The 71,393-nt window shown below is 43.1% G+C and overlaps 2 protein-coding genes across 3 annotated transcripts; both read left to right on the top strand.

Moving 5' to 3' along the window:
• The first annotated feature begins 5,728 nt into the window (after nucleotides 1-5,728).
• Nucleotides 5,729-14,235, top strand: SGK1 (serum/glucocorticoid regulated kinase 1). 2 transcript variants are annotated; one of them, XM_063390056.1, is made up of 12 exons: nucleotides 5,729-6,125; nucleotides 8,730-8,805; nucleotides 9,238-9,313; nucleotides 9,751-9,855; nucleotides 10,312-10,395; nucleotides 10,500-10,631; nucleotides 10,917-11,029; nucleotides 11,233-11,356; nucleotides 11,697-11,792; nucleotides 11,906-12,061; nucleotides 12,170-12,259; nucleotides 12,992-14,235. In XM_063390056.1, exons 1-12 carry the CDS (start codon nucleotides 5,888-5,890, stop codon nucleotides 13,157-13,159), a joined length of 1,458 nt encoding a protein of 485 aa, XP_063246126.1. In that variant the 5' UTR covers nucleotides 5,729-5,887; the 3' UTR covers nucleotides 13,160-14,235. The 2 variants fall into 2 exon arrangements, with proteins under 2 accessions (XP_063246126.1, XP_063246127.1); XM_063390057.1 differs by lacking the exon at nucleotides 5,729-6,125 and adding an exon at nucleotides 8,151-8,626.
• A 24,903-nt stretch (nucleotides 14,236-39,138) lies between these two features.
• On the top strand, nucleotides 39,139-68,855 carry SLC2A12 (solute carrier family 2 member 12). The gene is made up of 5 exons (XM_063390051.1): nucleotides 39,139-39,467; nucleotides 47,021-48,337; nucleotides 64,783-64,905; nucleotides 67,199-67,331; nucleotides 68,567-68,855. Exons 1-5 carry the CDS (start codon nucleotides 39,353-39,355, stop codon nucleotides 68,661-68,663), a joined length of 1,785 nt encoding a protein of 594 aa, XP_063246121.1. The 5' UTR covers nucleotides 39,139-39,352; the 3' UTR covers nucleotides 68,664-68,855.
• Nucleotides 68,856-71,393: the final 2,538 nt, after the last annotated feature.

Below are 71,393 nucleotides of genomic sequence, written 5' to 3'. Positions count from 1 at the left end.
AAGAGACAAGAAACCTCAGAGGTAAAGTTGTTGGACCTGATTTACATAGCAGCAAATGCAAGAGTTGTTACACAGACAGCCAGGTTAAATGTTCCAGCATCTTTTTTGGTCTTGAAGTCTAGTAAACCTATGGATGAAACACTTGAGCTTTCCTTTGGGGAGTCACACAAAGCATTTACAAAAAACTAAAAGCAACTTCTAGCAAAGTAAATAAAACCCATATCAAAGGTCTCCAATTCACTTTAAGGCTCAAGGTGTTAAAAAAATGGACTGACTGGAACACTACAAAGAGATTCACAGTGCAATGAATGACTGAACAGGTTTGAAAATGGCATCTGGAACTAAAAAAGAGAAATTAATGCTGGAAATGTTAGTGGCTTTTTCTTTCTGTGTATGCCTATGAATCAGTGATGGGACTTCTTTGTCTTACTGTAATATCTTTGTGGTGATTGTGTGCTGTGGGAAAAGCACTTTCCTGGCACTTCCAACATGTTGGATGGTGGCAGGTGATGCTAGCAGTTGCCAGTTCCATGTGAATACGCTTATATTTCCTTCCTTCCCCAGATATCTAGATTCAGATTCTTCCTAGAATAACAGCCTTTAGGGACTTTAGCCAAGTCCCTCATTTTTCACTGTGATGGGTGGCTCCTGCTAGGAAGGGAACCAGGGCTATAGTAATATCAGATATCCCAGTAGCATTCCTCCAAGGTACAGCAAATGCCTGCAGTGCCTGCTCTGGCTCTTGCCATCAAAAACTGCCTGTTTACAATGCATGCAATTACACAAATAAGGTTGGCAGGTATGACATATATATTGCTGTACACTAATCTTAATCCAGATACTAGAACGGGAGAAAGTTAGCTCTGCATTTAATTTTTACTTCTGCCACAGATGAGACACGTTGTCTACCCTGTGGTTCAATTTCCACCTTTGTAAAATAGAACCAATATTTTCACATCTCTCTGAGATGATATCAAGTACAGTGCAAGGCAAGATAATGTTGATTAATTTCAAGAAAACTAGTATTTCTTGTATATCCACTGCAACACACAACCACACAGGGCTGCTAGCTGGAAGACAACATGTATAATTCAACCTTGAAGAGCAATATGGAGAGTTATAATGATGTAACAAGTATTCTTTCAAGTCCATAACTAAACTGGACTAAGGTTGGGAATCTCTGGCTAACATACATGGTGTTTACACTTGCCACAGGACTTTTTCTTATAAGTAAATATATATAGATGAGGAATAAAATCACCAGTTCTCTCAGTGTATGTTGAAAAAACGATATTCTAAAGTGATTCCACATCTTTTACATGTAAAGCTTCAGAAATAAGAAAAAAATCACCCATAATTCAAATCAACCTCTACTTATCTGTGGGTTTGAGGACTAAACTCCTTCAACTAAACAGTAGACACTGCCTGATTCAGGCCACAGATTCACTGAATTGCCTTCAGGGTGCTCATTTGTCTCTTCTGACCAAGGAGGGTACATTTGGTGACTATGTGCCTAACTTGAGTACCAAAACATAAGGAAGGTAAACATATTATGAATGAATATATAAATATTTTTACTCAATTTTGGACCAGTTACCTAGGGCAAAATTAACACTTCTTCCCTTGCTCTCTATCTTAGACTAATTAATCCATACTCAGAAATACTGTAATAACCCCACATTTATCTGGGCTCTGCAAGGGACCCGATATCTCCTAAAATTAAAATAAACCACTAAACACAAATCACTATAGAGAAAGCCCTGCTCAGCATGAATATTTTGCATCCTTCTGCCCGGGACACCTTTTAACACTTCTTGAAAGAAAGCCTCCTTCAATAATAAGGAGTACTGAAACTCAGTGTAATGGCAAGAGACATGATCATATCACCAAGAGGAAAAGCACTGACACCCGGCAGTGTGCGTCTTCCTTTATCAGGCCTCTTTTCACATCGCCAAGAATCGAACTCGTTGTTTTGAGTTAGGACCCAGCTGAACTTCTCTCTAGGAAAAATTCCTCTCTTTGACAAATTCTCTCACTATTTACATCACTTAGTACCTTATCTCCAAGGTTGCCGGAGGTCGTACAGGTTTAAAGAGATCTTTTCTTTTAAGATAATGAGCTGATGATGATGACAATCATGATGATGGGGGTTTTGTATACGTAAAGGACATTGAGATATCATGGTAGCCAACACCTAGTGAAACACTAGATGAAGAGATAAGGGAAAAAGAGATGACCCCATAGCTAGGTTAGTTCAGCTGACATTTGTATTTCAGCACATCTATTTCATGCAGGATGTGCAAGGAAATATTTTCAGATTGTGTTCTTGACAGAAAATGCCTAAATGCCCTTCTGCTATTGTCTTTTAATAACTAAAGTTTTGGAAGAAAAAATCTGAGTGCAAGAGTCAGCTGACAGTATATGCTTACACTATTTATTCTGGAGCTCCTCACATAAGGCTGCCTTGTGACCAAAGGAAACCAGCAGACTGAACTCATAGCATCACTAAGAATGTTCATTTTTCTCATAACTCGTTTTTCATCACTTTTCCATCATATGTTTTCACCTCCTTTTCCATATTAGCACTACTCAGTTCTGATAAGACTGGATTCTGTGCAGTCACAGTACATTGAAGTTCATAATACCAATAATGAATTTAAGTATCTGTCATCCAATACGGTTTTATGAGAACTCTAAGCTAGACAGACTACACAACATTGCAAAGACTTTTACTAACCTTGGGGTGGCACACTCCCAGGAAGACACACTCAGAGGAAGGCACACAAATAGGGTTTTTCTGCAGTCATTCCTCTCTGACTGCTGCAGGCTGAAATACCTGCAACATTTACTCATAAAGTCACAGTGACAACAACTATGTTAGACTCAAATTCATGCGCTGGAATTAAAATGGAGGTCAGGGCATTGTTTATCAGCTATTTTAACTAGAGGTCAGTTCATCTAAAGTATGTTGTAATTTTCCACTGGTTTCTACAAGGATGGGAATTACTTTTTTCTCAGCACAGCCCTGCATCACTCTGTGATCCTGTGAGCGTAATCCCTTGGCACTAAAGCCTCTTATTGACAATGCAGTAAACCTGCTTTGTAAGCATCAGAAAAGGGAAATAAAAGATGTGCCAAATTTGTATTTGACAAAATACGACACTGAAATCAATTAGATGTTTCCAGATCAGTAGGGGCTTCAGTCAATAAACCTCCTGTCAACACAATGTCTAGCAGACCTGTCGACAGCATTCAAAAGCTCCCAATTTAAAATCTCTGTTGGGGTTGTCATTTAAGCTGTTACTCAGGTCCTTATCTGTTTGCTGCTACTCATCATTTGTGGGGGCAGCCTGAAGGTCTTGACTGAAAGTTTTGGCTGTTGAACATGAAGCTTAATTACAAGGTCAGAGACTTGTTTGTTCAGGATTTACAGAAGGAAAATAAAAGCTTCTGAGATTTTGCTTCAGAAGACAGATGCTGTTAAGAAGTGCTATTGTCTTCTGTAGTTGGGGGCTGTGTTATTCCTGCAGTCCAAAGCCTGAACTTCATCTTCGTTTAATTAACCCAAAGCCAAATACTGCTGAAAATATTTGCAGAATTTGAAGAAGTTTCCTTCCAAAGTCAGCCAAGTAATTCTAGGAACCTGATGCATCCTAAGGTCTTGATTCAGCGAGATAAGTAAGCAGGAATTCATTTATTCAGCATTGAATTCATTGCCAAACTGAAGTTCAGAAGCCATCAGAGAACTGAATTCCTGAAGGACTGAGGCACTGAATTCCGCATCAGACAATGAGGATCAGGACAGAATCAGAAGAGAGCTCACAGGTTCCAGTTACCATGTGGGCTGCTGAAGCCTCTGACCTTCCTGAAGGGCAAGAGGGAGAAGTTTCTGTGTGCCCTGAAAGCAGTGTCGGGCAGGACTAATACCTGCCTACCTGCCACAGATGAATAAGCCCTCCAAACAGTGGGACTTTTCTAGAGAGATGAATTTACACAGCTCAACTACTGCTGAATGTGCTTTGAACTGCTTTGAGCAATACAGGCCCACGTTAGTGATGAGCTGCAGTTGGTTCTTTAAGATAAATCAATTCATATCTCTCCTGGCAGTACTTCAGGTATGTCCCAATCTCTGTGTCAGGACCCTGAGGTGACCATACCAGTAAGCCAGCATGTTGTGCCTGCTCTGGCCTCTTCCTAAGTGCCCCCATGGTTCCAGCAGAGTCTGTGTCTTCCTGCATCTCTCATGGCCTCGATGTGGGGCCCTGTTTTGGATGCTACCACGGTGAATAGCTTGATGAGCATCTGTTTACCTAGTGCTACTTTTACATGGAATACCATTGCTTGGCAGAGCCAAATGCTTCACATTAGGTTACAAAGCAAATCAGTTCTCTTCCTTCTTGCCAGTGAGCAGCAGTTCCTGGAGTTTTCTGAGCTGGTTAAACTCTGGTACTAGTAAAGCAGTATCATGCCACTCAGAAGTGCAGTATAAGATTGTAAGAAGGTCAGAATGGGCCCAAGGTCCATGCACGTCAGTCTGGGTTTCTGGGTTAGCTGGTCAGTTATCATTATCTAAGATTTCATTATTACATGAGAAGGAAAGAACAGACAACTATTCGGTAATATGCTCCAACCCATCCCTGGTTTACACAGATTTATGGTACAGGAACATTTCAGGTCAGACATGCTGGCCATGGAGTTAAATCTTGGCTGTTTTCTTCCTGTTGATTTGTCCATCTGTTCTTGAACTCATCCATTCTTTTGGAGTGTTCACATCCAGAGGCAAAGAGTTTTATAAACTTTTAATATTCTGTTTGTGGCGTCTCCTTTCCTTTTTATTTTCAGCATCTACCTTCTTTATTATTATTCATTTTACTTTGAAAAACTCTTAATTTAGAATTTCAGGACAGTTTGTCAGTTTTTTAGGCTGAGGTAGAAGAGTAACATGAGTGTGGAACATCACTGTAATTCTTTTACTCCTTTCCTGTATTTACTTTTTAGTGGTACAGTCCTAAGCCACTGTCTATACAAATTTTTCATTAAATTTATTGAGATATTCACAGTGTCTGATGCTTTCCTTGCCATCTTACCATCTGAGAAATGGGATCTTTGATTACTTGTTCCTTTCTTGTGTTCTCTCCTGCCTTTCAACTGTTGAGGCTTGCTGCCATCATTGTAAGTTTTAAAATGCAACTTAAGCCCACGCCGGGCTTTGGAGAATCTAGTTCATCAGCTTAAAACGCTGCATTAATTTTAACTAATAAAATAATAATTCGTCCCGCGGGTGGCATTCCTCCCTTCCACGTCAAGAACATCGCTGCTGCCAGGTTCCCCGAGCACGGGGAGGGGGCGAGGCCCGTGCCGGGTGCGGGGTCCGGCAGGTGGGTGCCGCCGGGGGACAGCGCTTCCCGCGGCGGGCGCGGCCGGCGGTGCGCGGCGCCGGGCCGGGCGGCGGCAGCGGGGCCGCGCGGGCGGGGGGCGCCGCCGGGGCGCTGCCGGCGGAAGGCGCAGGGTGCCAGGTCGGAGCGGGGCGCCGGTCCCGCCCCGGCGCTATCCGGCCCGCGGGGAAACCCGGCCGGTAGCCGCAGCCCCGAGCCCCCCGCGGGCAGCGGCAGCAGCCCCCGCCTCTGCCGGAGCGGAGGGGAGGGGGCGCGGGCCCCGCGCCGTGGGTGCGCGGCCGCTCGCAGCTGCCCTGGCCCCGGAGCGTGGGCAGCTTCCGTGGGGCAGGGCCGGAGCGGCCGGCAGGTCAGGGAGGGCCGGAGCGGCCCCCCCGCCCCGCTCCGCCCGTGCGTGTGTTTGTGTGCGCGCTGATTACAGTAATTTTCAGGGTGATGTTGCAACGGGGCAGAGTGTGCGGGGCGGCCCGTGCTGAACTTTATAACGCTCCCGCATGTCAGCCGCCCTCGATATTGCGTCCATAAAGGGGTCAGCCGGAGCGCCGGCCGGCCTCGCCGCCCTCGCCGCCTCCCTCCTGCCTGCGGGCCGCCCGGCCAGGAAGGGGAGTTATTCGGGATTGCAGCAGCGGCCGGGAGCGGGAGCCCAGCCGCAGCCTCCGCGCCGCCGTGCCGCGCTCGGGGTCCCGGCAGGCAGCAAGATGAGGGGCAAAGAGGAGAAGTCGTCGCTGAAAGGTGGGTTCACCGCTCCTTCCCCGAGAACTGCTCTCCGCGGGGAAAAGAACCCTCCCAGCGCCGGGGGCCCGCGCAGCGATGCACCGGGGGATACAGGCGGGTGCGTGCGGGGTCAGCCGAGGCAGCAGCGCTTGGCACGAACCGAGGCCAGGTGACTTGGCGAGAGCAGCGGAGCCCTTGCAAAAACACCGACGCAGAGCGGGGGAGAGAGCCCTGGTGTAGTCGGCTGCAGCGGGGGCGCTTGCAGGCGGCGTGGGGGTCGCGGCTGAGCCGGGAGGACAGCAGTGGGTGTTTGCCTCTGGCAAGCTGTGCAGAACTGCGGGCGGGTTGTGCCGGAGACTGCCCGGGGGCTGGGAGCCGCTTGCCTCTGCGCACAGCTGGCAGGAACGCGCCGGGGGGCATCGTCGTAGCCTGGAGATGCCAGGGGCAGCGGGCAGGGGACGGGGACTTTGGCGACCCTCCAAATTGTGGATCTCGAGTGGTTTTTAACAGCACTACTCTGAAAGCAGTACGAAGGGGCAGAGAAAACTGTGTCTCTTTCAATCTGTCAAAAGGAGTTTTTTGAGATAGTTTTGAATCCCATACCTTATTGTGGGGTTTTGTTTTGTTTTGTTTTTGTTGTTCTCCACTTACATTAATGAGAATGGCAATTTCTGTGTGCAGCAGAGTGAGGAAAGCCACAAGTGGGAGAACCTAGAGCCCCGCCAGCTGCAGTCCGCATTTCCTTGCTTCTGCCGTCGCCGCTTCCTTCCCTGGCGCCGGCTCCCTTCCACTTCCCCGTACCGGGACGGCTGGGCAGGGCAAGGGCCCCTTGCTCCGGGAGGGACACCGGAGGCTCGGAACGGAGCTGGCAATCCTCCCTCTTTGCTTTGTTTTCCCCCTATGACGCCTTTGCAGCGCTTGTTAAAGACCTGTGCCCAACTCTCAGAGGTCTCTCTCTGCTCCGGGTCATCCCTCTTGCTGTTTGAGTGAGCTGCCGCCTTTGACGGCTGCTGTGCCGCCGTGCTTGCCATCCCCCTCCGAGGCGCAGGGTACAGGCAGCTGCCAAGGGATGCCGCCCAGCGGCCGGCAGTGGTTGTGGAGGGAAGCGGCAGAGGGTACAGCGGGGAAAAAAAAAAAAAAAAAAAAAAAAGACGGTCTCCGGACGGGGGGAGGATGGGGACAGGTTGCAGCTGGAGCCGCTGGCCGCAACCCAGCCGTTCGTTCAGACAGCGAGGCGAAACACGCGCATGAATAACACCCCGTCGGGTGGAAAGTTCCAGCCGCCTGGAGGGCGCAGGAGCCCGGCACTCCCGGACGCGCCTGTCCCGTGTCAGAGCTGTGAGCGGGAATGCGCCTGGCGGGACGCCGTGGTACCCCCTCTCGGAGCGCCTTCCCGCGCCCCCCGGGAGGAGGGACCCGGCTGCATCCTTTCACCTTGGGCTTCCTACATGCATCAGCGCTCCTGTGCCCCCGGCGCGCCCGCATGGAAGCGACTGAGCCATTAAATCCAGAGTACGCGGTGTTCCCAAATGACTGTGTACAGTAAAATCAAAATCTGTAGATCGGGGCTGTTAGCTTTTTTTTTTTTTTTTTCTTCTCTCCCCTCCCGCCCTTTTATGCACTTGTCCATGCCTCGATCATTTCCCCACCTTTTCTAGAAGCAGATTTATGCTCTCCCCTCCAAGTTCAGGGAACGGATTATTTTTTTCCCCCGTTGTTTCCCTTTTTGGCATTAAAAAAAAAACCCTCTTCTATTTTCTTTTAGTTATGTCCCAGCCAGGATCAGGGCAGTGCACAGAAGGGATATTTGTTTGTTTTATTGAAAACCGGGAAGGAAATTTTGTTCTTCTGAGTCACTGCGGCTCCTTCAGGGAAACGTCAGCATCCCTTATCGCCGCTCACCCGGTGCGGCCGCACCGAGAGCGGACGCAGGCTGCGGGCTGGTGGGGGGACACCCACACTTTCGGAAGAGTTGGTCGTCCTAGAGACAGAGCCAGATTTCAGCTTTATATAACCGTAAAATAAGTAGGGCCGGATAGAAAAAAAAGGGAGGGAGGACGAGGAGAGAGAGAGAGAGAAAGAGAGAGAGAGCCGGGGTTACGGGAGTTTGCTGTCAAGGAAAAAAAAAAGAAGGGATTTGATGTGTTTGCCTGTGGATGCGCGGCATCCTGAAGCAATGTGTGTGGGGGCAGTGTGAGGGTACCCCAAGGTGGGGCGGTGGTAAAGGCAGCGACGATTGCCTTCCCCTCCCACCCTCGACGTCCCCCGAGGCGCCGCTGGCCGCCCCCAAAGGACGTCGAGGGGGCGCGTCGTCGCCGCCCCGCCCTGCTCCCGCCCATCAGCGCCGCCACTTAAACGCCGCCGGTGCTGCGCCGAGCCAGTGCGGTGCTGGGAGCTGGTGGCACTGAGCGCTTGCTGGTTAGCCCCCTCTCGCTTCAAAATGACCGTGAAAGCAGCCGAGGCGTCTGGTCCGACCTTGACTTACTCGAAGATGAGGGGAATGGTGGCCATCCTCATCGGTGAGCGGCGTGCGGACTTCTTCGAAGATGCTCAAGGGGCTGTGTTTCTTCTTCATTCAGGATGGCTTAACGATTTTGTTTCTCCTTTCCTTTTACTTTATAGCTTTCATGAAGCAGAGAAGAATGGGACTAAACGACTTCATTCAGAAGATAGCCACCAACTCCTATGCATGCAAGCAGTAAGTATCAGAAATTTTGGGGCGATTTTAGTCACAAATTTCTCCAGCTATTGCGAGAACTGGTTTAAAAATATTTGTTTGCTGTAATTCCTCCAGCATTACTGTTACGGAAGAGTTTATTTGTCTTGTTGAGGTGTTACTCACTTCGCAACAATCTCTGTGAAATGAGTTTGGGACAAATGAGTCGGAGGAGATTTCTAGTGACCAGTCCCTATTATGTGCTGTAATTAGAGTATAAATAAATTTCTTTCTATGATGGAACTTACTGCCTCTAAAAAAAATCTTACCCCCTAAATCGAATAGATTGTTTTGGTTGCCTTCTGTAGTAGCCTCAATCAGAACTCTTACACGATACGTGCTTGCCCTCTGGTGGAAAGATCTGCCTGCTGTTCCTGATAACTCTCCTAATCATGTGTGCTCTTATCCTTGCAGCCCTGAAGTTCAGTCTATCTTGAAAATCTCTCAGCCTCAAGAGCCTGAACTTATGAATGCTAATCCTTCTCCTCCGGTAAGTAGATTTTACTCTGTGACGTTTTTAGAACATCAATTCATCCACTAATAGAAGTGTAGTGAAATTAGCATCATGAGTATTGCATTAGTGCACCTCATAGCACACTAATGTAAACAAGAAAGAGTAATCAGGTTAGACTGAAGCTTCTCCCGTTTCAAACATGAAGAAATGTTTAAAAAGTGTTATGAGTTGTTATTTCATTAAGGAATGTGTCTAGGACTTCAACAAGCAGTTCTAAGTGAGCTATGGTTGTTAGACTCTTCTTAGGGAGTACCTGTTAGTTTAGGATATCTGTTAGAGATGAAGTTTTAGTGGCAATAAGAGTGTTAAATTTATTTTCAAGGTCACTCCATTTATATTTCTAAAAAAGAAAATTGTTGGGACTCTCACTGCCGAGCTGTTGTAATGAATGTGGTTTCTGTTTATTTTTCTAGCCCAGTCCTTCACAGCAGATCAATCTTGGCCCCTCATCCAACCCACATGCCAAGCCATCAGACTTTCATTTCTTAAAAGTGATTGGAAAAGGCAGTTTTGGGAAGGTAAGCGTAACTTTTTTCTTATTTAAATTTATTTACTCTTGAGCTCTTGTATGAAATACCACAGAGTGGGTTTTGTACTGCCTTTGGTGAATGGTGGTCACTTAAACCAAACCTGAGCACATTCTGCCGTCCAGTGCAAGGAGAGGGAGCAGGAGCAGGGACGCTGCATTTGAATGAGTCATAAAAGAGCCAGAGAACTCCGTTCACTAGTTCTGCAAAGAATAGATATTCTTTGCTTTTATAAGAGAAAGCAACCAGACTAATAAGTAATATCTTTGGTTATATTGATCTGCCAGAATGATAAGAGTGTCAGGCATTTCCAGCAAAGGGCTTGCACATTAAACCAGAGGGATGTGGCAGTGCTCAGCAGCTAACGTAAAGGCTTGTTGCTGGTTGTGTTTACAAGTTGTTCTGTATTTCAGTATTGCTCAGTTCTGGAATTTTTTGCACTTTCAGGTCCTCCTTGCACGGCATAAGGCAGAAGAGCATTTCTATGCTGTTAAAGTCCTGCAGAAAAAAGCAATCCTGAAGAAGAAGGAGGTAAGCTAAGTTGCCTTTCATAATGCCATTGCAAAGTCCATCAAAAGCTTTTTTACTGCTATTAAGCAAGTGTACTAAATATTAATGATTTCTGATGTTTTCAGGAGAAGCACATTATGTCAGAGCGCAATGTCTTGCTGAAAAATGTGAAACACCCCTTCCTGGTCGGGCTTCACTTTTCCTTCCAAACTGCAGACAAATTGTATTTTGTCCTGGACTACATCAATGGTGGAGAGGTAAGCAGTAAGAAAATTAAATAATATTTCCTATCATGTGCATGGTGGTAGGGTAGACATTTTCACCCTTCCTTTTAAATACAAAAAAAAGTTGCACGGGGAAAAGTCATGGGGGAGAAGTTACTAGATTGAATGTTTCTGCCTGCCAAGTTTTGAACCACCAAAGGATCGTTAGGCCATTTCCTGCTATTGTTCTCCCTTGCTATATATGTCGAGTCTAATTAAGTGCATTGTTAAGAGGCTTTGGCGCCGTTTACACAACTTTGTTCTCTCTGTCTCCTGTAGTTGTTCTACCATCTCCAGAGGGAGCGTTGCTTCCTGGAGCCGAGAGCCCGATTTTATGCTGCTGAAATTGCCAGTGCACTGGGCTATCTGCACTCCCTGAACATCGTTTATCGGTGAGCAGCCCTGTTTGGTTTGCTGTTCAGAAACAAACATGTGCTTTGTTAAATAAGCATGGAAAAGTTCAGCTCAGTAGGAGCTTGGAATTGCTTTTAATATTTTGTGGTGGCTTGGTGAACTTCTGTAAACAGCTGCACCTAAAATATTCTCACTGCACCTCCTCTAACTAACATTTATCTTCTTTCATCTCTTCCTGCAGAGACTTGAAGCCAGAGAACATCCTGCTTGATTCACAGGGGCACATTGTCTTGACTGACTTTGGACTCTGCAAAGAAAACATAGAGCACAATGGCACGACCTCCACCTTCTGCGGCACACCAGAGGTACAGCCAGCCCTCAGGCCCCCACTCTCAGAGCAATAGCAAGAGCTGTTCTCATAGTCAAAACTGACTTCTCCCACGTGTGTAAGGCTGGTTACATGAGCAAGGGGCATTATGTGCCTTCTAATATAGGGCTGCCAGCAAGGACTTTTAGGACACATGGAGCTTGCTGAGCAGGAGAGTGCAGCTCTCAAATCATCTGCCTGTTTGTAAAAATGTTGTAGCTTTCCTTTAGCATAGATACTGCTGGGATTCAGTAAGCTGCTTTCACTCATGAATGGGGAGGCTTTGTTGATAGTAAAGATCCTTATGGCTCACATGGCTCTTTCCTTCTCTTACACAGTATCTTGCTCCTGAAGTTCTCCATAAGCAGCCCTATGACCGGACTGTGGACTGGTGGTGCCTTGGAGCAGTCCTGTATGAGATGCTTTATGGCTTGGTAAGCAACAAATCCTTCATGACAGATCAAACGACCTTACTCAGCCTTTCCCCACAAGAAACCCCATGCCTGCCTGTCAGCCTCATTAACTCCTCCTTTTCTGCTTCCCACAGCCACCCTTTTACAGCAGGAACACCGCGGAAATGTACGACAATATCTTGAACAAACCCTTGCAGCTGAAGCCAAATATTACCAACTCAGCTAGACATCTTCTGGAAGGCCTCTTGCAGAAGGACAGGACAAAGAGACTTGGTGCCAAGGAGGACTTTGTAAGTGCAAACTGGCCAGTGCCCACATGCAGTGCGGGAGGATGACTGGGCCATACTGTTCACATTAGCTTGGGTCTGAATTAATCTATTTTTCTCTCATGTTAACAGATGGAGATTAAGAATCACATCTTCTTCTCCCCAATTAACTGGGATGATCTCATTAATAAGAAGATTACACCCCCTTTTAACCCAAATGTGGTATGTATCACTTCTAATTATAGAGAGTGCATGGAGAGGGTCTTTTTACCCCTGATTTTTGTGAGGTGCCCAAGAGCCAGGGGCAAGTGGCCGTATGGCTGTGTTTAGGGAATGCAACTTTCCTTCCCCTGTGTCTGTACAAAGAAAGTTAAATAGGTGGTAATTGACTTTTTGCTGATGATCCATCTAAATTTAGCTGGGGTTTTTTTGTTTGTTTGTTTGTTTTGTCTCACATGCTTTATTTGCATGGCAAATTTGAAATAATCCCCAGCCTCCCCATTTTACTAAAAGGGAAGTTAAGGTATAGAGACCAAGCAGGATCTCTAGGGCAGAGTTAAAATTGGCCTGTCGGATACTAATATGTAAAGTGAGGGATCAGGTTGTGGAGGTTGTTCTCCATCATTTCCTGAGCATTTTATAAACTTCATTTAATAACCAGGAGATCAAAGTCCTCCCCTGCAAACTGCTGTGTAGCAGGGTGGCATGTTTGCATTTAGCTTCTGTTTTATGAGCTTATTGTGAGTGTAGCCATACTAAATCACTGTTTTTACTGAGGCAATGTGCGACAGGATACAAAAAAGGTCAAACTAAAACTGTCAAAGGCTGCTAAACAGTGGGCCTGAGGTGATAACACTGTGAGTCTCCGTACAAGGGTGCTTGTCTCCATATTGAGTTGAATTGCACACTCACAAAATATTTGGGTCTAAATTTCCTCTTCTGCCCTATCCACAGAGTGGCCCCAGTGACTTGCGACACTTTGATCCAGAGTTTACAGATGAGCCAGTCCCTAACTCCATTGGCCAGTCCCCGGACAGCATCCTCATCACCGCCAGCGTCAAAGAAGCCGCTGAGGCTTTTTTGGGCTTCTCATATGCCCCACCTGTGGACTCTTTCTTGTGAACATTTTTCTTTTATTATTTTTAATAATAATAACAACTATTATTTTTATTTTTTGTTTGGCCTTCTGGTGGAACTGCCAGTTGACCAGTCACCTTGAAAGAGAATTTGCACATTTCCACCATGGCAGCTTTGCAGCCTTAATTTCAACTACACTGTTTGCTGGAAGCTTTTTTGAAGAGCACATCACTCTCTAAATGAGCTTTACAGGCTTTTCATTTCCATTTGTTCTTCCCCCAAAGTGGTGCTGTCTCCTTGGGAAAGAAAAAACAGAGTGACTGCTGCCATTGACTGCTATGGCAGATCGTAGGAGTAAGAACAAGCTGTTTTGTTGTCATGCTCGAAAAGCCTTGCCTGAAGATCTATCTGAACGTGATAAGGATTTTATGAAATGTGCCTTTTTTCCGATGAGATCTTGTGAGCTCCAAAGCTTTCCCTGTTGCAGAGTGTGTTCCTCAGTTCATTTATGTGGGTTTACTATGTGAACAAATGGTATGCGTGTGGTCTGCGTACTACAGATGGACTTAGTTTAAAGCATCAGTGTGACACTTGCAGGATACCACAATGTGGGGCATTGTTTGTTTCTTCCATATTTGGAAGATAAATTAAGTGTAATTTTGAAATTTCTTTTGTAAATCTATACTGTCAACTAAAATTATTGAAATGGGCTCACAATTACTTGTATCCAAATGCTTGCAGAAAGCATTGCTGCTATGAAAAAAGATTTCTATTTTTAGAAAGGGTTTTTATGGACCAAAATGCCCCAGCTGCAGTCGGTCAAAGCTGTTGGTTTCTTCTTTTTTTCTTTTTTTTTTCTTTTTTTTTTTTAATAGTTTTAAAGGTATCATCTGTAAAATGGGCATTATTTATGGTCTTGGGGTTTGAGGGATTTTCATTCCTGATTGTATGTATTGTAAAAAAAGATCTGTACATTCAGTTGTAACTCTAGGTGTATATTTAAACTTACAGACTTACTTGTAATGTATACCATCACTGTAATGTAATATAATTAACATGGTTATATGTATCATATTTTTTGTGACCAGACCCATAGGTTTGCAGTAAAATCCTGAAAAATACTTCCATAGTCTCTGTCTCATTTTAAAACAAAAATTTTAGCAAGGTTTACAAAAATAGTTAAAAATTAATCCGAGCTGCCAATCAGCTAAGATAATTTTGCTTAGGTGTGTGATGGTTATTCCATCAAACTGCGCCCATAGAAGTCTCACCATGGTTACAACTTGGCAAAGTACATGGATATGACTTGGTCTTCCAACTGTGGATGTTAAAGGTGGTTGTGTATCAGTGTAGGTGTTCCTTCGTGGTACAAATGTTCCCATTTGCCCAAAATAGTTTCTCTGCCTCAAGCAAAGTGAAGGTACTGCTCTCTGGTGTATACAAAGCACAGCTACACTTTATGTCCTTATGTAACAAAGATAGGAGCTGTTTCAGCACAGCATTGCAGACATACTATAAAACCAGACTATCAGGAGACTGATGGAAACAGCCCCTATTGGAAGTCCATCCTGGAGCATCTAACCTTGCTACTGTGATGTGGGGCAGTGCACTGAGCCCTGAGTTTACCAGTAGTCCAAAATCTGTTCAGGAGCTGTGTTTCACCCACTGATCCTATCCTTGCAACTGGAGTAAAACTGACTATCTAAAACTGTTAAATAGTTTTTTATTACTGAGTACTACTACCACATTGCCTGCAAGAGGGACTTTTGGCCAAGAAGTAAGATAACCACTTCTGGGGTGATCCTATTCAGTTTCTTTTGTGTGGTGATGGATGGCTTTTTTCTCTGAGGAACTGAGCATCTGCACCTTCTTTACAGCTCCCATTTTCCATTGGGTACTTCAGTTGGTGGTCTTGGCAATTCTGAGAATTCAGATGAGCAGTTGCTGAGAAAAGTTAGACAGTCAAATGTTGTTCAGGCTGCCGCGATAACAGCAGTGTAAGCAAATCTCTAATAGGGGTGGTTTTTCTGTTCATTACATTTCTGAGATAAAAGCCTGCAGTAATTTTCCAGCTTTTGTTACCCATTCGATGTAGGAACAGAAAAACGTGTACAGCTTTAGCTATAAACTGTTTTGGGAGACCAAAACATTCCAAAACTCAGAGCTTAAAATGCTAATTTATAGCAGCTGAGAAACCTTTCAGATCCCATTATTATCTGAAAGAGATGCAGTCACCTCTCCCTCAAACTCCCAACAAACTCAAATTCATGCATTCAATAACTTTGAATAGTGTACTGACAGGCTCTGCAAAGTCTTCCACTGCTATAATGTTCTTGAAACATCTTTTGTGCCGATGAGTTGCAGGCTAGAGATGTTAAAAAATATAGTGCTAATTTCTCTCTACAGAAACTGTACTTGCTAAGCAACGGGGCTGTGCATACACATTATCTTTGCCTCACATTTCCCAGGCATGAGCAAGGTGCTGCGTGCAGATACACGAGCAGAGAACTGCAGCCCCAGGGTAACAAAACATTAAATGCCGCCTATCGTTTTCAAGGAAAAAAACCCGCTGGAGTAATTAATAACAAAGAAGTATAAAACTTCAGTGACTCAAAGGTGTACATCATGTGCTTTTCATCTCTGCCAAGATGTAGGGTATTACTTTAATGGGCTCCTTTTAAAAAACAATGTCTGATTGTAATTCTAACTGTTCTACCATATATAGGCTTATTATGCTGCTGCTGCTTTCTGCAAAAGTCTGCAACTGCTAGCAATGAATATTCAACACATGCTGCCTCAAATGTTTGGTGTAGAAAAGGGAAAAAGTTGTCCATGATTTTAATCTTGCTGATTTTGATGTATTACAGTCATGCCTGTAGGGAGAATCTGTGGAAGTCAGCTGGGTTTGGGTTTGTTGTTTTGTTTTATGGAATTGTGTGTCTGGTCTGTATTTCCTTCAGAGAAAAGTCTCTGCATTGAGAAGCAAAGGGCTAGGATTCCTGAAGTCACAGGTGACATAGGTTTTAGGAGCTATTTTGACTAAGACTTGAATCTGTAGTTTACTTTCATTCATTTATAAAATGGAAGTAGTCATCCACACTTTCTGCTGGTGGCAGTGTTGTAACCACCACCAGCTTAGATAGCTTTATTTAGCAGAATGTTCAATGCAACTAAACTTCAAACACTTATTATTAACACTTGTACTCTGCTTAGCAAGCATTCTTGGGCTTTCATATGGTCTTTGGGTGGAATGTATTGATAACACATGCAAAAAAATTTAAATACATAAATGCAGACATCTCACGTGGTTTAGTATGTGCTACTTATCTCAGTGCACCAAAAGCCATGAACCGTTTCGTGAGCCTTAGGGAGATAAGAGAAACTTCTTAGTGACTATTTTTCTTGTGCTCCTTATACTCAGCAAGCTGGAGGACAGACTGGATCATAAGCAAATTAAGCAGGAGGTTCCTGTCTTGCCCCGAAAAAATTATTGAAAAGTAGTTTATGTGCACCCCCTGTAGACTTAAAATGAGCCTGGAGAAATTAATGAAAAAAACCCCTAGAGTCTAGTACAGCCATGCATCTCTAGTGAAACATTTCTACAGACAGGCATTAAAAATGAGAGACGCTGCTCAGAAAAGAGCTTCGGCTAGTGGCCCTAATTCAGCATCTCCTGGGGTACCTGGGGTACCTAAAGATAAGTGAGATGAATCTGGGCCCATCTGGACTCTTCCAAGAAGAGAAATGAAATATTGCACAACATTATGCTCCTATTTATTAGCAATACCAGATCTAGGGATGTTTATGTGATACCACGTGGCTGTAGTTACCCCAGTAGGGCTGGTATGACAGTAAAAATGCTTTCTGATGCTCCACACAGTTGCAGTTTCTGCTATAAGGTCTACATTTCAAGATCGGGATAAAAATTTCCATGCTGGCTAGGCCTGATTACGGAAAATTTCTGCAAAAATGCTTCCAAAACATTCCAAAAATATGGGCCGGGGGGGGGGGGGGGGGGGGGGGAGGGCGAAGTCTGAAAAAAAAAGCTTCAAGCAATTAATACAGATATGTACAGACACAATTTGTCCAGCAATTCTTTCTGAAAGAAAGGTCTCTTCTTCGAGAGACCGGGATGTGGTAGCTTCTGGCTGTCCTGCACCGGCCCGTGGGCCCTGCCGTGCAGCGCTTGCTGCCCACGCGTGTGCGGCCCCCGCGCTGCGGGTGCGCCCCGCGGCCCCGGCGGTCCGTGAACCTCAGGCAGCGGGCCGTGCTCCGGCCCGGGCCGAGGGTGACACCGCGGGCCGAGGATGACACCCCGGGCCGAGGATGACACCGCGGGCCGAGGGGGACACTACGGGCCGAGGGTGACACCGCGGGCCGAGGGTGACACCGCGGGCCGAGGGTGACACCCCGCGGTGCCGCCGGGCAGCGCTGCCTCCCGCCGCCGCAGGGAGACAGGGCCGGGTGCGAGCGGGCCTGTGGCAGCTCGGGAGCAGCAGGGCGTGGGAGACGGCGCCTCCGGGGAACGGTGCCCTCCTCCTGCACCTGCATGAGGCATTGGTTCAAGCTGATGGTGAGAGAGGGGCAGGAGCGATGTCACAGCTCCGGTTCCTCTTGCAGACCCGTGATGATAGAGGGACCGCGTTCCTGAAGTTGTGCAGGCCTTACTAAGCCCAGGTTGCCTTGTCAGATTCAGTCTTCCCTAGAACATCCCCGTCTGGACTCATCTGCCTCTGAGGAGCACCAGGCTAGCAGAGGAGTTCCCTCCTGAGTATGTTTTGGTGCCCAGATTGTCAGCTGCTATAATGGGTGCTGCCTCTCTCCTCCTCCTCCAGCAGGAGGGATAAGCAGCACCAGGCAAGAAGAACACTGCTCTGTGTCCGTGGCTCCTTCAGCAGTTCTTTATTTGGAAAGGCTGGACTATTTAGGAAATGATCCACAGCCTTGGCCTGTTTATTTGGCAGGGATCTATTCACTGCATTATCTCTCCCTGAGAGTGAGGATGTGAAGAACTCGCTACTCTGTGGATGGTCTCTTGCATGTTGATGAGGAGAAATATCCCACAGTTCAGGCCATCTTTTATTGTAATATATGAAGCACAAAAATAAGTGGTTTATAGGATAAGGCCTAAGCCTTCTTAGACTTTATCCTGCTTTCTCAGTTCTTGTAAAATCCTTCCCTCTACACTTTAGGGTCTATGCTTATGATTGGTCTCTAGTGGTTTGGTATTGAGATTTTCTACACCGGTATAGAAAATCCATATACTTACTTTTGAAATCTACAGACATATATCTTTTGTAAAGAAGTAATATTCTTTATAGCCTACTGGAGAGTAGAAATCTAGCACACAGTCCTATGTATTTTCAAAAATGTACTGTAATTCAGTCAGTTATCATTTTTGCTTTTCTCGGGGAAATAAATTTATTAGTTCAGGTAAATGCACATACTGCTCTGAAGACAGCTGTACAGCTAATGTCTCTTGAAGTACGCAGTATATGCCATTACAGAGTAGCTTCCTCCTGAGAATTGCTCTGTATCAATTCAATTATAGATGGTAAAAATAGCCTCTATATGGATTTGAACAGAAGTAACATATACCATACAACCACAGTTAATGATTGATTGTGCTGAACTGAACATGGAAATAACAAATAAGAATGATGTGTGGGAATACAGGGACTCAGCTTTTCTGAAGGGACAAGATGATCCATATACTTCTTTTAAGTAATGACCACGAGACTATGGGATATGCTTAATTGGCTAATGCAAAGGAGGGTTTCAAATGTGACTTATGTTCCTAGATTTGGGCCCAAAGTCTCTCTGTATTCCAGGATCACTTTGGCTTCCAGACATCAGGTTGGTACTAAGGTTCTATTTTACTGATGTGCTGTGAATGATAAATTTGCAGATTTATAAGGACCATTCCTGCTTAGTAAGAGATTATCCAGTTATTTATTTTTCAACTCTGAATATGGAATAGCATCTCACTGAGAAACACTGGGCCACATGTCAGTTAACAGTCTATGGCTAAGTTAATTAAATCATGCCTGACTATGGGTCAGACCTGAGCATGCAATCTAGTCTCTCTTTACAGCGACTTTCCAGGTACCCACAGAAAGAAAATTATCTCATTTGTCTTAGACATGTTGGGCACTCTGGAGGGGATGGTTTCTGTCCATTGCCTATAAACGGAGTTTTCACTGACTTGTAAATGCCTTTGCTTAGAACAGATTCCTCCTCCCTCTCAAATGATCATTCAGCATGTGCATATTTTGCTCATCGTCTATGTGTGTTTAGCAGATCACATCCTAGGCACATGGGATTGGTATCAAAAGACATGGAACTAACTGGAAATGATGCAGCTCACTGGGGAGTTGAAGTATTTTACCTCTGCAGATGCTGATAAGCCCTGCAAGCAATTAAAAACATTTAGCAGAGAAAAACTGTGTTTATTTAAAATATGACTGCAAGCCAGAAGAAGGCTTAACAGATTTGACAATCATCTTCCAAAGCATGGATTTTTAAATTAAGGTTTACAGATGACTAGTGATATACTACTCCTTATTTTGTGGCCACTACAAAGAAGTATTTCAGCAACTGACAACAAGGGCATGAGAAGTAGAACAAGCAGCCTATAAAATGGAAAGTGCTGGAGAAGAAATATGAAAAAAAAAAAAAAAGAAGTTTTATTATTTCTAAAATACTTATTACTTTGGATATCTGCCCTGTTATATATTAACAATTATTTATGTGACATTGCATGTCTTGGTGTGTTGCCATCATGCACAGTATTATGATAGGTAATGGCAAAGAACTGAAAATAGATGAGACACTGAGACACTTCTTTAGAAAATCAGCAGAGTAGTTCTTGTGTGAAATGCTGCCAAGATCTACAGGGAGTTATATTAAATCATGTAAACCTGTAAACCATTTTTTCATATAACATGAGAGCATCATTAGCAGAGCCATTCAGCTGGCATGAGTCAAACAAAACATTTAAGGGAGGCCTGTTACCATCTGGGTCAAAAATAATTCACCAACTGTTCATGCTAAAATACTGCAGTTAGTCACTCTGAGACAGATTTTAGAGCCTTACAACGTATTCACTCCACTGGGACTATTTACATGAATAAAAGTTAATGCTGGTGAGTACCTGCTCTACTGCTGTAGTTACCATAGCTCTTGATGCTACATTCTGATATGTATTTTTCATATAATCATATGATCACAGAATGCTTTGGGTTAGAAGGGAACTTAAAGTTCCAACCCTCCTGCCATGGGCAGGGGCACCTTCCACTACACCAGGTGGCCTGGTGCTCAGGGCCCCACCCAGCATGGCTGTGAATATTTTCAGGGATGGGGCATCCACAGCTTCTCAGGGCAGCTTCCTGCAGTGCCTTACCACCCTCATAGTAAGGAGTTATGTATTTACTTCTTTCCTTCACTCCAGCTGTGCAGCTTCTGTTGCAGTGGACAGGCCAGATGTACAATGTTTGTTGGTTTCCATGTCACCTTGACTGGAACGGCCTGGTAAGAAAAACTGCTATCAACACTTGTGAATTCCCTCCCTTGCCTTATGGAGCCGTTGCTGAGGTGGCTTTTGTCCCTGCTGGAGGCTGTAAAGTAAAACAGGGTCAAGCTGCTTAGGTGCTGTTTTACCGCACATCTGGGTTAGACTGACAGCACGGATGTGTTTCCATAGACCACTGGGCCAAAATAGCAGTTCATTTAACCAAAAGAGAAGGGTTCCATAACACCCCTCCTTTTCCTTATGTTGGCACAGAGTAATGGTCCAGTGCAGGGGTGGAGTTGTAAAGGGGAGCAGAACAGCAGTATTTTGGCAGAAGTGAGACTTTGTCTCAGCACTATTGCATATGTGTTAAAGCCACTGATGGTCACGCAGCTGGGCTGTGCAAAATCAATCCCTTTGAGTCGTGTGATTGCAACTGGAGGTTAGAGATGCTGACCTGAGGCTGCAGGCTTTTGGCTGTTGGCAGCAGGACCTTTTTTGTTGTTTTTTCTGTGCAGCCCTATGTGTCAGGGCCCGAGGCTATGGACCACAACAGCCATGCTCCAGCATGCACTCAGAATATTCATGGATTGTGCAACCTTTTAAATAGCTCCTATGTTTCAACTATAATGTCCACATGAAGGCTCTGAGAGAAGCAGTGCCACATAAACATAGATGGAAGATAATCTTCTCCTAAAGATATTCATGGATCCAAGTTTTTCTTCTTCCCATATGTAGTCAGGTCTCCAGTCATTTCAGAAATCAAAGAATGCTCATCTTGACTGTTTGAATGCCGCTCACATCTTTTAACTTGATAAGTTTGTTAAACATGAATTGCTAAAATTATTTTGGGAACATCACTGATTGTGAAGTAAGAAAAAACAGAGCGAGCTTGATTTTCACCTCTCTTTCTGTCAGTTTGGTTCTGGCATAAGATTGATTTATGGAAATTAATCCAAGCTTCCTGTGCAATTAAAAAATTTAGTCCCACAAACACTTGAAAATTACAAGCAGGTTTTTATAATGAAAATATTTTTGACAATATGTAGATACCATTTTCTGTTAGGGACAGTTTTATAAGACAGTTCTAAATTAGGCAAACCACCAAGTGTGAGGAATTGCAGATTACTTGCATCTATCCCCTAGCATTTTATAGATGCACGTGAACCAAGCAGTGACTATTTTTCCCACGTGTAGCCAAGCATATGGTCTCTATTCAGTGTTTTGATTTCAGCTAAGCTCTTTCATATGTTTGCAGCAAATATACCTTTATGTTATCATATCATCCTGAGAGTCCTCTTCAAATAATAATAAAAAAAGATGCTGCATCAGTTCTAGAATTGCCTTTTGAATAGACTATTTAAAACCAGATATCAATACCTTTCTCTGAATGAGAATTCAAGAACTCAGTTTTCAGTGCTCTTCTTCTCCTGGCACAGTGTTCACTGCTGATGGATGACACTTGGGTGTACTGTGTTAGTCATACAGGTACGTGCAGTACCCAAACCCATGACATGTGGAGATAAGATTCATATTGCTTACAGTTTACAATCCAGCAGCTACCCGTGTAACCACATATTAAAAGTAGGATCTATTATTCCTTTCTATTTATTCACCACTGAACAGCAAATTGCCATTAGAATCTGGTTTCACAAAGATGACACCTGAAAGCCCATCACTCCAGTCGCTTGTGATCCCCTCTATTTGACTGCCCTTTGTCACACCCTCATCTCTTAGTTCTTGTCCAGGTTCAGATACATTTTCTCTGCAACAGAGAAATCTCACACCTTCTCTTTTTCCTCTATAATAATAGCTTAATTTTCCATAGTGCAGAAAAGCTTTGGCAGCTTTCTCTCTGAGTCTTTTGATTCAGGCTCTGCCCTGATCGTGGCATAGCAAGCTCATGCAATCAGACCCAAATTTTTTTTAAGTTATAAACATCTCTAACAATATCCTATCAGATCTAAAAAGTAAGGTCTTGCACATCTCAGCTTTTCCTGACTCTATCGCCCACTTTTTATGACCAGGAAGACTTCTATTCTGAGATTTTTAATTCATAGACTCACAAACAACTTGTTGCAGAATAATTAGGTTCCAAATTAGTCCTGGAGGCTCTAAATCCAAATAGAAATTTATTTCTATCTGAAAGATTGAAAATGTTGTTTAAATCTTTTTTAAACAGGCCAGTTTTCAAATAAAGTAAAATTTTAAATAATAAAAAAAAGGAAAGACATAAGTTACAGTAAGGCCGAAGAGTTCTATGGGTTTTCACAGTTAAAACTGAAAGCAAAATTTGGCCATTATGGTTGTTATCATCACAAAATAGAGGAGTCCTGTTTAAGAACTGAAGTCCTTGACAGTGCCCTGTTCCCACAATGCTATTAGCTCTGAGTACAATGCTGTCTGTTACCTTTCCTAAATTTAGGCTGTCGGTCTTTACAATTTTAGATTCTCCCCTTATGTTCACCGTAAATCAGGAGTCTTTTTCAACCGACCTAAATAAGGTGAAGCGCTAATGCCAAATTACTTGCTGGCTAAAGACAAAAATACACTGATTACACCATCAGGATATAAAAAGGATGTTAAGAAGCTTGTGAGTTCAATTGTGGTATTTCCAGGAGGCTTAGTCCTCTATAAATGTGGCCTTTATTATTATTATTATTGAAATCTGCACTCTGAAAAGGCAGCTGGAAAAGCACCGTTACTAAAATGAGGGATCAATTCAGAACCTAGTTGATCACATCAAGCGCTAAATCTAATCCCCTTCCCTCCTTTGAATATAATGTCAGTTTGCCAGTATAACTTCCAGAGCTAGGATTATAGAACTTTTCTAAACTCGTCATCAAAGAGCATTTTAATTGCATTTATTTCAAATATTCTCTACTGATTTTCAGCAAATAAGCTTATTAATAGTATCTCCTCAAATGACTTGTATGACAAGTTAATTTACACTCCAAATACAACAAAAGAGAAGGTGTAGAAGCACAAACCCAAACACTGATAGCAGCTGCATCTTGAAATCAGCAGAGGTATACCCTGGTATTTTCTCACTCTACTTATACTGCTTCTATCTTAATCCTTTTTACCTGAATAGCATGAAGAGCACAATAGGTCAGGTTTTCTACCCTCCAGGTAAGTGATATAAGAAGCTTTTCCCATTTGGGTTAATCCAAAACCACACGACAAAAGCGTCGTTTTGCCACGCTTAGGAGGAGGCGTGGTATTGCATGTCAGCAGTAGGAAATCCTCTTTCCCAAACTGGGAACCCATCCCTGTGAGGGTGTACACCCGGTAAGCAGAGATGCCTGCATGAATGCACAGGCAGCCCTGAACTAAATTTAAGGCACCTGTAAGCTGCTCTGGCAAAGGAGATGATGTGAACATCCCCAGCCCTAGCAGCAGGCTGCTAGCAGGGAACTTGACAGGTCAAGTACATACTGAGCTTCTTAGCTGGTTTTGACAGCCTGCACTCAATTCTGCTGCAGGGACATCGTTAGCTTGATCGATGTTTACTCTGGTCAACTCTGACAGCAACAGTGAGCTAGGTGAGACAGGCAGGCTTTCAATCTCGGCTCTGCAGGCCCACAGGGGACATACGGTGCTCACTTCAGCAGTGGGCTTGTGCAAAAACCACAGAAAATGTTCTTCACTACTGCTTGTATTCCAGCTCACCAGATTAAGTTTCAACAAAGTGCATCTCCCTGTCGTGTCATCACACTTTCTTGATGCAACAGATTTCCAACATTTCCTGATATGAGAGAAAAGTGTCCAGTTGAATGCCACAGCTCGTCTTGCCTGTCAGTTTCTACTGTGGGAGGACAGCTGTGGTGCTTGGTTGTGGCTGTAAACTCTCTCTTCTCCCAAATCTCTCTTCTGCCTCACTTTCCCTGATGACCTAGAATTACTGTGTTAAGAGGACAGTGAATGATCAATCCCTGTTCACCCTGTCCATCCTACATGTGATTAATAAATGAGCTCATGGAGAGCAAAAGTAAGGGAGGTGAACATCCATGATTTGGTGAAAGGCTAATTTTATTCCATCTAGGAGCCTTACTTAAGTTCCTCATTCTTTGACCAGGTTCTTTGAGCAAAGAACATTGGTTCTTTGACCCTGAACAAGAAAGGGCAAAATTGATGTTAGCAATGACCAAGAGGAGAACTAGAGAAGCACTGTGTTCTTCCTAAACCACACAGACTTCAATGCTACTGAGAGGCACTAGCTGCCATGGAATAAAGACAACTGATGTTTGTCTAAGTGTGGAATAAAATTGGTCACATAAACAGTGGCTTATCTGTTCCTTCCAAAACTGTAGTTCATAGTGGAGCACTGGAAAGGATCTTCTTCGGTTCCTGCTCCAGCCATCCCAAACACAAGTGGCTGAGCTAGCAGGTGAGGATTTTGCTGTCTCTGATACCTCTACACCACTCCTTGCTGCCAGAAACACTAGAAGGTTGCAACTACCTTCTCTATCTCTCTGCCATGTTCCTCCCACAGCTGGGTGTTGCAAGGAGTAACATTTTGGCAAGCACTCAAAAAGCCCAGAAACAATACAGCCAACACATTTAGTGCTCTATCATGAATTGCTCCCTGCCTGACACCTGCTGCTCTCTCATAAGCAGAAATCGAAGTGCTCTGTTGCTGATGGGGATTGTGAGGCCTCTGAGTTTCATGCAGGAGGAAGGTCCCTTGTCTCCTGACCTCCTGTGGTGGAGCACACACAGGGTGATAACCATGGAGCGGTAAGGTTAGGAATGTGGGTAGACCCAAAAGTGGACAAGAGAACAAGGAGATAACTGGGGTAAGGCTTTGAAAAATGTTGGGGACAGAACATAGAAGGGGAACATTTCTACAAAGGTGCATATGAACTCATTAAATGATTTATGTGTAAGCCATTTGCTCATGGGGCTCTGCAATGGCAGCTGTATTTGCTGTTGATCTCTGTTGATTCATGAGCAAGGCACGGCTTTCTGGGAAGAGACTCTTTTCGTTTCCCGTTGTCTGGCCCCTGACCTGGTCTGACAGCAAAGGTGAAGTTCCTTTTGGTGTGCTATGGGCTGTGCACCATGAACTGGGCTATTGTGCACCCTTATCTCCTGGAGCAGCAGGATGTGTGATGACCCTACTGCCCTCTGGGAAAAGCATGCTGAGGCCTGTGATTGCATTATCCATGGAAAAATACAACCTGGACCAATATAGATAGGCTGCAGCTCTGCTGTAGGACCTGATCCTTTTTAAAGGCTGAGGTGTCAAGGCAATGACATGCTAAGGCCTTAGGACAGCAGGTTAGGTAGGGCTTCAACTTGACACTGCTGCAATGATGTGGAAAGGGAAAACTGCACTGTGCAGCTCAGGGGGAAGAAAAGTGGATGCAACACTGCTGCAGGGAAATAAGAGAGGAGCTGTGAGAAGCCTCAGATTGCTGCAGTCCAAGGGCAGTTTTGATGCTTCCTTTGGGATACTCCTATCTCCAGATATGTAAGGAACAGAGAACCAATTTAATAACTTGCTACCACCCTTGGCTGTGATGAGGGTGTTGTATAACTTATCACAACAAATTTGATATTAGCCAGCTGCAATTCCACTCACAATAGAGATGTGGCAACAACTTGCTGAGCTCAGCTCCAAGCCCCCAGGAAGAGGCAAGGCAGCTGGGAGCACAGCAGTGCAGCAAAAGCAGTGCCTGACCTGAGTGTGTCCCTCATGATTAAATTGTTGCTGTGACCCCAGACTAGGTCCCCAAATGGCTGCAGAAGTGCCACAGGTAGGGGTATCAGCCAGCCTACTGCAAAGTGTTACAGACTTTGGAGTAACCACAGGGCTCAAGTCTGGGTTGATGTATCTTGACATAAAACATGGTCCTCATTTACTGAGCTGGCTACAGGAAACGAGGAACACAGAATCTAATTTCAAACCCTTATTTTCAGTTACTGTACTGTTAGTGAATATTTCCCTTTTTAGTTGTGGCCTCAAGCACTTAAAAGGAACTGCTGAGTGCACTTATTTTGGTATGATCTAACTTTTCTAAGCTATCCTTTATGGTGTGAACAAGCTAGTACAAAATTACAGTGCTGGGGTTTTGTTGGTTGGTTGGGGGGCAGTGGTTGGTGTTGTTTATTTGTTTGTGGTTTTTTTTTTTTTTTTTTTTTTTTTTTTTTTTTTTTTTTTTTTGTGGTTTTGTTTGGTTTTTATTCCCAGAAAAATTATCAGCTACCAAAGCAGAAATCTGTGTGAGATGGTTCTCAAAAGTAGCTTGGTACAGCTATTCTGGAATGATTAGCTGGTCAAATACATCACAAATACATTGTTAAGTCCCAAGTGAAGTTCTTGAAGCGAAATTAGCTTGTTCTTTTCTGTAGTAGTCTTTGAAAAATATAGTGCTGGTGACCTCTAGTGGAGTAAAAATAGACTTTTTTTTTTTTTTTTTTTTTTTTTTTTTTTTTAAAGATTGTTCAAAAATATCCCCATTAAAAGCAGTGGATTTTCTCCCCTCCAAACTATATTAAACCGAAACCCATAAAACAGAAGCTTATTTTGCTTGTCTGTGTTCAAGAAGCTGAAAGCAACCATACAAAATCAGCTTCTGTGAGCTCACAGTTCTTATGGATTTATGTACTGCAAAGATTTTGATGTGATTCTGATAAAGAAGGCACATGACATTGGTGTAATGCATTTAGCTGTGGATTCTGAGAAAAGGTGAAGAATCTGTAATGGATAATTCCCTCCAAACCTTTTATGAATTCCATGTCAGCTCTCCTGTTGTTCTTCCTGTCACTAGAGGGTGAAGAATATAAAAGTCAATTGGTTTCTTAAAAATAGACCCTCAGTGGGCACTCAATGATCTTGACAACTAATTTTGTGCCAAGAATACTTTCTTCTTCCTGAAAAAAAACCCCTAGATTTGGTTAAATCAGGAGTTAAGGCACGTACAGGCTTGCTAGAGCTTAAAAGTTGAAGTCTCTGAAGATGCTATCTTCAGAGAGTGTGTCATGTCCTTGCTTCCCATCTCCTGATGCCCAAGAAGCTGCATGTTGCCCTTCACTCTCCTCAGAAAGAGAGTTGTCCCCAGACAGCCACCCCAGGGAATTCTGAACTGAGCAGCATGAAGAAAATTGCCCCATGGTGGAAGTAGATGAAAGTAGAGCTCCAACCTCTGCCTGTTTGGTGCCTGACTCAAGAGAAGTCACTCACACCAGACTTTCCAAGTCAGTTTGTTCATTGGTACATGCCTTGTTCCTTAAATGTGTGGAAAATAATTGTGGTAGGGACATTACAATGATTTGTTATTAATTCTTAATAAATATTTAAAATTATTAACAAATAATTGTCAAGGTGGTGAAAAATCTATTTTCTCTTCCACAGTGGTCTCTCTTGGGTTTACTTCTTTTCTCTTGGTTCCTCTTCCACTGCTCATGTAATTAGCAGATGTGTGTATTAACTTTTTATGGGAGATCACAAACAACACCGTACTGGGAATGGGAGCTGCAGGCACAGAGGAGGGCAGAAGACTAAGAGATTAGTATAGAGAGTTGGAAAAGTGCAGGTAATAAGCCAGTTAGACCACAAAATTATACATTTAAGTAAGAGTAATTTACTACAGAATTATGAAATGGGATGTGGCAGGCTGGCTAATAGTTCTTCAGAAAGGGAATTGAGATTGTAGCATACCTCCCCCCCCCCCCCCCGTGTTATTAATGAGCAATAATGTTGACACTGTTGGGCAGAAATCTGAAGATCACATCTGTGACATATAAGCAGAAAAAGTAACACATAAGAGTCATGAAGAAATTTTTCTGCCTTGCTCAGCAGCCCTGAGGCATCCACTGATGTTTCATGTCCCATTCTGGGCAACATTTCCCAAAGAGGGTGTGATTCAGTGAGGATTCTTGTCAGAGTCAGCAGCCGATATCCAATGTCTGCAAAGAGCAGAGAAATATACAGTTCTTCATGTCCCCTGGGGACAAAGCAAGGCAAGATGGACTAGCACTTGTACAGAGGGTTTAAGATAAACATGAGTCTAACAACGAGTGTAAGCAGGCACTGGAAGAGACCTGCCTCAGAAGACAGTGAGATATCTGTGTTTATGCACTTTTAAAGAGCAGGTTAGACAGGAAAATTTAGCAATAAAGATAATCAGTAAAGACTGAGAGAGCTGACCTTCTGTTAGGGCAGGAGGACGGACCAGATGGCCTACAGGGGACGCTGTCAGACTTATTTTTCCCCTTGGCACGATCTGAAATGCTTAAAGCTGTGTTTTCCTCTATGTTCCAGACTCCCAAGTGTGAACAAAGTCAACGGTAACTGCCTTTATATGTTTTAACACTTGGTTAATACTAAATCACAAAGACAGAGCCTAGGTTTCCCAAACTGGGTGTCCAAATATAAAGGATGTTTTGGGCTTTAAAATTACACATCTTGGTTCCTCCACTCCAGTGCAGAGTTAATGCTATCCATTCATCATTTTGTCATGTTGTAGAGGTGGATTAATTCAGTCTTATGAAATTTTTATCTATTACTGTACCATCTAGCATTTTATGGGGAAACTGTTAACTATGTTTCCCTGATGGATTATCTCCATTTCCAAGGTTTATACCACAGGCCGGAAAAAAACAAACATCATAATGTTCACAATCACTATAGGTTATAAAGGAAGCAGCAATGGCTGTGGTTTTGCAGATTGAGTTCTGATGTACCACAGACCCCCACAATCTTATTAGCTAATAATTATCTTCTTTGTGTACTGAACAAGGTGAGGGTGTGTGAAAAAACTGTATGCAGTGCAGATTTTAAACAATCTGTTGTGTATGTGCACAAAAAGGCAGAGTAACAGAAGCATGAATACCCCCTGCTTCTGGGATTTACCACCTTGCACGTAGCTGCCTTTTGTAATAGTTTTTTCCAGGTGCATCCATGCATGAAATCAACTTGTGTAGTACTCATACATGAAGAACAAATTTATAGCACCCTGAGATTGGCTCAGCTGGTTCAGAGTATGGTGTTAATAACACCAAAGTGGTGGTTTGATCCCCATACCAGCCATTTACTTTGGAGTTGGACGCAATGATTCTTGTGGGTTTCTTTCAACTCAGAATATCTGTGATATGACTCATTGAGACAAACCTTTATTGTCTTCAAGAAGAAGCTGTTTGGTTCCTTTTCCTGCTCAGTTAAGCAAGGAGGCACAACACAAGCTATTGCTGAGAAAGTTGTGAGTTGCTCCCTATCTTGCTCTTTCCCAGAGTGGCGCAGTTCAGGCAGGAGCCCCATCTACAGGGAACCAAGTGGCCCCTGGCCTGTTAGCTGCCCAGAAATCTCTCCTGTCTAAACTCACAGCAACCTGTAGAGATCAATCCTTGATTTGATCTGGAAGTCACTTGGAAATGAAGCTGGAGGGATGGAATGATGTGGAAAGTGTCTGAAAGCTGTCTGAAGTCAGACATTCCAAATCTGAGAGCAGCCTGTGTGGCTCCAGCTGACTGCAGAGTCCATGCAGTAGGTGCAAACCCATCTGTTGGCTGCAAGCACCTGGCCAGCTGCAGTTACCATACAGAGCAGTGGCACTTCTGCTTTTTTTCTCCAAAATGTTCCCTCCATGACTTGTTCCATGACACTCATTATCTCTGAGGAACCAGGATCCAATAAAGAGGTGGAGATTTTGATAAGTTGCTCTGCTCCTGCCCCAACCTCCCAACACCTGCAAAAAGACATAGGCAAATAGTTAAGGGGAATTCCACTGCAGCTGTGTTGCCCAGCCCTCAGTGCTCTAGCTTGCCACTGGCACAGGTGTTTCCCTTGGCAGGGAGGTTTTCAGGTGAATGAGGCAGTTGTAGGCTGTGCTCAGGCCCTCCCTTTTAAGTGGCAAATTGAAAACCTGCTTTTTAGAGGTGTTGTGATTTAACCCCAGGGAGCAATTAAGCACCATGCAGCCTCCCATTCACTCCTCTAGCTTGTCCCAGTGTGATGAGGACAAGAATAAGGGGGGAAAAAGTAAAACTGGTGGGTTGAGATATGAGTTTAATAATTGAAACAAAGTAAATAATAAACATAATCATCATCAAATGAGAGAGGAAGAGATAAAACCTCAAAAGCACCAAGTGATGCACAATACCACTGCTCACCTCCCACTGACTGATGCCCAGCCCATTCCTGAGCAGTGATCAGTGCATCCCAGCCAACTCTATCCCAGCCAAAATGGGGACCAGGGGTGTGTTGCTGCACATCTGGGCACTGTCCCCAGGGAACCTGCTCGATACTGCCCCATCCATATCAATGGTGCAAGGACTGAACTGTTCCAACCATCCTGCAGTCATAAACCTGAAGGATTAAATGTCTTCTATCCATAAAACTGATTCTTCTCCTCAATTTTAATGTCATGTATGTTCAAGCTGAAGATAAAATGTTAAACATGTAAATAAACCTTTCATAACATAATCAACATACTGGCTTAGAAAACATGGCTTTTAGAAATAAAAAATGCTGAGTTGTTCCATTCTCACCCTTGAGTTTCTGTAAATGAAGCTTAGCTAACTTAGGCTTTGAAGTTTTTACAGCAAAGAATGTGGGTTGTGTAGATGTGATAATCATAAGACTCCAGGAATTAGGCACTTTAATATGTTGCCTCTGATTTCCATGGCATGTGTCCAAGAGATTGAGAACTGGCACAAGTGTATTAGCTTCTAGAATTGGCAAGGGATCCAAAGCCCACAGCGGTAAACATGGATATATGTGTCTAAACATGTTAGTCAGAAGAAAATCTCTAAATCACACAGAAAGCCATTTCAAAGTCAGATGTCTTGCAGTGAACTGGGACTTTTTTCAAAAGCCTGTTGAAGGCCTGATTTTCTTTTCTCACTGCTGGAGCTGCTTTGCCCCTTTGGGTGGGCTCAGGTAGAGGAGAGGACATGGTCAGAGCTTGGATTAAGAAACAATCAGTGTGTATGGGATAGACAGTGTGAGGTCATATTCACCGAGTACACCTGAAATTTCAGAGCTGCTATCAGGAAGGAGCAGATATCCACTGCAAAAAGCAAAGGTGCAGCTCAGGAAAGTCACAGACCAGGAAGGAAAGAGTTTCCTTTGAGAGGTGGAGAGCATATTGGTAATTACCTAGGAAAGGATAAGATTTGGAGAAGAAGGTGAAGCGTGAGAGATGTGTTCAAAACTCTCAGTCTGAAGGGGGAGGAGTTGAAGGAAGTGCCAAACTCATCACCAGCTTTCCCAAAAATCAGTGAGATGAGGTTGGAGAAGGAAAAAGGGTCTTTCACTTTCCCAGAGGAGCCAGGAAGAGACTTGCAAGTTTCCTTGCTCTCATAAGAGTAGCTGCAACTAAGCAGCCATTCTAGTGCTGCTCTGGAGCTTCTGATTACTTTTTGTGGTGTGAAATTAACCTTCAGCAAAGTCAGCAACCTTCTGCCTATTGACTCCAGGTACCCAAAAATCTTCCTCATGCACTATGTCCAGGGTAGGAAAGTCCTTTCTAAGAGCTAAACTTTATCTGAGCTAACTACAAAACTATGCTTTGTTCTCTCTTGTGTGACAAGATCTGCTGAAGTCAGAAGCTGCAATGGAAGGCTAAAGCATTGTGTGCACCCTGTTTATTGTGAACCTGATCTCAGACTTTCTCTCCTTGGGGCATTCCTGCTCAGAGGCAGTGCAGTGTTCTTCAGGACACTGTGAGTGCCCAGCACAGCACATGCTGTACCACTGACAGTCCCTTAGGCTTTGCCAGCACCTATTTCATCAGTATGAATTTAAACAACTAGTGCTTCAGTGATTAGTCTGCAACAGAGAGGTTTAAGCCAAACTGAGCAGCACAGAGTCTGAATCTGAATGAGAAGGGAGGGAGGAGGGTCCGCTGAGTGGAGTTGCTCATAGGCTGGCAACCCCTGCCACGTAAGGAGGCAAATGAGTGCACCAGGACTTCTGTAGTTTTCAGAGAGGCCCTGATGCTAAAGTCTCTTGTTGCACAGAAGTAAGTCAGCAAAGCAGCCACATTGGGATGACAGGAACCTTGGTGACAGGTGGCAGCTGCCTTCTTGTGGGGCTGTCTGCCTTTACCAGGGGCATGGAGGGAGGCAGCAGCAGGCCCTGCAGACTGCAGTTCTCAGCTGCTCAGGGAGCCCCTTCATACAAATCATGCTGCTCAACTAAACAGAAAATTACAAGAGAGGGTTTGCTTCACAAGATCAGCTTTGCCAGAGGTATATGTATCTTGGGCTTTAAAAAAACCCCAAATAACTCAAATGCCAGGAGAGCAAATGCCAGCCCTTGAATTGCAGCAGGCTGCAATCCCCACCAAGTGTTTTTGGAGGATGTGTGTTGGGGATCCTCTCTGAGGCCACAGCCCAACTGAGGGTTTCTTCCCTAATGAGGATCCCCAGTGCTCCCATGGGTGCCCACCCAACTGATCTGTGTTGGATAACCAGGCAGCTACAGCCCACACAGGCACAGCCTGCCTCCAGGAGCTACACCATGTGGTGTGAGGGGCTAGAGACCTGGTGCCTGGCTGGCATCCACTCCCTTCTCATGGCAATCAAGAAAATGTCATTTGAGTGGGAAGCAAATAAGATGTTTTCTCTCTGGTCTCTGCCAGCAAAGTGCCTACCTGTGCCTCCAGGACATACAGTGGAGAAAGGAAACTGTCCCCTCTCTGTCAAAATGCTGCCAACATAGCATTTCCCCCACCTATATTTCAAAAGATGGGATTTTGGTGTGTTCAGAGGAAAGGATTCAGGGGTGGAAAACCTCCATATTTTCCAAAGAGCCTCTCCTGTATTGTCCTGGGTTCTAACAGTGCTGTCACTGCACCTACTGAGCTTTCAGTATCTCCAGCTCTGAAGGGGAATGGTAGTCCCCAAATAAATTTGAGACACCTCCAGTGTTCACTGAAGAGTGCCTTTGCTACCTGTTCATGGACTCAGGTGACAGAGGTTCTGTCAGGGGGACGGGTGACCTGAAGCATTTTTTGCATTGCAGGAATGTCCACTGCTCATTTCTTCAGGACTGCTGGGTGAACACAAATTGACCTGTGCTTTGGAGGCGGGTTTCATGTCCTGCTTGCCTGCAATGACTTGAAAATTTTGATGGACTTTGGAAAGCTTTACCCAGACATTTGGTTTTGATGAATGCATGTAAAACTGCTTTCAGATTGCCAGCTGCGGTCAAAAACCAGCAAGAAGGTGAAGCACAGCATTAATGGCATTTAGTTGTTTATTTTTGCAACAACAAGATTTTCAGGAGAAAACAAAACACTTTGTCAGTGGAAATAATTAAAACCATGAAAATGACTGCATTTCCTGTGTGACTGACATGTTCCATGTGGGAGAAAATGTTTCCCAGCAACAAAAAAATACATTTCAGCAACTCAAACTTTTCTTAGCAATGGACATCTCTTTCTTTAACTGGAACAGGCAAAGGGAATTTCAGCTTACACATTTTTAACAATTCATCACAAGAGTAAAGAACAAACTCCCCTTTCCCACTGTACAATGATCTTAAGGGATTCAATTTTTGGCACCTTATTTGGAAATTCCTAGAAACCACCTGACTTCAAGCAGTGGGTGACATTACTAACTGGCTTCTCTGGGCTCAGTCCTTGCACTGGAAATGTGCACTGCCTCCCAATTTTATTTCAGATAGACAATTTTGTTTCAAATGTATGGGCTGCTATTTCTATGATTTGTTAAAAAAAAAAGGTAAATATAAAATATCTGAAGCAACCAGGAAAGAACAGTGTGTGATGACAAACAGCAGTCATGTTATTCAGCAACAAAGTACAAGTGGCCCCTTTGGATTACTCAGAAGCTAAAAGACCTTTCTTATTCATTAGAAAGGCTGCACAGCCATGAAAGTGGAAACCTGAGCTAAAATTTTTTTTTGTTGTTGTTTTCTCATCTCAATGCTATTTGTATTGTTTTTTTCCAGTCTTTGGTTCTTACCTTCAGTTTGATTTCAAGTTTCTGCCAAAATATAACTCTTAGTATTGCTGACCAAAGCCATACTGTACTTTTAAACAGTACTTTTAAAGAAGACTCTAACAGAAGACCAAAAGACTAAATATTTGTGCTGTGAATCAGCAGGCCTCTGGAGGGAGTTGTGAAGTGTAATGAGCTCTGGACTATGTCTAGGATTTGAGTTTTTTAAAGCCAGATAAAAATATATTGGTATAAATCATTGCCTCTCAATGAGTAAGAACATGACAGAAAGACCATGACTTAGTAAGAAACCACAGGACTCAGAATGAAAAAACTTGTTTTCTCAGTTGTCATGAATTTTCTATATGACATCAGACTATATTATTTATTTACTTTATACTATTTATGTTCAAAGATCCTGAATGACGGATCATTTTACTTTATTGAAGCAGCTCTTGGTTTTATTCATCCAGTTCTCATTGCTCAGTAACTGGAATTTGTCATATTTTCCTCCCTGTGTATGGGTATCAAGGCATCAACACTAATGTTAAAGGCTACTCGTGCTTTTCTAGATTGGTACCTTTTTTTTAATAAATAAATAGTGTGGTTTTCTCTTGGTTTTTCTCCATTTTTTTCTCATCTTTCCTCTCCATGTCACTTTCATTCTTTCATCCTCCCAGCCTTCCTCCTGTTGTTCCAAGCCAGCTATCTCATGAGCATGTTCTGCAAATGGCAAAGTATTAGTTCTGAGAGCAAATCTCAACAATCAGAGATGAAGGCAAAGTAACTTAAGCTTATATGTCTAGAAAATGCTCTTCACAGTTTGTTGAAAAGCTTTGTTTTTACATTTTAAAACAAATTAATTGGTAGACTTCCACTATCTTCTTTTTAAGAATCATAAAATCTACAGAGAAATAAGATGACCTTCTTTACCCCAACTCTGATAAAAGTGGTCTATGAAAACTGATTCAGAAAACTTGTCAACTCCTAATTAATTTCTATTGGCTTGTCACCAACTTTACTGTCTCTCCATTTAAGTCTCAAATTTAGGTTATTAGATCACCAGAAATACAAATCACAACTGGAGATTTTAGAAGAAATCCCCACATTAACCTCACAGATTTTCCAGACAGATTATTCAGCAATTTAATGTGACTATCTTATCTTCTTTTTCTAGCCTAATGACGTTTCTTGTACTAAAGTGTTTGGCTGATTTGGAAAGCAAGGAACTGAGAAGATAGCAGAAAAGGGGATTTCTTGCCAATCACACGTGGATAAAACCAACAGGGGAATCTCATGAGAGTGTTGCACTCATACCCCTTGCCTGTCTCCTGACCCTCTCTTTCTTTGGGCGTTTAAATCTCTCCCGCTCTTATTTTCCACTCCTGAAGGGTGTGACCTTCTGCCAGCCTCCCACAGCACAGCTATGACGCCAGGCCTTCTGCTCTTCAGAGCATCATTAATCTGTCACCCATCTCAGCATTTTGGATTTGTTGCCTTCTGGCAACATTTCTCCCTGCTCCTTGGTTCCAACAGGACTCCCTGGGTAGCCTGAGAAGGGCAGAGCAGGTGCAGTCCTGTCCTAGTCTGCCACCACCCCACAGGCTCCTGCCCCTGATCCAAGGGACACCTTGCTCCTGGCACAGAGCCCCAGCCAAGCAATTGTTTTGAGCATTGGGCACAGGCAAGGCAGTAACAGGAAAATAACAGAGAACTGAAAAGCATCAAAGCACGCTTCCTTTTCTTCCTCCTTATCCCAGCCGTGTCTGTTGTAGTGGTGCTTTTCTTGTTTGCTTGACTGTTCATTTCTGGAGGGAAGCAGAGGGGGTTGTGGGACCAGGACACTGTGGTCACCAGCAAGGGTTTCACTCTCTGCATTTCACGCTATCTCTCTACAGCTGGCTTGATTGCAGAACCAGCACAGGCTGTTTGTTTTTTCTCTCTGCTTTCATTGGCTGTAATCAACTTTTTTATAGCTCCTTCCTTTTCTGGGCTCTCAGTTAGCACCAGTTAACACCAATAACATCAATTCCTCAGATTTTTGCCACCCTTGTGATGAGACATTCTCACACTGAATGAGCTGTGGCTTTGCACTATTAGCTGAAGCTGATGACACTGCAGCCCATCCCTCATAACAACACCATGCAAACAGCAGATCTCAGGCTAAAATATTTCTCATTTCCACTTACTGGGAACATTTTTTTCCAAGGACCATATTACACAGATAGTTTTTACAGGCATAGGGTATAACTGAGGGAGCAGGTCTAAACCCAGGAACCTTCCTGGCCCTTCAGCAGCACCCACAGCTCAGCATGGCAAGGGTGCACTGCCCTTTGGGCAGCCCAGACACAAGCAATCAGAATAACAATATCTTCCTTCATATTTTCTCTGGCCATTATGGTTTGTACTGGCTGCTTTACCCTCCGTGCAAGCTAGGTACACACCTTCTGAGATTACCCCAGGGGGCAAAGTTAAACCATTGCTGTGTTTCAGCTGGCATAAATACCATGAAATAAAGGCAGAACTAGAAAGGAAAAGTGGATTATTTGACTGGATTTCTTAGTAAACAAGGAGGTAAACATTTAAAATAATTCTAGGCTCTGGCTTTTGAGGGGACTGAACTCTAGCTTTAAACACAGTTAAAAGAAATCCTACTGTTTGTCTAAAATACTTTTTTTTTCTATTAAATAAAAAGAAAATCCTTATTGTATTCACTTAATATTCATTTAATAAAATCTGTTTATCCCAAGATTTGAGAACTCAGTGTAAAGCAGTCTTTTTATTACTTATCCCTGGGGTTGGCATGTTTCTTGTTCAGGGGAAGGTGCAGCTCCTGACAAGTTTTTAAATCCTCCTAAAGTCCGTATGTGCCAGCAGCTGTGTATAATCAGCATATTTAGGTGGAGGATGGCATTTAGTTTAGGGGGGTTTTTGAAGAGTTGCATTACATCTCTTAACTCCCGTCAAAATCAGTAACACGCTGTGGCTGATGAGTGATTCAGCAAGAGGAGGGAACCCCAAAGCATCCTCTAGGGCCTCAAGTTTGGGAGCAAAACTTTCCTCCCTGTCAAGTTGCCACAGGCACCTCTGCAGTTCTCTGGCATCTCCAGGACCATTACATGCAAAGGCACTTGGGGTGTGGGGACAGCTGTGCACCTATGGAGCCAGCTGAGTTTCCAGAGAGCTTGCACTGAGCTGAGCTGTGGGTTATATGAGGTGTGGGTTGGTAGAGGAGGTCTATTACACACCACATTATCACAGAGGAATCTTATCACAGCTGAGTTTGATCTGTGAAAACATTTCCTTTCCTTCCCCAGCCTAAATGGCTTCTCATTTTTTTCCCCCAAAACACACAAATAATTTCTTTAAAAGTTCACATTACTTTTTGCATGTATCCCATGAAGAAACAACACCTCTCTGGATATGTCAAGAAATTGTTAACAGCGCTGACAGCATCCTGTGTTGACTGACAGGTGGACATTTTACAAGGAAAGTATGTAGCATGTGAGAGCAGAGTTGGGCTGACTCATTTGATTACATGTAAAAGGCACTGCCAAAACCCAGAGTCCCCAGTGGAAGCAATGCCCTGTGACATCCTTGGAGGTCCAGTTTCTGAAGCTGACAGTGAGGCAGCTGCCAGATGGAGCAGTTACAATGTCTTTCGTCACATTTTTCTTGCTAAGCAAACACCGATAAAGGGCTTATTATGCCTGCTCTACATAAGGAAAAAATGTTTAGGAATTCTCCCGTCTGGAAATACTGCACAAGCTACCAAGTTTCCATGTCTACCTCCCCCTCCCATGCTATCTGCAGGCGTTACTGTATTACAGCAAAAACAAACAAGCAAACAAGCAATCAGAGAGCACAACCAAGAGGCCTGCAGCACTGCCAGATTATACAACAGTGATTCCAGCTGGGGGTAACTTGGACAGCTTGCCTGATGGAGGCAGCGGGTCTGCTGCGAGCACTTGGAGGCTCTCTCTGAGCAGGGCAGGCAGCCTCTAGGGGCAGCTCACCCACACCCACTGCACACTTTCCCTCCCACTGCCATCGCCTCTGGCCACTGCTGCCACAGAGGTAAGGATGGAGCGACTCCCAGCAGAGATCAAAATCAAGTCTTTGACTCAATATAGCTGATACAATCTCAGTTTTTTCTACAAATAATCGTCACGGAAAAGAAGGTGGCTTGCCCTGCAGTTGCTTGTAAAATATCATGTGCATCTTTGCCATGTAAAGTCCTGGTTGCCACTATCACAGGCTGCAAAGGGCTGCCGTGGTTGTTTTCCTCTCCATCCTTCCAGCCATGACTTGCTCATAAGTTACAAGAACGAAGTGATGCTGCGTGCCTGTGCTCGGTGCCCTAACTTCAGCTGACACTTCAAACCCTCCCCTTCAGTGTGCCTTCTCTGCTAAAAACATGTGCGTATGAACAACGGGGAGAGGAGGAAAAGAGCGGCAAGGAAAAAGAGAGAGAGACCTGTAAGTGAATGGGTAAGGAATGCCTGCATGGAGCTGTTCATGGATGTCTGATGTCTCAACTGTTTGTTAAAAGGCAAAAGCAATACTTCCGACAGACGGCCCTCCCCTCGCCTGCAATAGGCTCCCCAGAATAGCAACAGCCCGTGTCACAGCAAAGGGCAAAGCCTTCTGAAATAGCAACAAAGTTGTTCACGAACCACTTTGTGGTTTGCATTTGGTTTCAGCCAGCTTCAGGAACTTGTTGCCATGAGAAAAACAATCTGCCCTTTCCCTGCCGGCCGGGGAAGGAGCACAGCCACGGTGTGAAGTGCTCCCGCCCAAGGTGCTCGGGGGCAGTGATGGCACCTGGGCAGGGCACGGAGGAGCTCAGCCAGCGCAGCCAGACGCTGAGCGCGGGCGAGGATGAGGAGCGCAGCCGGGGCTGCAGCCGCTCCCGGCTCCCGGCGGCCGCAGGTAAGGAGGCAGGAGCCGAGGGCAGCTCCTGGCCAGCAGCAGCAGCTGCCGCACGGCTCAGGCTCGGGGCTGGGGGAGAACAAAGCCAGGGGATTCTCGGGACATGCCTTCCCCATTTCTGAAAGTGCAAGAGGGGAACGTCTGAGTAAGGAAGGGGACTGCCAGCTTGAATTTTGAATGAAGGTTTGTGTGACACTTTCCCTAAGAGGCCTCGGTCCTTCTGCTCATGCAGGTGCTGTCTGTTCTGTAAATCCTTTTCCTTTATGAAGCCCAGCCATCTGAAAGATAGGAGAACCTGCTGCCCTCTAACAACAATGATCTGGTCTTTGCACACTCGGGGGCAGCTCAGCCCTTTCAGCCGGAGTGAGTGGAGGGAGTCCAGGCAAGCACTGCACCTGCCCATGCAGGGGAACAGAACAGGCTGGGGGGACCGGGTCTCCCTCCTCTTTTTACTTCCCTAGCATTTCAGGAAGAAACACAGGTTTTGTGCTGACACCCTCAAAAATCAGCTGTAACATTTATTCTGCAATAAATCTTTAAGTGCAGAAACTGAATTTCATAGCTCTTCATCTTTGCTGTTCTATCCAGCCAGTTTTTCTCAGTTGCAGTGTGGTTTTGCACTTTCAAATTCTTTCCCAGATGATAAGATGAAAGGGATAATGCCCCACAATCATGATATTTATCAGGCACAAGGCAGCTGTACCCAAAGAAGACAGCATGGTCATAAACCAGAAATGACAATGTCCCGAGCAGATTTTGTTCACTTAGAGCTGAATGAACTGATTAACACAGGAATATTTGGAAACCATAAGCACAAATGCTTTGTTGGAGTGTAACAGTGATCTGTCAAGCAATGTCTCCTGGTGCTGGAATCAGAGGTTAACCAAGAACAGAAAGTCAGTAAGTGTGCAGACAGATTTAACATTGCCTTAGGGACTGAGAAGAGCAGTGCAGATGGTTATAGGATAGCAATAAACAGATAGCAAAGTTCCTGCAGCACATGGACTAAGGTTAGAAGAGTATGTGCAAAATACACATCTGTCCTTACCCTCGAAAATTAAAGCAGTAACCTGAGGAATATATCATTAAATAGCTAGAAATTAAAAGAACTTGTTGATTCTTACTAACAAAACCCAAAAGCCATCTCATGTGATGAGAGGTTAGGCTGCCTGGTGACATGATGAAATTACAATGCAGAGCAGTAAGAGATGACATGGCCAGGGTGGGTCTGTCCAGGATCTGCATTTCCCTGTCTTTCCATCATTGTCAGGGGGCTTTCGTTCATGAAATTTGAATATTGTTTACAAAGTACATTAATTTGGCTTATGCTGTACACAGTATTCAGTGCTTCCCACACTGGAGGAGTTTAGATGAGTGGTACATCAGTTTCCTTCCACCTTCTCTTTTAGTTCAATTTACGAAGTATTTGGTTTGGGTTTGCCTTTCACACTTGGGTGGGAGGAGTCCCATTTGTCAAATGATTATGATCCCACACTGCCCTGACATTATTTTTGGTTAAGTTAATATTTTCTGAGATTTCCCAGCTCTGTTTGCAATATAGCTTTGTCGCAAATCTGCCATTTGTTTCATCCAATAGGATCTTGCTGGGCAACTGTTTTAGATCCCATGCCAGACTCCTATAGGGACAGGTAGATCAGATGTATCATAGCTAATAGGAGAAATGCACTTCCTGAACAGCTACTGGATCTAAAAAACCCTCAGCTGTTGGAATAGAGCAACAGGGTAACATATATCCCTTTATACCAGACATATACAAACTGGATGAGATAGAGAAAGTGACTGGGGCAGTGCAGCAAAGATCATCATAACATGAAAACGGGAGAATTACCTTTTATGAGAAGCAAAACCATGATTTAATTATGCAGCAATTCCCAATACATGACATCAAACATTTATTCTAAAAAAAAAAAGTTATCCTCATGCTATACAGTTCAGCAAAATCTTCTTTCATGCTTTGATGACAACTTGGGAAATTTAAATACTTTATCCCTGAAAGACACACTTTTTGTATGTTAGACAGCACTCAGATGGAGAAGAAATATATTATTAGAGATAGCTTAAAATTTTCAAATGCAGATGCTGTAGTTTTAAAATTTATTGTAGATAAAAGTAGATATCTTATTCTATTGGAGAAAAAAGATATTCCATGCTTCCATGCTGTGGATTTATATCTGTGCAATGCATTCAACTCATTGCAGTTTTCTAACCTGTGCTTATTAACCAATGGTTGACAGAATTTGAATTCACTTATGAATGTCTAAATAGATCAAAGAAATTGCATGGATTTAAAGAACTTTCCTGACAGGAAAATACTTTCTTTCCCTTTTAAACCGAGACATTTCTCATCTCAGATTAAATCAAAGTAAACAGAAGAAAGCACCATGGTGGATGAGATTGTTGAGTCCCCTCCTATCAAAATAGATATATTTGCACAGGTTACATAAAGTAATCTCCCTCCCCCTCTTCCAGCAGTTTTCTATATGCACATTGAATGATCTCTAGGGAGAAAGCAAAGAAAAACTATATCACAGAAATCTCAGTGTCTGGACTCATGTGAAGCAAGGTACTGCCAAAGTGAGCTGGAAAGGGCTCCCTTCCCCTACCTCTCCCTCCCATTAGGCGGGTGAAAAGTGGTGTTTCCCAGATCAGCCTGCTTGCAGATCTTCCCTGGCACAGATCATTTATCCATAGTGCCCATAGAATGCATGCACAGACCAAATACTGTGCCTTTGGAATTTTTCCAAATATGTGCTAGAAAACAAGTAAAGGGCGCACCCTTAGTACTTGGCCCCATCCAGCCTCATGGTCAGTACACTGTGCTGCTGTGCTACAACTGCAGTTGGTCTCCTTTTCAGGAACCAAGCATAAACACTTCCAACGAATGTTCTTAAAGATAGGTTTGTTTGCCAAGCAGGGCTGCTTTTGACTCGAACAACAGTTGTGAGAAACCGCTTTGTTTACATCGGAAACTAGAGAATAGACTTTCCAATCACTTGTCACATACCAGCCACACACTCATTAGCCATGGTGCTAGTGGCAGACAGAAGAAGAAAATTCTCTGGAAGCTATCTTTAAAATATTTTATTCCCCTGGGGCTGTACACTGCCATATGTTTTGCTGGCATCTCATAAATATAAGAGAAAGATAGATAGATAGATAGATAGATAGATAGATAGATAGATAGATAGATAGATAGATAGATAGATAGAGAAGCTTTTTGTAAAAAAAAAAAGGAATGCCTAAGAACTGGAAGCAGCATCATTAAAAGTGACACTTAAAAGGATTGTGAGTGTAACTACTGCAACATTCTTTATCTGGAAATGTTAAAACAAAACATATGCTGAACTCAGAGGGAATTTTGCCTAGAGGAAGGCCATGAAGGGAAACTGAGCAGAGATTTCAAGGTTTAACTCAGCAGGCAGTTGTGAGCAGGCAAATTTCGGGTACACCAGTTAAAACAAAACCTCATGGTGATATAACAATGTTTTTCAGTGGAATAGTGCCTGTGAGGAACAAGAGACACCAAGTTAACTACTGAGTCTGCTGCTGCTAATGCAGAAGGACAATGTGTCTCCCTCTGCATCACATCAGGATCTGCTTTTCATTCGGGGGTGCTCTAGTTACAGCCCTCCACTATTTCTGTACAACTGTGGATATGTGTCACTGGACACATGAAGAAGGATACCAGCTGACCCAGTAAAAACAAACAAAATAAACATGAAGACATTGATCAAGTTGCTCTACTTGGAGAAGCGAGAAATATATGGGCTTGAATGCTTCCCTATCAATTCCCAGGTGTCCAAGCTCTACATCCATCTTGTACAGACTCTCAGACTAAAAATAAATAACCATATCAGTTTCTCAGATCTAAGGACCACAGGCTGATGTGACCCCTGTCTGGATGGTAAAGAACAGTGCTGGTGGTGGACTCTATCGAGATATTTGACTTGATACTCTCATTCAGAAACTGAAACCATACAAAAAATGAGACTCCAACATTTTAAGAATTAAGAACTGTGCAGGACACAGGCTTCAAAGTATCAATAGGGTACACTGTCCATGCTGCTGTGTTTCTGCTGGAGAGTCTTAAACTCAGTTTTTGCCCCTCTGTTACTTAATGTTTTTTCTCAATTTCTTGGGAGAAAATAATAGCAGATTATTTAACAGGGTGATAAAGGTGGTGGGTGATCAATATGTCACTGGCTGAATGCAATTTGGATGCCTTGGCCTGCTGACTGCAAGTGAATGTGCTGTCTGGGGTTCCTCTCTGCTAACTTTAGACATCTGCATCTGAGCAAGCTGCACAGTTTCCTTTTACAGGCAATGGAGGGAAGTAGGCATCTGACCTAATTCAGATGTCTAGAAGAGCTTATTTTTCTCAAGTAGTTACAGGAGAAATCTAGAGATGATGTTGATGTCTCACAGTTAGGTAAGTTGAACCCATCCTATGTATTTTAATACAGACAAGTGTAAAGTGATTTGCAGTCCTCTTTAGGATGCAATGAGGCAGGCCATATTTAAAGGCATGGCAGTGCCTTGGAAAGAATCTAGTCAGAAAATAAGTAGGTTTTCCTGAAGGATAAGCAAAAGATAATCTTCTATACATGTCTATGAGAATCCTTGGACAAATAGAGAGGAAATGTTCACCCTGGAACTGGACTGTAAAACTCATGTCAAATTTCCATTTGGCACTGTGTAATCATTGCAGTAGCACTGGGTCCAGATCAATTTGCTGAAGAAGCTGATGGTCTGGAAAATGTTCAGAGAACACAGGTTTGAATTCTTAAGGGACTGGTAAACTTGTAAAGCCTCACAGGGCAAGGTAGCTAAAATGGAGATGCCTGTGAGATGACTCAGTGACAGGCTATAAGTTTGTACTTGCTGAACACAATTAAGTGTGGGGAAATGGAGAATGGGATCTGATGGCTGGAAGCTGAAGTTGCAGAAATTAAGTCTAGAAATAATTTACAGATAACTTATAGTGAAAGCAATTAACCATTGAGATGACTTAATTCTTAAAGTCATTGGTTTTTAATCACTAACCATTTTTAAATCAAAGCTGAATGTTTTAAATCTCCCGGTTCAGATAAAATGTAATTGACATGTATCTGAAGGATTATGTTGTGCTGTTTGTGAGTGTCAGACTGGATGAACAAAATAGTCTCTACTCCATAATGTATAAATTGAGGTAAAATCCTACCTTAAATATATGTGGCTTAATGATACAAAAATGCAGAGATATTCAAGAAAGCACAAACATCAGCATTGAACAGTAGTTTGGGCAGAGCACTATGATCAAATTAGCAGTTTGGTTTCTGGTATGTTCATTCCTTCAGCACAACACTGTGGTTATCAGCCCAGATTTCTAGCCAGAATTCATTGGAAGGGTATATTCTCCACATATAACAATAGAAGCAAGCAGGCAACACAAAAGTATAAATGGGAAGGAGAAATTATGTTTGCATGATAAAACAAATATTGCATGTGTACATTGCAGGATGCAGCACAAAGCAGCTTAGCTATAGTCAGCAGTACTTCTACTGAAGTGCTGCTCAATGGGTGAAGGAAGTACAGCAGGACCTAACCCATGCTTTTTGCAAATTTTGCAAATTTTGTAAATTTTGCAAATTTGTTTCTGATATTTTCTTCAAGATGTCCTATCTCCATCCCAATAAATCTACCACCTGCCCCTACCTTCTGAAAGGCTCTTCACAATAATCCTATTCCCCCTGTGTCCTTATTGCCCACCAAGACAAAGCCATTGCTTCTCCCCTATCTCTTATCTTTCTCTGATTTGCCAGCCACACCACCTCAGGGGCTGAGAGATTTGAGGCACATTTGGTGCACTCAGTATCTCAGGGCTGCTGTTTGGCTTCTGCTGTTTGGTTAAAAGTTAGGAGAGCTAATAGGCGATATTTATCTTGATAGACTTAATGGGCTAACACATCTTCCCTGACCCCCAGGCATTGCTTATATTCACAGTTATACTGTGCTACCCTAAAATAACCCGTCTGCCTATGGAATGGCTGCAGGGTGGGATGATGGAATTGTTTGCTTCTGAGAGTTGTTAGGAGAACACAAGGTGGTTTGGAGTGGAAATGTGCCAGGGATCCTGCCAGCAATTTAGTAGGGTATGTGGCCACATGCCAGGGTCTGGGCCTGGGCTCTGGCACTGTTTACTTTAGGAGAGCAGATGTACTGCTAGGGCTGCTCTCCTTCTCTCTATTCAAGATTTGCTTTTGCAATGTAATGTCCTCTGTCAAATGGGACTGATCCTCACCAACATGCTCAAAATTATTGGCAGGGAACCCTGAGCAGTCAACATGATCAAAGACCCTTAACAACTTAGAAAAATTAGATAAAAATAAACAAACTCTGTATGTAATTTCCAATTAGACCTTATCCCACTCATTCCAGGAGAATTAACTAAATATGGAGTCTGTTATGCTGCAAAAGCCACCTCTCCTCCGACATGTCCCATCTCTCTAACTAACTGCAAATTCAGAAGTTGATTTACTCTTTTCCTAGTTGTGTGGCAGCCAACATCATGATGCGAGGAAAATCATGCTGGGAGAAAGGAGACCAACAATAACAAACTGATATATTCCTCAAGGTTTAGGGTGAAAAAGGCTTCACAGTTAGTAGAATATGATCAGTCAAATCTATCTTGTAACAATAAACAATGAATCACAATTGTATAAAATGAGTTTGTTTTAAGGTGGACATTCAAAGGCATATAATCTGCATTGTTTTCATCATCTGTTTCTTATTCCTGACATTATGGCAGTCAAAAGTGATGCAAAATATTTGATCAAGATATTCAAAAGAATCTCAGTTAGACATGAGCAAAGCCCAGAAAGTTCATGCGTTTGCCTCAAAGATCAGTTTCTCTAGAATATCCCAGATGTTTGCATCAGCCTGGTGTTCACTGAATATGTCCCCAATTTGGCAAAAGAAAAACAATGGTACCAGCAACCTTCATGTCATCCTCAGATGAAACAAAGGAAATAATAGGTTGTGAGGGAAAACTTGTTACTTATTTGAGTTAAGGTTGAAGCAATTTGGCTAAGAAATTTACTCTTTCCTTGCTCATGGTACTCTAGTTGGGTGGATGTGACTTCCTCAGTTTAAGAAAAACACTGAAAAATTACTCAAGGCAAAAATTGCTTTCTCACCATTTCTTTTTTGCAATAATAATCTGAGGCAGAAGGTTTAATTATTTAGGACCTGATCAAAACCTTATTGACTTCTGATCAGGAAGATAAGAGACACAAAAGCTTTAAAACCAAAGATTTTATATTTATTACCTTTTTTTTTTTTTTTTTTGCTTTTCAGAAATAACTTTTTATGTAAATAGCTTTTATGTCACCACTGTTGCTGGTTGTGTATTATACCTAACTGCTTTGCCTAAAAGTTACAGAGAGATTTTTTAAACTGGTATATCAAATAAAATTATTATTAATTGTCAGAATGTTGCAGAAATCACTCTTTCAAGTTCTTTTTTGTTTGTTTGTTTTATCTTCTTATTTCAGGTTGTGGGACATTCACCTTTCTATCTTCTGCCATTGCTGCCATAAGTGGACTTCTGATGGGCTATGAGTTGGGCCTTATTTCCGGAGCTCTTCTTCAGATGAGCAGCATTTTAATGCTCTCTTGCAAAGAGCAGGAAGTCATTGTAAGTTCCCTGCTTTTTGGGGCCTTGTTTGCATCCCTTACTGGTGGATTTCTTATAGACAGATTTGGAAGGAGACTTGCTATTATTATTGCATCTTCTTTGCTTGTGGTGGGGAGTCTGATTTTGCTGCCCTATGAGTCATACAAGATACTCATTGTGGGCCGGATGGCCATAGGTGTTTCCATATCATTGTCATCGATTGCGACGTGCGTGTATATCGCTGAGATCGCCCCACAGCACAGAAGAGGCCTCCTGGTATCTTTAAATGAACTCATGATTGTGATGGGCATTCTCTTTGCCTATATTTCAAATTATGCATTTGCCAGCATATCTCGTGGCTGGAAGTACATGTTTGGCCTCGTGATTCCCTTAGGTGCTTTGCAAGCTGTTGCCATGTACTTCCTTCCACCAAGCCCTCGATTTCTTGTGATGAAAAATAACGATGAAGCGGCGAGAAGAGTACTGGAGAGGCTACGGGAAACATCAGATGCTACTAAAGAACTTACTGTGATTAAGTCTTCCCTGAAAGATGAACATCAGTATAGCTTCTTGGACCTGTTTCGTTCAAAAAACAACATGAGGGCCCGAATGCTGGTAGGACTCACTCTAGTGTTTTTTGTGCAAACAACTGGGCAACCCAACATTTTATTTTATGCATCAACTGTTTTGAAGTCAGTTGGGTTCCAGAGCAATGAAGCTGCCAGCTTGGCTTCTACTGGAGTTGGAGTGGTTAAAGTGGTCAGCACAGTCCCAGCCACGTTTTTTGTGGATCAAGTTGGAAGTAAAACCTTTCTGTGTATTGGCTCTTCTGTTATGGCAATATCGCTGGTCACTATGGGCTTAGTGAACCATAACATACATGTGAATTTCACCAAGGTCTGTAGAAGCCAGTCTCCAGAGGATTTCCCTCTCCAGAGACCAGGAAACTTCACTGTCACCAATGGGAGTCTCGAGGACCTCTTTACTAGCATTACTTCAACAGAAGGATTGTCACTTGATGTACAAAGCCTAGATGTTGCCAGGACAGGAGAACTGAACAGCACCGCCCTGGCAGGAGGCAAAAGCATGACGGGGTCTCACATAGAAAGTGGGGAGGTTCCTGTTGTCCTGAAATGGCTCTCACTGGCCAGCCTGCTTGTCTATGTTGCAGCATTTTCCATAGGTCTTGGACCAAGTAAGTGTTTAATTTTTCTAACTGTTTGTAACTTACATTATTAAGTGCTGGGATGGCATGCCCTGTTGGCATTAGGCAGTTCCTAAGTTGGGCAAAGCAATGTTGTCTGCCAATATGCACTGGTATTATCACAGACCATCCTGGCATGTACTTTTGAGGAAGAGGTCTTGCCCCTTAAGCTCAATGACCTAATCTCCCATCCATTCAGTGTGATTAATTGGTCCCTCTTCAGTCAAGAACTGCTGTTAGCTTTATATAGCAAAAAGCCCCTGGCTATCTTCTCTCTTTGTAGTCTATTGTGTCCTTACACTAGGAAGGTTAAGATGTTGGCATTTGCTGCTGCTAGCTCCTAAACTCAAGGTAATGATAAACTCTAGACCTCTGTATGGTATGACATCATCAAATCCACAAAATCCCAGCCTGACTCCTGCTGAGGATCTGTCCCTCTGATTGTGTGATAGTGTTCAGATACAGAAAACACATTCAAGGTATCATAATTCGTGAGCAAGCTGTAGTACCATTGCCATGCTTGGGCAAAGGCATGTCACTGTACAGCTGACACTGTGCTGCTGCATCTGCCATCACACTTGCAGAGGTCCCCAATCTCTCCTAAGGAGAACATGTCTGTCATTCCAAGGGACTGGAAATAAAATCTCTCCGTTTTCTTTTGTTTTGTTTCAATAGCACTTGCTATTGAAAATAATGCTGCACTTTGAAGGCGTTGACTTTTTAAGTCACTCTGCAAAACTCATATGCCCAGTCCATTATTTATTAACAGACTTTATGTGCTTTTGCTCTCTGGCTCAAACTTGCCTTGCAAACAAACTGTACTCTCCTGTACTATTATGATAAAAAGCTTGCCACAAGGAGACAACCCAACAATTGCACTAAAAACAACTCCCCTGCAGTATTTATTTATTTTAGACATTTCTCACTGGGAGAGCAGTGGGAGATAAGCATTCATTGCCAGGGCTGCAAGCTTGACTGTGTTATTACAGCATTATTCCTTCCCTTGAAGATTGTCTTGGGGCTGGATTCTGCTTTCTATGACATAGGTTCAAAACCAGGGATGAAACCCTGCAAAGAAAATGTGAAATGAACTTTTATGAACTTGGATGTTTCAAACACATATTCAATGACCCTTACAGTGGGGTCACATGTTCAGTCTTGGCCTCCTGCTGAAATCTGCTTTTCTGGAGACCTGGCTGTAAATGGGTTCTTAGTCATTTGAGTTGGCCTCATATACAGTTAATGAGAACAATGTCTATTTTCTTGAGGGCTACAAAATCTGACATGTTTTCCAGGCTGATCTGAGAAGTCTCTGAGGCCAGTGCTTGTTTTTTGACCTCTTTCCTGACTTGAGAGCTGAAATACTTTCAAACAGAAAATGGGCTCTCAGCTCCATCATGGAGAAATCATGGATAAAGCCACTGTGAGGCAATTTATACTGACAGATGCATTTGCCACCAAGTGAAGGCCAGGTCTAGCGGAGATACAGGTACTTCAAATTGCAGCTATGTCCTTTCAAGACGTTTTCCTGCCTTTGAATGAACACTGTTCAGTTAAAATTTGCAGTGTATAAAAAATGCAAGGGTTGGAGAATCAAGAGATTGTTGGAATCTGCAAAGGATCTATTGTGCTTAAATAGTCTGGATTGGGATGCAAGGTTATAATTTGTGTCTCTTGTACAGCCTACAGCATCTCCTGTTTGGAGTCCTAATCCCTGAATGTGTTTTCAAAGCCTAGCTTTTTTACCCTTGTGTAAAGAAAAAAAAACGAGCCCCTCTGCTTATAGAAAGTAAATAGTTTTAACATGTTTATGTTATTCATCTCTAAATCTGCTCTGTGGTCCGGACCAGTCTGTTCTCCATTGTTTACTCATCAGTGGGAAGGAGGCATGGAGGCTGCACTTGCTGGTGCTGTGTCCAGGCAATGCCTGGGGCACTGGGGACAAAAGCTCTGTAACCCCTGCACCACTCTATTTTCTGTGAGAAACTCTCATGCTCTGTGCAATGCCTGCCTCCATGCAACGGCTGCCTAAGGTGAAGGTGGTGTTGAGGACACCTCTCTTTGTAGAGCAAATTGACATCTTTTGGACAAAGAGCAGAGAAAATCTTCCTTCCACACCACAAGGCCATTTCTGGAAAACTGGAATAAATTCACCCACTTTATTTTGAGTCCATGCTGCACTGTGTTCTGTGAGGATAAAGGAGACTTTACGTAGGACCATTAGGAGATGACGCTCTTCACAGGACACATCACACAGTCTGAGCTCTATTATCTTCTTTTTAACTACTTTGTACTTTTTTTTACCCTTTTTTTTTTTTATTTCGGTCAAAGAGATAGTTACAATCCAGATTAGTGTAGCAGACATTTATAAATGTATTTTCCATGTTTTCTCTTTTGTTGCCAAATTGCATAAAGGAGATTGATTTTTTTAAATGAATTAAGTGTGTGCTAAATATATTTACTGCCTTTTATCAAAGCACCCAGACAGCACAGTGATGAGCACTCAAAAATAGGCTGTGAGAGATAAAAGTAATTTTTGCATTACAAAAGAATTCACAGACTAGCAAACATCTGCTTAGTCAATTTATTTGATTCTGGGGTGCTCCGTATTTATATCATCAGCCCTTACACAAGATAAAAGGGATATTTCTGCTGCTGTGCTTCTGTTTAATTATGTTTGATGAACTGCAATTCAACTGCTTGTTCACACTCAATTTCACACAATTATCAGGAGGTTTTGTAGATGCAACAAATCAGTGTTGCATCACACCACAGAACAGCACATGCCATTTCTCTTGGGCTGTTTGCAGAGGCGTTTCAAGGCGTTCAGTCACCAGCTAAGGGGGCTTGCTTGACACCCATGTTTGTCTTGGGTTACCCTTTGTGTGTGTGTCAGAAAGGACAAACAAGGATCAGCCGTTCTTACGAGGGAATAATGCCTTCAGAGCCCTGAGGAAACCACTCCTGGCTGCCATGGGAAGGGTGGGGAGTGCGAGAGGGGCTCCTCTTTGTTTGCAGCACGTGTTTGTGAAATGAAGCATTGGAACCTGCTGTATGTGGACACGGGAGGGACAGCAGGGGTCTGAGCCTGGCAGAAGCACTGCTCTGCCTTTCACAGGGATCAGTGAGTGCAGGCTGATGAGACAAGTGTGCTGTGGAGGTAGATCACCAGTTCATCAGCCAAGCTAAAATGTGATCACTCAATGTGACCCTGAAAATTAATTTACACAAAGGACACACAGAAATAATCTAGTCAGGGCTATGACCATGGATGACCACTTACTAAATGACACAGAATTAACTGAAATAGTTTCAGACCATCTCATTTGTCAATTGCTCTGTTCAAACCCCTTGAGGGGCAAAAACTATAGGTTCTTTCTCATAAAGAGGTGTCACTTCATTCACTCACCACTGTGAGTGGTGTGATTGTGTGATACAATGTACGGGGATGCCAGAACAAGGAAAGCCATGCTCTTGGGATATCAGACTTATTTTCCAAAATAAGGCTGTAAGTATAGGATTCCTATGTTTGGATGGAGCATGTGCAAGAGAGTTCTTTTGGTTAGCAACTGTAGGGCAGCTATAGCCTCTCCAAAGCAAAATGGGTGCCCAGAGGTCTGCTCTCCTCACAGACCTGATGAACAAAATTCAGATGTCAGGTTGCACCCATCAGAAAAGATCTGCTTTTTCTGCCTTGACCATCTCCTTTTACACCATTTATGATCAAATACTAAATAGGGACACCTTCCCTCCATATTTCCTGCATATCTCCTGAGTGAGATGATCTCATCAGTAAGTAGCTGGAAGAAAACAGTAGCACCACACACAGGTATGCAGGGATGCAATGTGGTCTACAGGCAATGCTCTTCATCAAAAAGAAGTCAGAGTGGCTTCATTCAACAAATCCTGGGCTGAGAAGCAAGTGGTGCAGACTGAGTCTGGACCAAACAGAGCGTCTGTTTTCCCAGTCTGAATTTGTTCTTGCAAACTAAAGGCAAAGTGAGCAAAACAGGACTTGGGCAATACCTCTTTACACTTATTGTGGGAGTGAAGTTCAAGAGAATCCATGAATGCCTAGGGGTTTTTTGATGTGGAATGAGGAACACCTTTAATGAGAGAGGGATGTCAAATATATGCATTTGGACTGCATGTATGGCATTGCTGCCTTGCACAAGAGCTTTTCCTCTGCAAGTCCTTTAAACACATTTCTGTGTAACTGCAAAAGCATTTAGGCTGTTGGCCAATGGACTTTGGGATAATCTATTGGAACAAATCACATCAGCTCTGCTGGCTTCATGGCTTTTCATGCTGAGCATGCAGATGAAAATACACAAAAACACCTGCAAGTGGGACTGAGGGGCAACTTCATGACATGAATCATCTTCAAAACCTCAAAACTTAGCTGTATAAAGTCCCAAGGTACTTATGTCTCTGCCAACCTGTGACAAAGATGTTCTATTACTTCATGTCCTAGAGTAGCTGCCAGCTTTGTGTGGCTCTTCAAAGCCAAGGGATGAACTCTAGAGCTCTTTTCTTGGAGACAAACTCCTCTTTCAGGTGACACCTCAGAGCTGCAGGGATGCCCCAAGCTCTTAGAGCCTTCTTTACTCAAGGCAAGTCAGTGTCTGCAGCAGGAGAAGGGTTTCCTGGGTTTCAGGGTTTGGCACAAAGAAATACCACATTTACCTATGCATGTAGACATAAACCTCAAAATATATTTTTAACATACTTATGGTCAACATATGAAGGGTATAACCAGGTCTTGGAAGAGGGGTTTAGAGCTTACGGCAAACCCTGATTTTCCACATTACTGTTGCCATCCCATTGAAGCATAGCTCCCATGAGTGGATGCTTGTAGGGTTAGCAGTACTTTGGTATTGCTAAAAACCTGTTAAAGAGTGAAATTAAATATGCACAGGAAGCCTTCTCAGAGTGGGATATAATGGCCTCTGCAGCCATCTGCTAGCCTCAGCCATCAGGTGAATATTCCTGACTGGAAAACTGGAAAAAAATTACCTGCTCATTACCATACTCATTCTTCTCAGCTCCTGAAGTGAGCACATTACCTACAGAACAGGAGACCAGCTGACTCCTGTGGGCAACACAGCAGTGTCCAGGGCTCAGAGGTTTCCACCCCCAGTGGATGCAAAGCACGTCTGCAGACCATGTACTGGGGAGGGCGAGCACAGGACCCACAAAATGGGGACAGTGCTTCCCCCCTGGCTGTCTCTCTGATGGACTCTCCGCCACTCACTCACAGCCACGTCAGAATAAAGGTCCTCCTGCATTTGGGGATCCCTAACATCTCCCTTCTCTCCTTGTGTGGATGCAGAGGCACTTCCAACAGGTAGATTCAAAGCTGTTGGAGCAGGCACAAGAGAGGATAATCACAGGTGAACAAACCAGGGGCTTGTGGTCACTACAGTCACTTCCTTTATCCTAATGCAGGGAAGGGTGGCAGGCCACCAAGCCTGCTTTCATGTTTTACTAGTTTCACACTGGTTAAATTCCTCCCACATGGAAGACCCAGGATTGTGGCTTTGTTCCGCCCAGGCTGGGTTCCCCCAAGAAGGTACAAGGACTGTGGTCTCCAGCACTCCCTACTGTGATGCACCATCTTGCTGCTGTGGGAGCTCTCTGTGTGGATCATCAGCCCTGGGAGGAGCAAAACTAATGCAGAGAAGTTGGTAAAGACAAGCCCCTAGTGAGGGCACATCTTAAGAGGAAGTTTTTACTGATGAAAGCATAGTTTAGGATGATAGATGTCCATTTCTAGTTTAAAACTAGGCAGATTTGTCATATTAAGTATATCTGAGTTAAATTTAGATCAGCTTGAATGAATACTTTAAAACTGAGATAATTTGTACCTAAAATGGAACAGATGTTTCAATGTGTTTGGGAATCCAACTGATGCAGGAGCCAGATTGCTCAGATTATCAACAAAGGGTAATATTGTCTCCACCAGCGGGGGGCTTTCAGACCCCTGCTCTCTAACTCAGAGTATGGTGTCAATAAAACCAAGTTGCAGGTTCAAACCCTGTTCAACCTCTGCACGAGCCACTCACTTAAAAGTTGGACTCGATGATCCTTGTGGGTCCCTTCCAGTTCAGAATATTCTGTGAAACCTGTGAAATCTGTGACCTTTCCTTTGGCACAATGTTCCCTTCCTTACTGGCTGTTAAAAGAACTTTAGGATGACTGGGAAACTAAATTAGATAGCATTCCACACACAGTATGCTTTAACTTTTGGTAAGCCAGGAAGTGGTCATGCAGTTGTAGTAGATGATCATTGTACGTCTCCTTGTACCTATTCTATTCTATTCTATTCTATTCTATTCTATTCTATTCTATTCTATTCTATTCTATTCTATTCTATTCTATTCTATTCTATTCTATTCTATTCTATTCTATTCTATTCTATTCTATTCTATTCCCATGTAAAAAAACCACTTGTTTTCTCTACATCTTATTGTGAGCTGTTGGAGTCATTTAAAGGCAGGTTTAAACCCGTGTTGGGGAGAATGGGGAAGGACGAAGAAGGATCAGACAAGAAAAGTGAAATCCATAGAGGTGAAGAGGGAAGTAAATCAATACTTAATCCATCACTCTCTTTCTTATACAAACTTGTGTGGTTTGTGGTGGTCTCTCTCCTCTGTTTCCTTGGATTAATCAAGGCAAGACCCAGAGCTAGAGTACTGCCGTAAAGCCCAGAGGACTATACTGGAGGCAAATTTAGTCCCTTTGACTTTGGTCTTGTGATTGTTAGATTAATTGGCTACCTGAGCTAAAGCATGATGCATTGGCACAGTTAAAGGCTGAACCTTTTACGTGTCTTTCACCTCAGTCACTAAATGCATCTATAACAAAACCCAGAGCAGCTGGTTTGACACCTGACACTGTACAGCCCAGTGACTAGATCACAGAGGTCATATCTCCTGCCATCCTGACAATCCAGATTGCAGAGGATGCTTTTTGGCTGCCCTTAATGCCCTTGGGCTTAATCTTGGCCACCAAATGCTTGACCTGCAACTGGAAAATCTTGTGGGAATGAGAACCATCGGTGTGGAAATTCTGATCCTTCCATGGATTTAGTTGGCTGTTCCTGTGTTTTGAAATATTGTAAGCTTAATGGTTTTGCACTGTCTTGGAAAACACTGGTAAAAAAAAAATCAGATACCTAGAATTCACCTCGATATCTCCTATATTAAAACAGTATTTCAGGCTTTTAAAAGCCTGTGGTTGTTGTATTAATTTATAGTGCACAGGAATCTGATGTTAACAGACATTCATGCTCAACATTGCCTTGCATGACATTTGTTTACAATTTATTTCTTTTTAGTTTCTACATTTTTCACAGCAGCTGTGGCCTGACCTTAAAATTCACAGAAATGAGAAGCATCAATTTTATGTTTTTTTGTGGTTTACTCTGGAAAATAGGATAGTGGCAGGGACTAAATCAAGTATTCAAAACGAATCAAGTGCTTCACTGCTGTGTTGGAATTTAATCAAGATAATAAACCTTGGGAATATACATGTTCCACTGAGAAATGGTACAGAAAGTCTTATTTCAGATAATAAAAAAAATTATTTGGATTCTTTGTTTTATGACAAGATTCCTAACACTGTTTATTTGTAATGAATCATCTTTTAATGCATGCATCCATGTGGCTTGAATATGACACTCCACATGCTTATCTAGTTCATCATTCCTGTGCTATTCAAGTGCTGCCTTACATGGCCTTTATTTCACACTGTATCTGTACTACCAAGCTGCAGGAGAAAGACAAGGCGTACCAAAATGAAAAATAAAGTAAGGGTTGTAAATTCCCCATTTCTCCCTATTTGCTAAAACTGTCAGTAGGACTTCAAGTGCAAAGTCAGTATTTTATTTCACTTGTAAAGTTCATGAAACTAAAATATGTATTATAAAGTATGAGAAGATAGTTATGCTGAGAAGGTAAAAATGTGTAATCAATCAGTCACATAACTTACTGGCACTGCAGAGGAAGGATGAGACTGTGAGCCAAGGCACAGAGAGCGTGGTAAGTCAGTGTATGAAGTCAGGAGACTGTTTCTCCCGTGGCATCCCAGCTCCTGTGCCACACTGAGGTCTGGGAGGAAAGCCAGGAAGTTTTTCTCAAAGAGAAAGGGCACACAGGAGGGCACCCAGCTTCTGCTGCCTTTGAAAATCAACCCTAAGTGCAGAAAACTCTTGTGGAAGAAACAGAACTAAAAGACACTTTGTGGTGGTTAAACCCAGAGCCTTCACACCTTCCTCCTCACTACCTTCCTCCAGCAGCAACCGAAGCAAAGCATGGGCAGCAGTTTCCAGTGAGGAACTTAAAAAATCCTGGATCACCACAGGCCTCTCTAAATAAGTCACTGTTGTAAAACATTGCTTATCCTTTCTACTGGGAGTTTTGTGAGGCACGCACACAAGTAAGTCTCTGTTCTTCAGGAGCAAAGGACTGAATTGCCCCCAATTGCTGTGTCACAACAGGATTTTTTCTGCTGTGTAACCCCTCAAGGACTGCCAGTAGCCCTTGGGTACTGGAAAAACAGGTTCATTTATTCCACCCAACTGAGTAATTTCTCCTCTGCATACTTTGTAGAAGTGAAATATGTGATAAGCCGAACTAATTCATGCAGAACTTCCTCATGCATTAGGGCTTCTTGCTTCTGGAGTCATTCCTCTGCAAATACCTCAAAGGATTATCCTGGATTCAATATTCTGAACAAATAAACACCTACAAACAGGAATACATATTTCAGGTTTTAATTAAAAGGCCTTTTTTTGGATGGCAGTGTGTGTTTTATTATAATAAGCACATTCTCCCTTGAAAGCTTGTTTGAACTTTTCCTTTTTCTCTCTCTTTATTTTTTTTTGTCCTTTCTGCTACTCTGCATGTTGTTCTGTCTTGATGGGAGAATTTGAGTGTTGACATAACAAAGGATGAGAGAAATGGTGACTGTGATATCCAGTTGCAAACAGAATTGTCTTCTCACACATCAGTTCAAAACTTTTCTTAGGTTTCTTAGGTTATTTGAAAAGAGGTACAGCCCATTACATATCTGCCAACAGTAAGGCTGTGATGCATTCTTCTTTTTAACTCCAGCTGGCAGCTAAGTACTTCACAGCTGCTTGCTCACTCTTTTCCCTGCCCCTTGCCCATTAAGGAAGAGAATTGGAAAAAAAAATTTAAACCTCATGGGATGAGATAAGAGCAGTTTAACAGTTGAAATAAACAAACAAAAATAATAATTCTAATTCTAATAATGATTATGAAAGTAATTCCAATAACTGTGATGAAAAGGGAAGAGGCAGAGAGAGAGAGGAATAACACAATTGCTCACCTCCCAGTGACTGATGGCCAGATTCCTGAGCAGTAATCAGTGGTTCCCAGCCAACTCTTCCCACTTTATAATCTGGGCATAATGCTCCATAGTATAGAATATTCCTTTGGCCAGTTCCTTTCGACTGTCCTGGCCATGCTCCCTCCCACTTTCTTTGGCATCTGCTCACTGGGAATGGAAACCTAGGCATGGGAAACTGAAAAATCTTTGATTTAGGATAAGTACTACTCAGCAGCAACAAAACATCAGTGTGTTATCAACATTGTTCTCATACTAAATCCAAGCCACAGCACGGTATCAGCCACTGAGAAGAAAATGGACTCTCTGGCAGCTGAAACAGGACAATTCTACTGATAGATTTTCTACTGAGCAGTTCTATTAGACAAGATGGTTTACAAATCACATTAACTAAGAGAATTCTGCCATTTCTAGATCCTTTTGTATCTATCATTACTTGCCCAGTAATTCTTCAGATGGGAATCACCTCCTCTAAGAAAGGTAATTTGTGACTATTCTTTCCAAATGAAAATGGACAGTAATTCTGGACCATGGAAAACAGATTTAAGAACATATTGGACACCTTGCATTTAAAAGGAGAGCCCATATGGTCCACAGCATTTCTTTCGAGTTCATGGAGATTAAAATTTGAATAGTAAAAAAAAAAAAAAAAAATGTGCATTAAAATGCAGGCCTACAGTGGTGAGAAGGTTAAGGGAGGAAGAATGACTAGGAAAATCAGATGTGAATTGCATCTCCTTCTCAAGTGGCCCAGAGCACAGATGATGGAGGTAATGCTTTGAAATCAGTATATTTCCCCAAACCCCTCCTGCTGCTCTGTCATAAACTGGAGGAGGCATGAGTGATTTCAATGGTCCACTGCAAGTTTCCTTAAAAAACCACATGGGAGTGCTCAGCCTGTCTAATAGATAGTGATGCAAAGAGTACAAACAGTGGGCAATAATTTTTATGTATTCTGATACAGCCTCACAGAATAAAAGATTAAATTCCACTTGTCTGAATAATGTTACTGCGAGGAGTCAGCCTAAAGGGTTAACCATTAGAAACAGAATTGTGGTGTACCAGAAGAAAAAAAGAATTTAGATTTGCCACACCACATCAGCTCCTTCTGGATCATCAGTGGCATCAGGCACCTTGCAAACAGTAGTCTCCTGCTTGAAGAGAAACACCTCAGCAGCCATAGAATTAAAGTGCATATTTATTGCCTTCATCTGCAGAGCTCAGGGTGCAGCCAGAGGCATGAGATTAGCTGAGGCGTCTCCTGACTCCCCCATGTCTCAGCAATACAGCAATTCCACTCCTTTTAATGTGCACACACAGAGTAGGACTTGACCCCGTCAGGCTGGCTCTCTGCTGGCAGACTATATGCTCTCCAAAGCAATACAGCTGCTCATTTTATATGTATTTGCCAGTTATTAATTTTGAGCAGCCACTTCAGTTTCATATTATGGAGCAGAGTCAGAAAGAAAGATGTCTCTCGTTAGCGAAGTCAGGTTTTTAACGCCAGTCACCATCGTCTACTTGGTCCTCTTGCACTAAACTGTGGGCAGAGTTAAGTCCACTTTTTGTGTGTCATATCTCCTTTATCTGCTTTGGAAAAGAACCAACTCCCTCCCACCCTCTCCTTTTTCCAGTTTAAGCATCCCTCACTTTTGCCAGCCCCCAGATGACTTTCACTGGATCTGCTGTGAAAGCCTTTGCCAGAGTTGCATTACGGGTGTGCTGGGAGCCATGCTGGGACAGTGCTGGTGTGTGACAGCAGCACATGTGTCCCCCAAGAACAGCTCTGTCCCAGCTCTGTGTGTCCTCACTGCCACACACCTCACCAACACGCACACTCTGAAGGATTGTGTCATCCCCTTTGGTGGCACAACGTGCCCTTTGAAATCAAAACCAGCTACTGCTGAACCTGGCCTTTAGAGGGAAGTGGTTGGACACCTGGCTGTTTCTGGTAATACCCAGCAAAGTCAGAAGCCAGGAAAATGTAAAACCTGTGGGGTTTCATAAGCCTGGAGTAAAAATCTGGTCTTGGCAAAGCCAGTCATTAGCCAAGTCCTGCTGTCTCATGGCAGCTTTGCAGTGATTTGTTTGCATCCTTCCCCAGCACTGATCATTAGTTACACACTCTTAGATGGTCTGTCTGTGTTACTTCATGGGATAATCTCTTCCTTATCATCCCTTGGACCTTGTTTTGTTAACAACCCAGACCTCATTTTCAAAATTAAAATACTTCTGCTCCACTTCCCTCCTAAGCTGTAAGTCCAATTAATCGCTTTCCAGAGTTTATACCTCAGAGACTTGAATTCTTCCAAGTATTGCAATGACCATTTTCTGAATCTCACCATAAAAAATTTGATCTCACACAATACAGGTACAGGAAAAAATGCTAAGCAACAAATGAATGCCAAGGGAATCTAATATTTCATTAATAAGAGCTGCTGAGCAGCTTCCAATTTGCTTCTACCGCCAGGCAGGAAAAGGTCAAAACAAGGACGTTTTTCATTCATATACCTCACTTGAATGTTGAGCACCCTCAAGCTCATGGTATTTCTCAGTTATTGTCAGATTTTTCTGCTTCTCTGGTGTGAGTATGTTAATTTCCTTTTTAAAAATTTATTTACTACATAGCAGTAAAGTAAGGAAGTAAGGAAGTAAAAAAGTAAGGAAGTAAGGAAGATGTCACATGAAGTTTGAGACATCTCCTTGCTTACAGCCCAGGTGTAAAGTTCATTAGTTTGGCTATGTTGGCTCAAACAAAAAGCCCACTTAACCAGTGTGTTACCCTGTCTCCAACCATATAACCTCCAGCCAATAAGAAGTGCTGAGACACAATGCAGAAGAAGAGGCCCATGCAGCACCGTTGTCCTTCTGCCTATCTGTAGTTTAGAAAACTTCAAGAAAAATTTTGAGGAATTATTTTTACTGTTGTGAGCAATATTTCTAGATGGGTCTTTTTCCACACATATGGAGAAATAATGTTTTGACACTCAGCATTTAATGGCTTAACTGACCAATATTTTTGTATTGGAAGTATCTTGTGAAAGTGAGTTCCACGGCTGAAATACACATTGTGTGAAATATGTTTCTGCCTCATCTAACGGCTGTATCTGGTAATTTCACTTGGGTTCTCTTGGTTTGTATCTTTTTGAATGTGACTAAATCCACTGGTCTTCTATCCCACAACACTTGACCAAAGCCCTTTGAGACTGTATCCCAGTATCCCAGTGGAATGTTTACTTTAATACTGGGATGTCACTCCCTCCGTCCCTGGCCTCTTATCCTCTCAGCCAGCACACTCAAAACACTTGGCTGCCTGATGATGATATTGCAAGGAACATTTCAGCAATTATACTGTGTTTGCTTTGTCTGGGCACAATGTACACCTTTTCTAAAGTCACTTGCCTATTTCTAACAGTTTTCTTCATTCAGTAGTTTATCTGTGCTGAGGTATTTCTCATTTATTTGGTTGTATGCATATTTTAAGCCTTCAATCATGTAGTTTAAACATTCTCTGGAGCACCGCTGAAGCTCTTACCCTGATCTTTATAGAAAGTGGGCTTACGTTAGTATTGTCCTCCTTTCAAAACAAAGTGTGGTAGGCTCCTGGCTTTTCCCTTTCTACAGGAATATTGAATTTTAAATGTTATAACCAGTGTAAGAGAGCATCTTGGTCATGGTGCATCTTGAACTACCAAGGCTCAGCACTGAAGCATAATTTGCCTTTTTTTCTCTCATTAAATATCCAACAAAGTGCTGAAAGGATCCTCGTCTCTGGTTTGCAAAATGTAGTCCCAGCACTGTGCTCAGTTATGTGATTTATTCAGTCAATGGGACTAGCTGAAATCTTGCATTACTATTCTGTTTCCTGCTTGTACAGCCCCTGTGACTTTGTTTAGAGGTGGATGTCACCGTTCTGGTCATGGGGATGTTTATCGTATCTGAATCCTTTGCTCTTTCCACTTGGGCAAGAAATATCAGGCCATCTGGTTTCTGTGATATTTAATGAAATAGTTAAGCTTCCTGATCCAATGCAGTATTCCTGTCTGCATTTGCAGTGTGTGTTCTTTTCTCTGTATTGTACCATAATGAAGGACCATTAAACTGCACAGTTTTTCTTAACTGCTGTCAACACACAACACACTGTGGGTCAGCAAAGGTGAGTTACTGCCTGCAGCAACAAACCCCGCAGTTGTTGAATTGAGCACAGAGAATCATGCTGTCCAGCCCTTAGCCTCATCTCTTGCCTACGTCTGACCTGGGAATCACCAGCTCTTTTCCCATCCATTCCACTAACACCGGCCAGGGGTGGCCAGAGCAGGCAGTGAAACCTGCACAGTGTGTGCAGTATGGTTACCATTGCAGCATCCTTTGGAAACACTGCTGGATTACACAGCAGATGGAGGTGCTGTGGTGGTATTTGGAACCTCTTTTCAAGGACAGGCTGATTTCCCCTGCAGAAGGTCCCTGCTTAGGCTGGCAAAGGCAGAGCACAGAGTGGCTTGGCAGTGACTTGGGAGTGTAAAAGTTAAATTTCTGCAGTGTTGTGTGCACAAGGTAGCAGCAGTCATTGTGAATGGGAGCCTGAACCTAGCTGCTGGCTTCCCCAAAGCAAGTCACATCCCTGCCATACCCACAGCAGCTGCTGCTTTTTGGCAAAGGTACAAACAGTAAACACAATCCCAGAGAGGTACTAAAAGCAAGGAATCAATGGTTATTGCTGCTTCAGCTTGGGGAAAGTAGTAAACAGACTGCAGTGTCAGATTTCTACAACTGCTCTTTCTCCCCAGGGGAATGAGCCCTGGAATGAGCCTACCCACTCCTTGCCAGCTAAGCAGAGGTCAGGGCCATGCCAGCGGGTGTAGCCACCATTAGCAGACACAAAGAACAGTCCTGGTGTTTTGGTGGCATCTGTCTAACCGAAATAAGGGGTTGCAATAAAAGCAGTTAACCACTATTCCAGCTGATGCAGATCCTCAAGTATTTTGGTTTCTTAACAGGAAAACAACACAGTTCAAACCTCCAGACAAATTATCAGCTAGGCTGAAAGGGCCAGTCTGTCACTGGAAAACTGCGTGGTGTTGGAGTTGCCACAGTGCCACACATTGCAGCTGCAGCATGAGCCATCCTCCAGTGCCCAGAACACTGCTTTGTTCCTGGAGGTTGGTTTATGCCCAGGAGAAAGTGGCTTTGGATTCTTTCAACTTTTATCTTAATTCCAATGTGATGGTAAATATCCCTTTTACCAGTTTGTGATATGTAACAATTTTTGCAGCCGAGCTTGTGCTGGCTGACAGGCCATCCTGTGGAGATGAGCTGCAGGGGCTGTGAATGCCCGCCTCAGAAGGGCTCCTTTGCCTGTCACTTACTTACTGCTTTGCTTTTCAGGTCCTGAAGTGTTGTGACTAACAGTGCTAGTTTCAATAGCCCTGGGCTGAGGGGGTGCGAAATACAATCATGACATCCCCGTGAATTTGCTCAGGTGCAGGGCTAGCCGGCTTGGCAGGGAAAAATATCTACTTGAGGAGTCCGTTCACTCCTTTGCTCCCACCTGTCTGTAGGCACACCCCAGAACACTCGAGGGTGCTTCTTTACAGCCGTGTTTGTCTTGTCAGCAGCCAAGTGTGTTAAAGCTTGACTTCATCAAAGTCATTAAAAAAATATAAATAAAAGCCTCTCTATGGCTGCAGTTAGACGTGGCAGCTGTGTTATGGCCACTTGACTATACCCAGCAGAGTTAGGCCATTATGAAGTGTGGTCTTGATTCTCTGTAATAAAATTATCACTCTTCTGGGTCACTCCCATGGTGGTAGTGAAGCTTCTTTATTCTTCTTTAAGAAATACAAAAATCTGAACCAGACCCACAAAAAAAAAAAAAAAAAAAAAAAAAAAAAAAAAAAAAAAAAAAATTCAAATCTGTGGTGGAAAATTAAAAAAAGAAACCTAGGATTTGCTCAAATCTGCTCTGTTGACTCTAAATTCAGGGGATTTTTTTCCCATTTCAGCTATTCTTTTTTAGTTTCCCCCTGGAGCACCTTTTTTTTCCCTACCTTTAGCAGCATCACACAGGAATTCTACAAGCATCTAAAGGGATAGTAGAGTGTGAAACACACTTGGACATACAGGAGCTTATTTTTGAAATGTATCTTTTAGACTGCCCTGTGCAAGTGTTCTGGGTCAACTCCCACCTGTCATTTTGCAGAAATAACAGCACAGATGAGAAATTTATGATGGCCACGTCGAAGGGTCTGAAGACACAACTCATCCACGTGTACCTCGCTGCTCCTGTGCCAGTCATGTCCTAACCCACGACCTCTCCACACAGCAACCTCTTGCTAATGCATCTTGCTTGGATGGAGGAGAGGGTGGGAGCAGGCTTTTGGCTGGGTTTGGGATTTGTTTGTGTATGGGGTTTTTGTTTGTTTGTTTTCTGATAATCAGGAACTTTACAAAAATGTCTTTTTTTTTTTTTTCCTCTTGCTATCAAGGTGATTACACAGCCAGCTCTCCATGTCTGAATTTGCTTTTGTGAGCTAGCAGCACTGGCATTTAGATCACCTGTGCTGTGGTGTGGTGTGATATGAAGGAGTCAAAAATCAGTCCCTCTCTCTTCATTTGTACCTCAGCAATCTCATTTATGTGGAGCAGAGGTGGAATAGCAAGCATGCTTCAGTGTGGCAGGTTGATTTATAAGGTGGCATAAACACTCAGTGCCCTTCTGAGGCTGAAGATTTGGTTTGCTGCCCCACTGCCATTAGTGTTATGTCACTGGAGAGTTATTTAGTCAGAACTCGCTTTCATACCAGATGTGCAGTCAGAGCTCACCTCCCCAGCCCAGTGCCACCTGTCACTGGCTCAGGCACCCACTGGGCAGGGATGAAGGGATGGTGGCCTGAGCTGCTGCTGATTGCTGCACATGATGCCTGCAGAGCATGGGCCCTCACAAACCTAACCCCTGAAAATCAACTTATTCTTTCAGGCGGGCTCACCTGAATCCATGGACTACCTAGATTTACAGCAAGGAGAGCCATCCTTCCAAAGAAACATCTTTTTTCCTTGTATTCCAGTGTCCTGGTTGGTCCTGAGTGAAATTTTCCCCGGTGGGATCAGAGGACGTGCCATGGCTTTGACATCTAGCATGAACTGGGGTATAAATCTCCTCATCTCCTTGACGTTTTTGACTGTAACTGGTAAGATTTCTCCGTGACCTTCCAAGCTGATATTCTCCTAGAGGGCAAAATAAGTTTCTCTTTAGAAAAGCATTGCTAAAATCGCAGCTGTGAAAGCCCAGGAGACAAGATCTCTGTTTAGGTGATGGTGTAATTTCACCATTCCCACCACACCTTTGTTTGTGCCAGTAACTTCAGCTTCACGGTGCTGGCTGTCAGACCACCTTGCTCATCAACTCCACAGGCTGTGAAACTCGGGTCTTAAAAACACCATTGCCTTGGTAGGCTGAAAATACATAATGTTTAGGATTAACTCCTGCATCTTCTGAAATCAGTGCAAGTTCTGTTCTAGATCAGACCACAGCTTTTCTGATCAGACATTTTTAAACACAATCCCGTTTAATTCATTCCTTTTCACAGGAATGTCTCAGCTTTCAGAAAGTTTTCTTTAGAAAAAAATGTCTTTGTGAGGTAAAACTCTTTCACAACTGAATGTGAGAAAGTCGACTACCATATATGACTTCTAATGTGATAATAATCAAAGGGGAAGGTTAAATGCTGATGCTGAAATTTACTGATTAGCAAATTTATTTTTCTAATTTTATATTATATGAGGCTTTGCAAATTTTAGTTTCAGTCTTATTGTGAGGAAAATTTGTGCTGAAATATATAAGACAGCAGAAATTCCAGGTTTCACTTAGGTATACATTGCTCTTCACCAGAGGCAGACAATCAATTCACAAAAAGTCATGGTAGTTTTAACCCCATTAGATGTGTTTTGAGACAGATTTGATAATGAGTGTGATCTGTTACTAAAATGGGTTTCACATTTGTGTTTTCTTAAAAAAAACAAACAAACAAAAAAACCAAAAAAACCCAAACCAACCAACAAACAAAGAAGCCAAAAAAACCCAAACAAACAAGCAAACAAAAAACAACAACAACAAAACAAAAAAATAAACAAACAAAAAAAGAGAGTAAGTGAGAGAGAAAGTAAAAAAACACATCCTCCACCCTGAGTACTACCTTAAGTAAAACTAGGAAAAATATGACAGGTAAAGTTCTCACACTCTCACTTTAATTGGATCAAGAGTTTTCTTCAACAGGAAACCACCCTCTTACTCCTGCTCACTGCCCATCCACTTGCATCACAGACCTGCACTCCTGAGCTGCACAAGCTTTTGGACAAAACCAAACAGGAAAATGAGTATTGTAGGCAGCCTGGCTGCCAACACTTGCTCAGTCCTTGGACCAGACGTGATTTATTCCTAAGGAAATGTCTCCAGAACCACTCAGTGCAGACCTCAGGTGCTCAGTGTCAGCTGTTTCACCGGGAGGTCCCCTCTTGTCATGCAGTGTTACTTGTTAATGCACCTCTCGCTGTTATCCCGGTCTCAGTTTCAAAGACTGTAAAGCCACAGTAACTCCCTTGGCTTAACTGGGACTAATCTGGATTTATGAAAGTGTAAGTACAAGAAAATATGCATTCCTCGTCTGTGGCAGAAAGGCAGGATAGGGAATTCTGTTGTCAAATGAATACACGTGGAGGTCACAGTGGCCAGCAGCATCTGCACTCAGGTGCTGATGCAGAGGTACCAGCTGGATCAGAAGCTTCAGATGCAATTTTCAGCTCATGACACAACTGACAAATGCCCCAACTGTCCAGGTTTATCTTAGCAGGGAAAAGGGGGCTGCAGCAGACTGTTGGGTTTGTATATGCTTTACTTTCCAGGGGCTGCAGAGTGCATCCCTCAGCCCAGGTATCTACCTGCCCCCGGACTGTAGGCTCAGAAAACCACTAGTTCTTGGACAGCCCCATTAGGAGTTCACTCTTGGATCACTTCCTGGCACAGCACCCATGACTGGTGGTGGAAAGGCTGGGCACTGACAGGTGGGGAGGATTAACTGGAGACAACTGTAATAGTGTGAAAAATGCTTGGATTTGCTCCAAGAAGGAATGTGCCCCAATACCAGACACAGGCAAAAATTCAAGGCACTCATGATCCCCACTGCCTTCTCACAAACCAGTAACAATGGCTACTCAGTTTTCATCCAGAGTGATTGCAAATAAAATAAACCAATAAGTTCCTGATAATTGGGGCAATATGAACTCCTTAATTTTCTTTCATAAGGAGTATTAGAAAAAACAAAGCCACTTTTATTTTTCAATATATGTGAGCTAAGAATAGCAGCCTAGCTTCTTTCTAACTTCTCCTGTGCATTAGGGGTTGTATCCTATAAAATCTATCCTAAAAAACAGGAAAAAAAAGCTATATTTGAAAAATTAAAAAAAACATGTTTTCTTCCTTTATAGAGCTCATTGGCTTGTCCTGGGTGTGCTTCATTTACACAATAATGAGCCTAGCATCACTGGCTTTTGTTATCATGTTTATACCAGAGACAAAAGGATGCTCTTTGGAGCAAATATCCATGGAACTAGCTAAACAGTAAGTACCAAGCGTGTGACTACATCCCCCAAGTGCCAGAGGGACAAAGCCTTTCAATGCCACATATCAAAAAAAAAAGGAAACTATGTGGGAGAATTCCAATTCTCTCAAGGCTTGAGCTTGCACATGTTGATCTCAGTAGCCAACCAAACATTATATTGGTGCTGAAGGACTGGCCCTAAAGGTGAGGTGGATTTTGAGCACCCCTTTGAGGAACATGTGCAGCCAAGCCTGGCTCTGCAGCCCTTTTGCTGTCTGGCATTCCTGGATGGGAGGGCAACTCTGATCTTGCATTTAGGACTGTGTGTTTTGGGTTGCATGCAGAGAATGGGAAGGAGAGATCCTGCATTTCAAATTGGCTTGTCCTGTGTGTCACTTCAAGGCTCCATGTGAATTTTGATAGCTGTTGCAGATGAGATTTTCTTGTGTCTTTACTGAGTGCCATAGACAGGTGAGGGTCAGTCTCTTCTCCCAAGCAATAAGTGACAGGGCAAGAAAAAATAGTCTCAAATTGCATCGGGGGGGGGGCTTAGATTGGATATTAGGAAAAATTTCTTTACTGACAGGGTGATAAGGTTTTAGAAGAGGCTTACCTGGGAAGTGGTGGAATCAGCACCCTGAAGATGTTCAGAAATTATCTAGATCTAGTACTTGAGGCATGGTGAAGGTAGCAGTGTTAGGTGAACAACTGGACTTGATGATTTTGGAGGACTTTTCCCACCTACGAGTCTAGATTTATTTTGGCAGTAAAAGTAATTAATGTGTGAATGCCTTAGTATCATCCTGTGCTTGTACTTATTAGGCTACAGGAGAATATTTGCCACTCAGCCAGGCTTGAAGGAGCTTGTTTATAGACTAATTAGTTTACGGGGTAACCACTGTGCTGCCGCTGGCCCTCGGGCTGTCCCTTGCCCTCCTCTTAGAAAGAAAGTCATCCATCCCTGCCGGAGCCCGAGCCCGAGCCGGAGCCCGAGCCCGGGCCGGCGGAGCGTGCGGCGGGGCCGCCCCCGCGCGGGCAGGCGGGGAAGCGCCGGCAGCCGCGGGAGCATCCCGGGGCATCCCGGGGTATCCCGGGGCATCCCGCAGCATCCCCCGGGGCCCGGCGCTGGGGTGGCTGTCCGGGGTGCGCCCTGCCGTCCCGCCGGGCCCCCAGCCCCGCCCGCAGGGCCGGTGTGCGCCGCAGGGAGAGCGCTCTGTGCAGCGGCCAAGGCGTGCGGGGTTTTGTGCTTCTGCAGGAAATACGTGAGGACGCCCTTGTGCCGGGTGAGCCAGCGCGGAGAGAAACTGGTGCCGGTGGAGCTTGACAAGAGGGAGAAAGAGCAGCTCTACTAGACGCGGGGCAAGCAAAGCAGCCTTCACCAAAAGACCAATTAAAGAAAGAAAAATGCTGTGTGATGCTCACGCTCTTACGGGATGTGCGGTATCGTTACTATACACAAGATATTCTCTTTTACATTTCTTGGTAGAACTTCTTTCAGTGGCAGTTTACAGCCAACATTAAAGGTTGATATAGTTTATAACTAACTGGAAATCTAGGCTCTGTCTGTTTCAAACCAGCATCCCTCAGATCCCCCGAGGTTATTCACCTCTTGCATACAGGAGGTGAATGGAAATTGGAATATTGCACACAATTCTCCTATTCATATTCAATGAGAGTTCAATCTGGAAGAAGTGAAAAGAAGAATCAGGGTGCCAGGGAGAAGAAATAGTCTCACAGGAGGAGCCTACCAAAGACAGGTCTGTTTAGGCTAGCAAAAATGGAGCTGAAAAGGGTTAACAACTCTTTGTTGGTAAGTTGGGGAAGACAATGCTATGGAACAAAAAACAGACAACTGTGGAATGCAAAGGATTACATTAGTGCCGAACTACTGGATATGAACTTTTAATAAATTAATTTAGGATTCAGTTTAACAAGGTTTGAAAAGAATCTTGTTCAGCTAAATGTAACTATTTGTAACGCAGAGCACAGCCAATTTGTAAGAGCATTTTACATACATTTTCTCAGTAAGGCCAGGATTCAATGACTCCTGAGAAAACATTGTCAAATTGTTTAATGTGGGATTAAATTAATTGGGATTAAAGTGATTAAATGCATCACTCTCTACAACCACCTGAAAAGACAGTGTAGCCAGGTGGGGGTAGGCCTCTTCTCCCAGGGGATCAGTGACAGGATGAAAGGAAATGGCCTCAAGTTGCACCAGGGGAGGTTCAGGTATCTGGAAGAATTTTTTCACTGAAAGGGCAGTTAATCATTGGAATGGGCTGGCCAGGGAGGTGGTGGAGTCATCATCTCTGGAAGTTCAAGAAACAACTGGATGTGGCACTTAGTGCTATGGTTTAGTTGGCGTGGTGGTGTTTAGTCAAAGACTGGACTCAATGATATTAAAGCTCATTTCCAACCTTATTGGTTCTATGATTTGCATAATCAATTAATCTAAACTGATGATGGCCTTACAGAGAGGATTTCTCTGGAAAGAAATCAGAGAGGAGAGAGGATTTCTCTGGCCTCTCGTTTCCATGAAAGTTGGAAACTGAAGGTACCAGAGTTGATGTCAAAATAAATTTATTTCTCAACACAGCGCACACTAGACTTTGACTTTTGGACTCAGTGAGAACTGTGTGGTACATGGCAGCACAGAGGGAGTTCAGAAACCGTAATCACTGCAGATCATAAATTATGTCCAATTCTTGGTTATTGCTTAGCAAGTGTATCCTGAAGTACTCAACAAGCCTCTACAAGGGTTATCCATATGGGTCCCATAAAAGAACATTGGTCTTTTTTTCTTAGGGGTTAAAAGATATTGTTACAGTGATCAGTAGATAAATATTTATTAGCAGATAAATGGTTCTTTGTTTACAGGAAAAAAAAACCAAACAACCAAACAAAACAAAGCATGCTTTAAAAGCACATTGACTGTCTCTGTAGCCACGAAGTGGCATTTCTTCCAGCCTTTCATTGAGGCAGCAAGACGGACAGAGTCAGCTGGAGTGCAGATACTAGTTTGAACTAAGCACGTGATACCATTTTATTTGCCGTCTCACGGCATTAAAACCACCTGACTGTGTTCTACACTTAAGGAAGAGTGACTTACTGACACAGATGAAGTTATACTTCTGAGCAAAGCAGATCAGTTCTGATCAGATTCTCGCATGGTCGCACTTCTAGATACTGACATCACAAATTTATATGAGCAAGTCTAGTCCAGACAGTGAACTCAGGGTCAAAACCTGAAAACAAATTATTGAAGCCAAGGCCATTATTTGCCTGAAGTCACCGAAAACTTAACTACCTCAGGATGAGAGCATTAGTTTTGTAGCACTGATGTCTATGAAAATCTCTTCACCTGCTTCATGTTTATGCCAGAGGACGGTTATCAGTATCATGCATTCTACTGAATTAGCTTCAGAATGAGAAATACTGAGGTGACTCTGGGTGGTCTTCCAAATATGCTGTCAACATCATTCTTATACTAACAAGTGCCTGGGATTAATTCCAGTAATATTTAGTATTACTGTATTTTAAGGCTATATTGCAGGAAATTAACCCATTTCCTGATCCTGGACTTCACCAGGTAGCGGGCTGTTTGCATTTCCTTTCGTGTCCCCATTTGCTCAGGCTGGTACTGTTTTCTGATAGCTGCCTCTAGATAGCAGATGTTTGCACATACAATCCAAGCTTGTACTTAGATTTTTAGAAATTTCTATTACATTGTCTTTAGTGAAAGGGGCTTCTGCAAAATCTTGCTCAGCACTGCAGCTTCCCAAACAAACCTCAGCTGTAATAAATTTTCTGATTGTTCTTACAAAAATAAATTTAACTTAGAACATACCATAGAATTTGTCTCCCGTTTACAGGATTTAGGATCATTGCAAGCTCTTCTAAACTTTTCCTATGCACACCTATTTAGTGCAGAAACAAATAAGTAAAAATGCCATATTCCTGAAGAAGGAATAGTTTCAATACTGGTTTTACTAATGAGACAGCAATAGATCTTCAGATAACTCCTAAAAGTAATGATGCTGTAGTCAAGGATTTTTGAAATCATTATAGTTAGTCTCAAT

The sequence above is a fragment of the Prinia subflava genome, chromosome 2, assembly GCF_021018805.1.
Source record: "Prinia subflava isolate CZ2003 ecotype Zambia chromosome 2, Cam_Psub_1.2, whole genome shotgun sequence".
In the NCBI taxonomy this organism is placed as follows: Eukaryota; Metazoa; Chordata; class Aves; order Passeriformes; family Cisticolidae; genus Prinia; species Prinia subflava.
The sequence above is the reverse complement of the archived record's forward strand: the minus strand, read 5'-3'. Positions and strand labels throughout refer to the sequence as shown.

Bases quoted from the DNA above. Each gene is read 5' to 3' on its own strand.
- SGK1 (XM_063390056.1), top strand. From the start codon at position 5,888: ATGTCAGCCGCCCTCGATATTGCGTCCATAAAGGGGTCAGCCGGAGCG. The intron at 10,396-10,499 runs GTAAGCTAAGTT...TGATGTTTTCAG, and splicing joins CAATCCTGAAGAAGAAGGAG to GAGAAGCACATTATGTCAGA. The intron at 10,632-10,916 runs GTAAGCAGTAAG...TGTCTCCTGTAG, and splicing joins ACTACATCAATGGTGGAGAG to TTGTTCTACCATCTCCAGAG.
- SLC2A12 (XM_063390051.1), top strand. From the start codon at position 39,353: ATGGCACCTGGGCAGGGCACGGAGGAGCTCAGCCAGCGCAGCCAGACG. The intron at 39,468-47,020 runs GTAAGGAGGCAG...TTCTTATTTCAG, and splicing joins CCGGCTCCCGGCGGCCGCAG to GTTGTGGGACATTCACCTTT. The intron at 64,906-67,198 runs GTAAGATTTCTC...CTTCCTTTATAG, and splicing joins GACGTTTTTGACTGTAACTG to AGCTCATTGGCTTGTCCTGG.